This window comes from Dermacentor silvarum, chromosome 9, assembly GCF_013339745.2.
Source record: "Dermacentor silvarum isolate Dsil-2018 chromosome 9, BIME_Dsil_1.4, whole genome shotgun sequence".
In the NCBI taxonomy this organism is placed as follows: Eukaryota; Metazoa; Arthropoda; class Arachnida; order Ixodida; family Ixodidae; genus Dermacentor; species Dermacentor silvarum.
The window spans coordinates 82,589,189-82,661,277 of NC_051162.1; the positions used below are offsets into that span (position 1 = coordinate 82,589,189).

Below are 72,089 nucleotides of genomic sequence, written 5' to 3' on the forward strand. Positions count from 1 at the left end.
AATCTACATTGAAATCACGTCAGCAGCGGTGTAGAGACTTTCTGTAGGAACATTTGGTTTGAGTTGGTAAGCTGTCGTAAGGCCGCAAATACAGTATCTGAGTGTCATGGCTTCTCCTACAAGCTGGACAGCAAGGGCAGCAGCTCTCTCATTAATAAGCATGACAGATGCACCGTGGCGGTGGAAAAAATCCCGTAGTAATAAGCAAGACAAGTTGCTAGCAGTACCTCTTTGAAGTCGACTTATATTTCAGTAGCGGTTGAAATTGTCCATAGCTGCTATACGACATACTTATTGCAGCCGAAGATGTCGGACCAAGGATGACTATGCCAACCTGCTAATACGGTATGCCACCCGTATAGGTTTTCTAAGCAACTTATTGCTACAATAACGCGAAAGATAGTTTTACTCGTGCCACTCTCCTCAGCTACGTCACAGCATCTGTTCTGGTTTATGTGTGTGTAGTTGCCAGGAAATGCAAGCATAGATAAGAGCGGTATTACCATGCTACGTTAAATATTTGAAATATTGTTCACTAAGCAGGATGGCAAGGGAGATTTCTGTCACTGTGATAGTCTGAGATCAAGAAAGACCATTTTAAGAGCGTCACTGCTCTGAAAGAAAAATTCTTATTTCATAAATATTTAAAATCTTACTACCTACTTTCGGCCTAACAAGTTACTTATCCTGCATTGCCATTTTCCACTTTACTAGATACCTCATGTTTTACAGGTTATTAATTCTTATCTTACTTTAGCCCTTTACTATGTCTCAATGAAAAATGCTTCGGCAATTTTCAAAATTCAGAAAAAAGGGATTCATTGAAGAGTACTGAAAGAGAAGACTCTGAGATCATTGGCGGGAGCAAGAGGACAGAAGAGAAAAATAAATAATTTAGAAATGGTGTTATGCCATTTCTTTGGTCTATTTGATATGTGCGGGGCTATTGGCATATTTTGGTGCAGCCCACCAGTGGGCGAAGATGTGGGTGACTTTGTTCGTGAAGATGTACAACGACCGAGTGGTATTCAAAGGCTACCAAGTCCAGGATGATTCTTCGGTCGACCTCCCTGTGGACCCAACAATGGGTGAGCTCCTAGATCTTGTTCGGGATCGAGCTTCTAAGTCACCCGAAGAGCTTGCAAAAAGAGGTTTCGCGAAGGTGAATACCCCAGTGGCCCTCTTTAACCAGCTGGTACTCGGAAGACCATTCGGTCGGGCAGCGTCATATGACGAGATATCCAACATTCTGCGAGCCATAGCGATGCAACAACAAATTACGCAACAGAATACCATGGCCTGCACCCTGTTGTCTGCTTTACGCCACAACAGAAACCACGCAGTTGAAATTTTAAGGCCTGATACTTTTGACAGGTCTGCTGACGACCCAGAAAGATGGATCACTTTTTATGAGGCCGCCGCGAAATACAACGGCTGGCTGTTTGACCAAGACGAGGCCATAATCATGCGACAACTTCTCCGTGGTGTAGCGAGAAATTAGCATAGGTTGCGGTTCTTAGAGCATGTTTGCGAACCATGGTGCATGTGGAAAAAGAACTTCCTCTCTACATTCTAAACAAAATAACGTACAGCGATGGGACCAAGCGCTGTTTAACCGTTTTCGGTCTGGTTCCCTGCTTGACTACTTTCTTGAACACCCGCAGTCATTAAGATCAGTCTTTGCGCTTGTAATTCGCCGTCTCCCAAGAGATTTGCAACGGCATGCGCAAATAAAAGGGCCGGAAACTCGAAACTCTTCTAGAGCTGCCACAAGTATACCCTCACTACTGGTCTGAGAGGAGCTGCAAGACACGGCCAGATCTTCACGAACAGTCAGATTTTCAGTCCAGCAACTCGGATGCAAGGTCTCCACACCTTAGAGATAGTGAAAATGTTAGAGTTCCTGCGACCGACTAAGGACCCGCTGACGCCTTGCAGTCACCAGCTCTGTTCAAACAGAAACAAATGGCTCGAAAACCTCGGTTTGTTCAAACGAAACGAAACAAAACCATCTCACTGGTTATTTCAAGTTTACTTCACATACAACTTGAAGTGAACGGACAGAACAAGCGAGCTCTTGTCGACAGTGGAGCTTCAATATCAATACTCAAGAGAAGCATGGCAAATGCAGAAGATATATTCACAGGCATATCAGTCCTTGTATGGTGTTATGAGGGTCGTCAAAAGGAGCGGATAAGCTAAAGGCTAAAATATCAGTCGCAGTTCGCAGAAGCTCTTGCCTTGATGATAGAAGGTGTCAAATACGACTTCTTTCTCTCTCGCCCGGACATGGAATCGTTGAGGCTAAACATTAATTGGGACGACACTGTGTCTGTAGGCCCCGATGATGATAATTCCAAACCTTTTGACTAATGCAAACTGAATTCGCACGGCGTTAAAGGAGAGACTATTCCGAAAGTCTACCCAGAATTCTTCTGCTTGGGCGGCTAACTTCCTTGTACCACCAAGTTTGAAGTGACCTTTAAATTACGCGACACTACTATAGTCCGGCAAAAGGCCATACATTCTATCGAGAGAAAACAAGACATGACTAAAAGAGGTGCTTTAAAAGCTGTTAGATGCTCGTATCATTCGTCCATCTGTATCGCTGTTTGCATCGCCAATCATCATTGCCCCCCCAAAAAGAAGGTTGGCACTGACTTTAGATTGAACAACCAGACGCATCTGATCTCATCTCCAATGCCTCGATTAGACAGCATCATTGACGAAACAGGCGGCTGTACCTGGTTTTCCAGGATATATCTGTGCAGAGGCTTCTGGCAAGTGCTATTTCAAGAGGAACCCAAGAAATATATCGCGTTTGTAACTCCATTTGACATTTATGAATATATTCGTCCTCGATTTTGTCGGAAAAAGTCATCCACTTGGTTTCAAATGATGGTGAATAAAGTTCTGAACCATTTTATCGGTTGCGTCTGCAATGTATATGCAGACGACGTCATTGTATACTGTAAGAGTAAGTATAAACATGAAGAATACCTTGGGCATGTTCTCACTGCCTTGTCCGAAGCCACGCTAAAGTGATATTTTGGGACGAGTATTGGATGGAACCACTAAGAATACCAAAGATGACTCCGTGGTGCGCATTGCTAAGGTGGTGAAGCCATGTGACGTCCTTCACTTCGGGTGTTTTGGGGACTAGCCGGCCATTTCAGAGCGTTTACTCGGGACTATACTATGAAGACATCGTCCTTAACAAGGTTGACTCAAGGAGATATACCTTTTTAATGAACAGAAGAATGCGAATATGCGTAAGGAGAGCTAGTACAGATAATTTATGCTGACCGTATGCTTTGTCTGCCGGACTTTTCACTTCCATTTTAACTAACCACAGATGCGTCGCATTCTGGAACGGGAGCGGTTCTTTATCAACCAGACTCTACCCTGGCAACCAATCAGCAGGTTCGCGTGGTGGGCTACCACAGTTACACTTTCACCAAGACGGAAGTAAACTACACAACAACTGAAAAAGAAGCTCTCGCTGTCCTAAAGGTCATTGAGTACTTCCGCTCCTACACAGAAGGAAAAAAATTCAAGCTTTACACTGATAATGAAGCACTGACACACCTTTTGAAGTTGGCGGACTTAAAGTAATAATCGCACGCCGGGTGAACACACTTTAGTAATTTGATTTTTCAATTAGTCATCTCCCGGGAGCTTCTATGAAAGACGTTGATAGTATGTCGAGGTTAGCAGTCATGCGTGTTGCATTTCACCAAGAAGCGATCAACACCGCAAAACTTTCGCAAGGAACTGAAACACTCCAACCAACATTGATGGTGAAAGTTACAGTGCCCCCACACTTGTGTGGAAAATCTTGCATCTGTATCATAATAGCCCTCATTCAGGCGGGCATAATGAGTTTTGGAGAACCTACATGAAGTTAACAAAGCGATTTACACGTCCTCACAAGAAACGAGGTGCGAAGATCTATGTGCAATCATGTTACAAAAGTCAACTGATAAAGGTGAAATTCAAACATAGAACTCAACAAATGACATTGCCGAAACATTGAGGGACACCATTTCAAGTTGTCCACCTAGACTTCCGTGAACTCCGTAAGAAGTCGGAAGTTGTGAAGAAAACGCCAGCGTTTGTTGTGTGCGTGGTTGAGTGGACAAGGATGGTGGTAGCGAAGCCAGGAAGAGAGGATGTCAGCAGCGTGATCTCATTGTTCAACCGCAAAATGTTTGACAAGGTGAGATTTGGTATCGGATAATGGTCCAGCTCTTCGAATCTATAGACTGCCGGAATGGGCAAAACAACGTGGAGTTACACTGAGATTCACTGCCTCGTACCGTCCAGCAGATAATCGATTGGCGCAAAGAACTATTCGGGACCTGAAGCAATAGATCAGCATGTACCCAAGTTTCCGAGGGGGATGGAAGTGCTGCCTTAAAGCAGCGGTATCTCATCATAACCAATCGCACACCACTTGTCTGGGATGTACACCACTCCTTGTTGTTACTGGAAAACCAACTTATCTTCCCGCTGATGCATCCTTGGGAGTCGACAAAATGGTGCAGCTTACAGAAATAAGAAGGACAGAAGACAGCCAAGAAAAATACCGGGAAAGAATGAAAAGAAACTTCGATATGAAGCAAAACACCACGTTACAGCCGTGGAGGTAGGAAGCAAGGCTCTCGTGAGAAGGGACCATCAAACACTGGCTCTGTCTACAAAGGACCGTATCGTGTCGCGAAAAGCGCAAGTCAGCAAGACACCTTAAAACTGTCAAGTATATCGGCATGAACAAAAATGAAGAATTGGCTTCCATAGCAGATTAGTTTAAATACCATCCCAGGAGGGATGAAGAAAAAAGGTGGGGGGATTGAAGCGTACCGAAAGACAAGAAGTCTGAGAACATCGGAGGGAGCGAAAAGATATAAGAGAAGGATAAAGAAGTAATAAATGCCAACATGACGGTTGTTGCATCTGTTTGATATGTGCGGGCTAAGTAAATATTTTCTGTACTAATACTTATATAAAACGAGCATTTCATTCTGTACTGAGAGAACGAAGAAGAAGTCGACTAGTGTGGGCGCGTTCACATCGGCTCCGGCTTTCATCAATGTTCTCGAGTGGTTCTCCATGCGGAACAGGGTGATTATGCTTTAATCGACGCGGCAAGTCAAGAGGCCTCTGCCGATACCGGAGTTTCGTCGTTTAAAGGACTTTTCGACGTTCTGTGAGTGTTTGAACCACGGCGAGGAGACGCGGGTAGGCTTAGGCCTACCCCACTCCCGCACATGCACCCCAGGATGGATGTGGAAGAAGAGGAGAACTCTCAAGAAGAGGCAAGCGACCCGGGATGGAAGGTGGCGTATGGTCGCCGGCCCGGCAGGCGCAGGAAAGAATATTATTCGGCTCAAGACGGTGGAAATACACATGGCAGGCGGAGGGACGGCGGCCACACCGCCGCACCGCGCGACGCGATACGACGTGTCACCGCTGCTTCAAGGCTCCCTCGACTTCCGAGGGACACCATTCGCATCATTGTCAGACCGAGGGACGGCCTGAATGTAAACAAGGTCAGCAGAATACGCTTTGAGCAAGCCTTGGCCATGGCGGCAGCTTTGGCTCCGGCCGAAATTGAAGAGGACACGATGTGTCCCAATGGAGTTCAGAACATTTTTGTGGTGTGCACACCGCACGAGAAAAACGCGGACGCGTACGCCAGAGTGCAGCAAATCAGGCTCGGCGAAGGCACGTTTGGGGTGGCGGCGTACCTTGCCCCACCTGAGAATACGTGTAAGGGTGTCATAAAAGGAGTCGACGTGAAAGTCAGCGAAGCTCAACTCAGAGCGAGAATTGTAAATCATCGGAACCCGGGTGCATTGGAGGCCAGGCGGATCAAGAACACCACGGCGGTGGTGGTGCTTTTCGAGGGCATGAAAGTGCCCAACTACGTGGCATGCGGTGCGAGCATCTTTCGCTGCACGCTCTACCGACGCCACATGGAAGTCTGCTACGAGTGTGGAGGACTGGGACACCGGGCTGACGTGTGTCCCAACCCGGGAAACAAGTGGTGTCGCTCCTGCGGCAAACGATCGCCGGAGGAAGATCACCGGTGCGATCCGAAGTGCACGCTGTGCGGTGGCCCGCACCCCACGGCGGCCAAGGAGTGCAGGGACAAATTTCAAGTTCCCTATATTGTCAGAAGACGACGGCGGCAGCGGCGCCGACGCACCGAGCAGCTGCAGCTGGGGACCGACGTCAACACGGCGGGCGGTAGGAGCCGCTCGCGTACACCAGCTGTGCGGGAGCGCAGCACCGAGCGAAGCCGCTCTCGCACGCCAGCGGTGCGAAAGCGCGGCTCAACCGGGCACCGCTCTCGATCCAGAGGGCGCTCGGTGTCCAGCGTGAGGATACAGGAGGAGCCTACCTGGGCGGATCGTGTCAAAGGGAAGACGAAGAAGGAGCAGCAGAGACCCACGGAGGTAACGCGGTCGACTTCGCTAGAGCATGGTAGTAGGTCGCACGTGGAGGCATTACTGAAGGAAGTTAAGGAGCTTAGAGAGGAGGTACGTCGACTCAAAGCCGCCAAGGCAAATCCCAAGCCCGGTGAAATAGAGGCGAGCAACCAGACGCCAGAGGTAACCGAACAGATACCCCGCGTAGGATTCAGTAAAGCAAAGCGTAAGGCCCCCCTTCCTGAGGAGGATCAAGAGAGCGACTTGGAAACGTCTGAGGGAGAGGCTCAGCAAAGAAAGATGTTGGAGGAACTACTCAGGATAAGTAGAGAAAATCAGGAAAGCGTAAAGCTCTTGCTGCAAAGAGTAACGGTACTAGACGAAAAGGCGGCGATTAGGGCCAAAGCCAAGGTCCGAGCGCAAAGCAAGGCAGTGAATCACTCCGAGGATGCTCCGGACGCGGAGCAAGCCATGGTAATGTAGCATCATGGCGGGCGATCACAAAGATCTGGTAATCTGGCAGTGGAACTGCGCCAGTTTTCAAAGGCGCAAGGCTCCACTACGACAGTTTTTAACGAATCAGGTGGAAAAGCCGCAGATTTTATTATTACAAGAGACACTATGTGATGTCCCTACCCTTTCTGGCTTCAAAACTGTGTCGGTCAGGAACAAGGGAGGAAGAGGATTAGCCACGATGATCAAAAAAAATTTACCCTTTATTGAGCATCAAATTCATTCTGGACGGGGTAAGATGGAGGCCCTTTTCGTGGAGGTTATACCGCACGGTTGGCTTAAGCAGAGCGTCTTTGTGCTTAATGTTTATAGCCCACCGTCAGACCAGAGACAGACGTTTAAGTCTCTGCTAATGAAGGCGACGTCGATAGCCAAGCACTCTCCCCTGATAGTTGCCGGGGACTTTAACGCCCCTCATAGTGCATGGGGCTACGTCAGACAGACGGTAAAAGGAAAGAATCTGGTGAGGAACCTGGATGATCTCGCGTTTACAGTAATCACGGACCCAGGGTTCCCCACTAGGCTGGGCACGTCGGTTGCGCGAGACACAACACCTGATTTGGCATGTGTAAGAAACGTAGGTAACATAACGTGGGTCAATAAGCAGGAAAACCTGGGCAGTGACCACTTCATAGCGGCAGTAACCTTAAGTGTGGACGCCCGACCTACCAGGGTATTTCGAGTGACGGACTGGAATGCGTTTAGAAAACTTAGGAAGGAGCGAACGAACACATTTTCCTCATTTGGCGAGGCTATTGACTCGCTCACGGAAGACGTAGAGAGGGCTACTGCAATAGTAAAGACGGAAGCGGAAGTCCCAAGAATGGACCCGCACTTAGCGCACCTGCTGGAGGCCAAATCCTCGATTCTGATGAGGTGGAAAACACAACGGCTAAACCGCAGGCTGAGGAAAAAGGTTGCGGAGCTTAATAGAGAGATCGAAAGATATTGCACGGAACTCAATAGGTTACAATGGGACGAGGTCTGTGCGGCAGTAGACGGGTCCATGCGCTCAGGAGGGAAGTGGAACCTCCTCAAGCACCTCCTGGGTGACGCGCAGGCTAAGGGGAATCAAAGGCAAACACTTAGTAAAGTCATACACAGGCACAAACAGGAGGGAGGTACTGAACAGTCGCTTTTGAATGCCGTCGCGGATAGATACCTCCCCATAGGGCCGACGCAGGAAGAAGATTATCCGCAGATCGAGTGTGCGACGGTGGACGAGCTGGACGCGCCCTTCACAGAATCGGAGATCAGGGCGGTGCTCCACAATTTGAATAGCAGATCGGCTCCGGGTCCGGATAAGGTTTCTAACAGGCTATTACGTAACCTGGACGATAGGACAGTGCAACTACTAACTAAGGAGGTTAACAAGGTATGGGAGGCAGGACAGGTGCCCGACGGATGGAAGGAGGCATCGGTGATACTCATCCCAAAACCTGGAAAGCCCCTTAATTTGGACAACATGAGACCGATATCACTGACCTCGTGCATAGGCAAGGTAGCGGAGCATGCCATTTTGAACAGGGTTTCTGGGTACATAGAGCGCATGGACCTCTTCCCACATAATATGGTGGGTTTTCGGCCCGGCCTATCGACGCAGGAGGTTATGCTGATGCTGAAGAAGCAAATCTTTGATAGCGGCACTCGGGACGTGAGAGGGATTCTCGCCCTGGATCTCACTAAGGCGTTTGACACAGTATTACATCGATACATACTGCAGGCCACGGCCGGGACAGGCCTGGGAGTCAAATTCCAGGCCTTTGTCAGGTCCTTTCTCATGAATAGAACCGCTACTATTGAAGTGGGGCAGATTCGGTCGAGCGTGTATGAACTGGGGGCTCGAGGTACCCCCCAGGGATCAGTCATCTCGCCACTGCTCTTCAATATAGTCATGAAGGGTCTTTCAGAAAGGCTGGGCGGCCTCCCGGGCATAGGTCACGCTCTGTACGCAGATGACATCACTATCTGGTGCCCAGGGGGCTCCCTAGCAGAACTGGAGCAAGCTCTACAAGCGGCCTTGGACGAGACAGAGGCTTACCTCGCGGACACAGGTCTCAAGCTGTCTCCGAGTAAGTCGGAGCTGTTACTCTACAGACCGGCGAGGCAAGGGGTTAGGGGTCTGACACCGCTCGACCAGCTACCCGTGGCATTATACGCGAATAATGGGCAGAAGATTCCTAGAGTCGACTCAGTCAAGATCCTAGGCCTGCTCATAGATTCGAGGGGCTGTAATGCCACAACAATTACCCACGTTACAGCCAAGACGGAGAACATGTTGAGGTTAATCGCTAGGGTGTCCAACCGAAAGAAGGGGTTAGGTGAGGACAACCTCCTTCGGATGTACCATGCGTTTCTGATGAGCCATATTAACTATGTGGCGTCAGCTCTAGTGTGGACGAAATCGGAAAAGACCAAGTTAAATACCCTCATGCGCAAGAGCATCAAGAAAGTGCTAGGCTTGCCGATTGCCACGAGCTCCGACAGGCTAGATCAACTCAGAATGCACAATAACATAGACGAGATCATAGAGGCGCAGGTCACTGCCCAGGTGGTCAGGCTGTCGTCGACCAAGGCTGGCAGGCGAATCCTTGACGAGGTTGGCATGGCTCCTAGGATAATGGAGGAACGGCGGATAACACTGACACGGGAAACGAGAGAGACCTACATGGTGGGGCCCTTCCCGCGAAATGTACATCCACATCATAACGAGGGTAGACGTAAAGCCCGTGCACGAGCCATCTTGAAGAGAGTTAGGGATGACATAGACTCTTCGCTCTTTGTCGATGCGGCGCAATACGGCAACAGGAGAATGTTCGCGTTGTCGGTTATAGACGGGCGGGGAGTGCTTCGCTCATCCGCCTCAGTAAGGGCGGCCACCCCGGGTATAGCAGAGCAAATCGCAGTTGCGCTGGCCTTGTGTGACTCAGAGCATTTCTACATTTACACCGACTCGAGAGACGCAATCAGAGCATTCGAATGGGGTAACCTCGCACGAGAGGCGGCCTCTATTCTAGAGAAGAGGGTTTGCCCCGCTTCTCATTATATTACGTGGTTCCCCGCACACATGGGGACGAACGTTCTCGAGGGCTTCCCAAACCTCAACGAGGTGGCCCACGACCGTGCGCGAGAACTCACGCGCCGCGACGGTCTGGAGGCTCCGGAGGGGCAGGAAGGGACTCAGCAGAACGATCCACTTCTCACATTTAATGAAATTACTAAACATTACCAACTTGGCAGGAGAGCTTTTCCTCTTCCTCACCCGAAGCTCAGCAGAGGTCAGTCAGCTACTCTAAGAATGTTGCAGACGGGATCTTTCCCGTCGCGGGGCTTCCTTAGTAGGATATACTCAGACGTGGACCCTGGTTGTCCCGACTGTAATGAACCCTTTTGCTCTATGGCTCACATGCTCTGGCGATGTCCCGCGTTACCTAACGACCTACTCTCCAGCGAAGCCGAATGGGAGGAGGCCATCAGAAGCACGGTACTCCGAAAGCAAGTCCAGGCTATCCAGAGGGCCCAGGAAAGGGCGGAGCGTCACGGCGTTCTGTCCTCTACGTGGGCGCGGCCAGCGGTTACAACGGCCTCCCGTTAGGGGGTCCTGACAGTAGCTCCTCAGGATCAAATAAAGTTCGTTGTCTGTCTGTCATTCTGTACTGGTTCTGTTCAATTAAATGGACTTGCCTAGGCAAAGAAATGGACAGGCAAAGGAAGCCATTCAGAATATGCATAACTAGTGTATGCTTTCTCAGTACAGTTTGTTGTCCATTCAAAGGATTTATAATTCCTGCTTGTGATGTGGTGGTAAATAACATATGCTTGAATAATATGCACGACGGTGATATGGTATCAATGAGTTGTGTGCTTGTGTTCTCTAGCACCTCGGAACGGTTTACAACAGTTTAAATCACTGCACCCATATAGTTCCTATTAAATTCACTGTAGTCAATTTTATGAGAGGATCGGCCTTGCCATTTTTCCGGAAGCAGAGTACATTAAACTTATACCACATTTATAACTTGTCATGCATATAAAAATAAATTAGCATTGAGAAAGATACTTACCCGTTTCCTGTTTTTGACAATGTGGTTCTTAAGCAGGTATCGCTTTAAAATTCAAATCACCATGACGTACCTTGCTCAGCAAACTGCAAAAAAATATCCCGTGCACAGTGAATCCATTACCAACTGCGTATTCTCCACGTGCGTCTCTTCCGGCCTAAGGCGAGATATAAAGCACACCCGTTGTCGTGCCTTAATCAGTCTTTTCCGCTGTTGCGCGTTCGAAGATTTAGCCTGATCCCCGCATTTCGTCTTTTCAGGTATATTTTTTAAATCTCTCGGAGCAATTCACAAATTTTCTGGTGAATTCAATAGATAATTTACTACAAGGCATATGTTCTTTCTATAATAAGTGTTTTATCTTTTGATATCTATGTTCCCCACAAAGTTTTTACTGCACGCGCACAAAATGTTGGCATTGCTTCAAATCAATATTGAATATTTCAAAGAAAATGTTCTCAATTTGAAAAGTAAGTATTGATTTCCTGATTATGATAGTTGGGAACAGTTCAATAATGAATGAGCTTGATGCGAAGTGTACGGAATAATCCTTGTCAGAAGTGTACGCATGAGATACGGCTGTTCCGTAAGCCACAAACCTATTACTTCTTGATTAAGCTGAATTGCCGCACGATCATTCCTATTTCCGGAATATCGTTCCAAACAACATTAAACAACACTGGCACACACCGTGATTAGTTCTTTACCGCCAAGCTTCCCATATAAAAGTAATTAGGTTGCACCAATACCTTAAGCAGTAGAGACTTTCCTCCGCAAGTTGCTGAACGCCCGTGTCGAACCACCATTCTTTGTCTTTCAACGATCGCACAGTATATTGCTATCTTTCCACACGAGGTCGTTCCATTTGTCGAAGAAACGCTCCCGTAATTGGAATGCCCCTTATAAGCTACAGCGATAACGTAATTAGAAGTAGTGGCTCTGTAAAAAGACACACAGATTCCTAAAGTGGCAGCGCATGTTTGCATGGAAACTGAAGACGGAAGTGGATCCTAAGTATTTTAACCCTTATGGAATTTTTAAGCGCACATAACGTTCATTGCGTAGGGAATTTCTCTTTTTCGTCACGGTACGCTTTGTTGTGTAAGGAACATAATATGAACATGTCTCTTCGTCCTCGCAGGAAACAAAGTCGGACTCATTAAGAATATGAAGTTCACCTCTGCCATTTTCATGATGGCGGTACTGGCAGGTAAGTGGTTTGCGTCAAGAGGCAATGCATTCCATATCTTTATAGCAACGCTGTTTTAATTATAAACTCAATACGCCCTCTATAAAATGGGAGAGTGGGCACACACTACTGCCGCCTAGCACCACGTTCTGATAAAAATTCTAGCTACAAAAATTGCAATGAATGCGACTCTCTAAAATACAGACACACGATTGGAAATTCTCACCCCTCCTACAAAAGAATCGATTCCACAGGTTGGCGAAATATTCTTTAGCAAAGGGTAAAATTATTGCTTCACAAAGAAACTTTGATATACGCTCGGTAATTTTTATGTTGTGCGTCTACCTGTGTGCAGTGTTCCTGGCCATGATGACTGCCGCGGAGGAGGGAGCCGAGAACACGGGTGGTGGAGGCAGTAAGTGCAAACGTTACGCATGTTTGTGTGTTGTAACGAATGCTTTTCAAATAAATTCTTGCGTAGCGCACAGCTGTTGTTTCATGAAATGATAAATGCCATTGTGTCTATAACATACTCTAGAAAAGTCTCTGCCTTAGCCGCCCCTATTACATTTTAGATTACCCTTATTGCAACGATTTGCGAGTTGTATCCGCGACTCAATGTCGGTTTTCAAGCCTTCGCATGATGAGCTATTGCAGAATGAAATACATGGGCGTCTTTCAGATAACGTATAGCCGCAGAATGCATAAAATAACAGCTACAGATGCTATGCACCTAATTCCTATGGTACTGACACTTTGTGAAATGATACTTGCTGAAACATTTTTCTCTGAACAGTGTATGATGTTTGCGCGGTAACGAGTCGTCACCATGTTATCGCGGACAATTGAAAATGTTGGATATTGATGCTATTTCTTGCCTAAGTATAATTAAGTCAATACGGACGGCAAATATTCCTCTACTAACATGAAGGACACTTGTGCGAAAAAAGCCCTAAACATCGTTACATTTTCGTTTTTGTGTTACAACCTTGCACAGTAGTATTTATTATTGCGATAGCAATTATATGGACACTCAAAAGCAGATTTCTGCCGTCACCGTCGCCGTCGCCGTGAGGTTCCGTATGACGTCAATGGAGATGAAATCGTCGCCGCGCGCCGAACGCTGTATGTGCGAGTGAAAGGGCGCGAGGGACGCGCGCTCTCACGGGGAGTGAACGCACGGCGGAGAACAAACGCGCGTTCTGCGCTGTGCTCCCTTAAGGGCCGCAAAAGTAGGCGTCTCTTTCCTCCTCTACAATCACCATATATGTAGAGCAAACGTGCCTTCTTCCGACGCACGAAAGGCCGTGGGGGGGAGGGGTAGGGAAGGGAGGCGACGTTTAGCTGCGGCACCAAGTGCCTATTTATATCAGAGGTTCCAGCAACAGTCACCAACGCCACACGCATTTTGAGCGAACGCGGGCAAAACGCCGACGGCGTCGACAACAGTTCTGCGTGTTGCCGGTGCTGCTGCATGTCCAAGTTTATACAGCTGATAAAGCTGCTATCATTACTCCGTATAGCTCTCTTCAAATTTGCTATCGCAATTGATGCTTCGCCTTTCAGGTGAAACTGCGACACCTTATTATTTCTAGTATGCAAATATTGTGGATTTTCTATAATGTGAAGATATTTTCAAACAGACTTGTGCCTCTTCCTGGCCTTAGTCAGTGCGCTTATCGATCATCTTATTCATGAATAAACATTGTGTATTTTACAACACAAACTATTTTCTCGTCACTTTACCCTCAAAGGGTTAAGCATTTTATCGTAATATTTAATGTCGTAATTATTTACAGAGAATAAATTCTTCCAAAGCCTTTTTCAGGCAGTAAACAGAAAACGTTTTCCAAGGCAGCAAACAGCCTGCGAGCATAACGAAAGTAAGCTTCCTACAGTACCTGCGCGAAGCATCTTTCTGTCTCGCGGGAGCTACAGCCCCGCTCAGTACCCTTGAATACTTAGCAGACGCTTAAAACAACACACGCGCACAAATGAACGTAAATAAACGCGACATTTTTTATTGCGATGGCAATTATATGGACACTCAAAAGCAGATTTCTGTCGTCGGCGTCGCCGTCGTCGTCGCCGTCGCCGTGAGGTTCCGTATGACGTCAATGAAGATGAAATCGTCGCCGCGCGCCGAACGCTGTATGTGCGAGTGAAAGGGCGCGAGGGGCGCGCGCTTTCGCGGGGAGTGAACGCACGGCGGAGAACAAACGCGCGTTCTGCGCCGTGCTCGCTTAAGGGCTGCAGAAGTAGGCGTCTCTTTCTTCCTTTACAATCACCATATATGTAGAGCAAACGCGCCTTCTTACGACGCGCGAGAGGCCGTGGGGGAGGGGGGGGGAGGGGGAGGGAAGGGAGGCGACGTTTAGCTGCGGCACCAAGTGCCTATTTATATCAGAGGCTCCGGCAACAGTCACCAACGCCGCACGCATTTTGAGCGAACGCGGGCAAAACGCCGACGGCGTCGACAATAGTTGTGCGTGTTGCCGGCGCTGCTGCATGTCCAAGTTTATACACCTGATAAAGCTACTATCATTACTCCGTATAGCTCTCTGCAAATTTGCTATCGCAATTGATGCTTCGCCTTTCAGGTGAAACTGCGACAACTTTTTTTTCTACACACGTGCGTTACTTCGCAATTACTCATCCAGTGCTCCCACAGCAACTTATTGCTCAGATTACAAAAAAGAAAAGAAAAAAGAAAAGAAAACATTCGAAAATGCGCGATAACAGGCTCGAACGCCCAGGAAGCTGAAGCGAGAACGCAACTGAAAAGGCGAAGGTCGCCAGGGCCACTCGCCCCTGATAAAGCGAGCTTTGTACCACTGACCGTAAGCTACATAGCTAACTGACTTAATCATATATGTACTTCATCGCTTTGACATTATGTACGTACTCAAATTTAACACATTTAGGCGCTAGAGAACGGACGTCGAAGTGCTTGCCTCGAACTCGACGTCGTACTATGCTCGCTGTACTTGCGAGTTGCAGCGCGCCGAAAAAACACCTGAAACTTTTTTTACATTGCACACGTACTTCGCTCTGCTCCCTTTCCGAAGCGTGGATGGGCGGAAGAAGCTTTCCAGGTCGTTGATTTTTAGGAAACCGTGCCTCAGCACAACTGAAAGAGGGGGCTCCATTGTGGCCTACGCAGCTTCGCTTGCGGACAGCTCTCTTTGCACTACTCAGTTTGCGCCAAGGCTGCGATGGGGGCGCTGGTGGCGGGTTTTTCCGCAGCGCCGCATGGGCAGAGTCTGAAGTCTATACGCCATGTTCTCGCTCCTTCCCGGTCCGGCTAGGCGCACCCTTTCCTCCTCCTCCGCCACGAAAGCAACGTGGAGGCGTCGACTTGTTTCTCTTCGTTCTCTCCTTTTGCCTTTCGCTTCAATTTCTCCCTCAAAGCATTACCCTCACTGCTCGTTAGAGCCCTTGCATTGTAACGCTCTCTCAACGCTTCAGCGCGCTTCTTGCGCGCCAAATTTGCTAGGCTGCATATAAGCGTTGCGTCCGCTCGAGGCCGCATATAGCGGGCCTAGCCTACCGCCGCAGCCATTGTCACGCATAATATTGCTTGAAAGTCCGTTTATATGCAGTACTTTACGCTGGAACGAAAATATACCGCATATGTGCCGGACATTATATGGTACTTGTCTAAGAGTGTAGACGCTGTGTAGCATTGTACAGAACTCATATTCGCCCAAGTTAATCAAGTTCTACACTTCCTCGCAAAAATACAAAATGCCATCGTCATTTTAACCTACACCTACATGAAATGAACTTGTGTGTGAATGATTGTATACCACGTGCTCGGTGATGACGTCACAATACGTGTTTCTATCGCCCACGCTCGTCCGCTACCTATGTGGAACCCAACAATCGCCTTGCCGTTGCTTAGCGTAGAAAAGCCGCCTTAGAAATGATGTCATTGCCGTCATACGATCGTCTACAACATAGTTGGCATGCTGCTCTCCCGACATATAAGTACGATCGCTGCCCCCAAACACGTCTATTCTATTTACTGGAATACGCCGACCCACCTGCTACCAATCTTTGGAGCCCAAACGATACAGGATAATAAGGTATCTGCAAAATACCTCGCATATTAAGCATTCCCCCAATGCGAAAGATCCGCACAATTTATTGTTGAAAATCGCAAGCTTAGCTTCGCATCACCTCTTGAGGCTCATTTCCAATATTCGGGTGCAGGTTATGGTTGCTATTCAGCTGCGGCCAAAATAAGTGGTTAAGTTATGCGCAGAACTGTTGTCGACGGCGGCGGCGTTTTGCCGGTGTTCGCCCTGAACGTGCGCGGCGTTGGTGACGTGTTTATGAAGAATGTGCCAACCTTTGCCGCACACCTTATGGCGGTGTACCGTAGCGACCATAAGGCTATGGTCCCCGCGGTCACTAAATAAATGAAAACCACCGGATCATATATACTTCTCATTGTCTAATATTTCGAATAACCAATTACACCATCACATCTTAATAGTCATAATTGGAAATACATATATTACCGCCATCGTACAGAATCGCTGGTCTTTCATCTCCACCCCAGTGGAAGGGCTGACAGTTTTTTTACCTTCAAAATTTACCTGGTACCGTGACCTATGATTGTAGGTGATCCGGTCGTATCAACCTTTTCCCTGATTTTTTTGCACCAGCACTCTAATCGTATCATGCTTATATCAACGGCTGATCAGTTGATGTTGAACCCAAGCGCTTGCGGAAGTTTTACGTTGCCTACGGTTCTCGCTGGGTGAATCCCATCGCTTCCCATTATGGCGTGCTGAGTGGTCTCTGGATCTTTACTACGGCATATACATGCCTCATCTAGTTCCGAATATTTGCTCCTGTATGCTTGGTTCCTTGGGCTACCGGTTCGAGCCTCCAATAGCAAGGCAATGCCCTTTGTGTTATCGTATAGGTTTTTCCTTCTAATTTCTTACTTCTCATTCCTGTAAATCTTCATGGTCCTTTTTGTTTCCATCGTTTGCATCCAATTCACTGTCTCTAGTTCTCTCACTTTCTTTCTGATGACTCGTGGTTGTCTGTTTACAGTTATGATTGGTTGCCAACTGCCTTAACCTATTCCTCCATTTTGAGTCCACGCTTTTCATGTACAGATATTTGTATGCGGGTATGCGCCACACTGGGTTTTAGACGTAGCGAAAACCGATCATTTGGTAATGTATAACCTGCTGTGTAACTTAATGCACAACACAATGGATCACTAAATTTGCACCAGGCTTTCGTTTTCAAACGCCGCGCGGAATTTTTAAAAGTTGGCACTCGCCATATTCCTATCAAGAATGCCGAAGACGGCACAATGCCACTCTGCCCAGCAGGTTTTATACATTGTGGCTACTCACTGAAACCGTGAGTAGCAACGACAAATGCAAGCGCCACGCGCAAATAAACACACGCTAGTCTGCCGATTCCCGCAGTCCACGACGAGAGGTGACGCCTGGTGTCGAAAGTATTGGAGCGCACCCGCCGCCTGAGCGCGAGGCTAAAATCATCTGGTTTATACAGACGTTCAAATTTTGGAGGCTTTATTGACCAGTAAAAAACAATTTTCTATGAAAGTATTGGTGTTTATTGGTATATTTCGGGTGATTTATCCCATTCAATGACGCAGCTTTCTAGCTGGTTCCAGCAGCAGCCGCACCAGTCGATGCTACGCGGCGCGCGGCACGTCGCGTTTACCCGCCGGGGTGGCTCAGTCAGCTAAGGCGTTGCGCTGCTGAGCACGAGGTAGCGGGATCGAATCCCGGCCACGGCGGCCGTATTTCGATGGAGGCGAAATGCAAAAACGCCCGTGTGCTTGCGTTGTAGTGCACGTTAAGGAACCCCAGGTGGTCAAAATTAATCCGGAGCCCTCCACTACGGCGTGCCTCATAATCAGAACTGGTTTTGGCACGTAAAACCCCAGAAAGAAGAAGAAGAAGAAGAAGGCACGTCGCGTGACAAATCGCGCGATACAATGGTAATGATGATGATCATGATGAAACAGGACGGTGAAAAACAGTCACCTAGCTTGCTTGATTTAGTCTTGGATGCTATAGATGTGTTTAATTATTGCATTTTTGTATACATCTCCTTAATCTTTTTTTTTCGTCCTCGACCCTTCTCTATCCACCTTGTGCCAAACCTGCTACTAAATTAAACTACCACAGGTAACAGCTAGTTGCACATTTGCCTATGCAACTGCTACATGGCGTGCCACCTTATGCACTGATGTGCAGGGGCAATATAAAGTGTGCAAGGAACGACGCTACGCGGCGCGCATCTAACACAGCGTGACAAGTGTCAAGCGACTATGCTAATTAAGCGAACAGTTCAAATCCTTCTCGTGAAACCGAGGCGAAGGGACTTCGCCGCGAAGACCTTGTAGTGTTTGGTGCGGAAAATTATGATCCCATAAAGTGGCTACTCCAGCTTACGCAGTGACTGCTGCGTGTGCTGCGGAGGCCTAGGACATTTACAGCGAAGCTGTATATGGCTAGCTCATTCGTCCGTCTATGACCGGTACGCAGAAACTATCATCATCAGCAATGGCTCTAGCATCGTCGTCTTCTTCCACATCTGGCTCGTTGGCACCCCTCTGCGAAACCGCGAACGCGCTCGTACGTGCTCCCTCGTTCGTCTTCTTCCACAACTGGCACCAATGCCGTTCATCATTCCAGCGTTGAATTTGAGTTCTCTTCTGTCGTCGTAATGGAGAGCCAATAATGAACCTTTCATGGTCTTGCATGACGGACACATTTAATTTTTACGCATTTTAATTTTGAAATATGGCAATCTGCAATTGCACAACGGCGGACTGCTGGCATGATGTCAGTGACGCCGTTAATCCGTCGGTGTGTAACCTCATTAACAAACACACAGACGTAATAAAATATATGAGAAAGACTTTAATGCACCGTCGAGATTAATCGAGTGATAAAAACTGGGACCGTAGGTTTCAGCTTAGCTGGTTAACCATCTGTACGGAGTGCTTGGGTGGCAGACAGGCAGACAAAGAACTTTAATGAAAGTCCTGAGAAGCTCCGTTGCACCCTCTCAGGGAGACGACGAAGCCGCGGGCCGCACCCACGTCGGGACGGGGAGACCAAGCTCCAGCGCCGCATCGTGGGCTCTCTGGACAGCCAAAATTAGCGTGACTGGTCGGAGCTCCGAAGAGCAGAGCTCCACTCCTCTGCAGTCCATCGCTGCGGGCCCCTCTGTAACTAGGGGCATCCCCAGAGCATGTGGTCTAAAGTACTACATTTTCCGCAGCTAGGGCAGTCTGGACTAAACCAGTCTGGATTCATGTAGTGAAATAAATTCAGGTTGGGATATGATCCCGTCTGAAGCATGCGTAGTGTGACAGCTTGAGGTGTGGTTAGTGTGCCGTGTGGGGGAGAGTATAGTCTCCTACCAATGTAGTAGTTTTTGGTAACCTCGTTGAAGGTGGAGAGAGTGTCACCAAACTCGACGAGCCTAGAATCGACGGAGCCTCGACTCGCAGTGGCGTCAGCGCGGAGGGTTAGTTCGCGCGCTTGGGTGACGATTTTTTTTTTACAGCGTAAGGTGTTATGGGCTCATTCCAATAGCCGTTTCAGTTCGCGATGGAGCGGCCGTCGGCGGTGTACGCCCCCGTAACCGCTATCGCCAGAAACGCGAAAAAATTACCCGATTCCCGCCGGGATCGAACCAGCGCCCGCTGCGTGGGAGCCAGTTACCCTACCACTTAGCCACGCAAGCGCTTACTATGGGGCAGTGGAAAAATGCCCTGAAACGCTCCCAAGCGCGCAGGGGCAGACGACCCTAGCCTCCGCCAGAATAGTGGCGGCCACTAGGTAAGCCGCCTCCAAACACAGCGTGCGCAGGCGCAGCTAGACGACGAGATGCGGTTCAGACGCGGCGCATAATCAACGCGGGTGGGACTGTTTTCACAACAAATCCGTGCAGGGGCGGGGCCTCGCCTAGATGACGTATCACCATTGCCGTAATTCTTTTCTTCGTCTCTGTTTGGAGCCGTTCCAACGCCAGCAGCATTGGAACGGAGAACAGGCTGGGCTGGTGGTGACTAGGCACAACTGTGGCTGCTATTAAGGGATCGATGCTATTCCTAAATAAACACATCACTGTTTTGGTGATCCAAATATAATCTCACCCTCAGGGAGGGGGCAGTCTACCTGGCTGGAGCAGTATTTTTTTATTTGGGGTGTTGCTTCGCTGTGCTCCGCAACACCCTAACGACCGGAGCGGCACCAGGACACAACCAACCGCGCCGCCAAAGAGATAGGGGAAAAAGAAAATGGTGAAACGTCATAGAGGCGAGGCCCCGCCCCTGCACGGATTTGTTGTGAAAACAATCGCACTCAATCAACGTGACCCCGAGCTGCCGAGCCTCCACCAGTATGGCGGCGCCATCTAGTTAAGGTGCTTGCAAACGTAGCGTGCCCGACATGTAAATTGCAGTTTTAAGGCTTGATTGGGTTCAGAATACTGCTGTGCAGAGAGCACAACAAGCCGCAAGTCGCCGTCGACGCCGGGTGGACAGTTCAGATCATTCTCGTCAAAATGAGGCGCACAGACTGCAGGGAAAAGCAGGTTATTGAGTTTTCTTTACCTTTTTGTTTCTCTCTATCTGCACCAAATTTCTCTCACAAGAAATTGGTCGCTTTAAGGTTTTGCAATATAAAAACAGACTTCGAAACAGTGAACGAAGCCCGTGCGCTTCCGGCAGCCTTCGTCTCTCGCGTACACTAGATTAGCCTGGGGTTTCCGGCTCACCCTTGCACGCTTTCACTGGCACACACAACGCACGTCGCGCGGCGACGATTTTATCACCGTAGGACTTTATACGAAATATCACTACGACGGCGACGGCAAAAATGCGCTTGGAACGTCCATATAGCTCCTATCGCAATATCTTTCTCGTTTAGCTACAAAGTATTTAGGACAATAAACCCACATAACGTGTTTTGAAAGCTGATTTCTTTGTTAAGTTGATGGTTTATGAAGATATTACTCAAAAATATTTAGCCTCGGCAACTAGTTTGGGAAAGGGGTGCTTGTGCGTCTCTATTGCTGCTTGAAACGTACAAAAAAGGCTTAGCGTCTAGTGCGCGCAATAAAAAGACGTAAAAGTGGAAACATTCCAAGCAGACACAGAGGTAGTATGTGTACAATGGGCCTCTTCCATTATCAGTCCCTGACAGTCCCGGACTGCTTGGGACTGCTGTGCTGCATTTAATTTTGCTCGGATAGCTTCCGAAGCTCCGCCCACTTGTCCGAGTGTTGTCAGAAGCGCGTTCGTTTTTTCACGCACCGGAAGTTCCGGACTGCCCGCGAACTGTTGGAGCTGTCAGCAGATGTTTGCTCGGACAAGCGCAAGTAGCTAGCAGACGACGGCTGTCTCAAAACGATGCGCGCGGTGTTTCACGCCATGTTGCGAATTGGTACATCACCATCGTAGTTCAAAATGGATACATCACCATCGCTGCGATGAATGCATGTTCATGCTGAAAATTGGTATTAATGGTTTTAAAAGGAATGTTTCTTATTCAATCGCACAACCACGATTATTATGCGCGATTCTTTGTTGTGAACTGCTTCCGTCCAGGTAAAAGAAGTGTCCGATTATTCAAGAGCAGCTGCTGGACGACCAGAGAGCTCGCGGGGGCGATGAACATCTGAGACGGCGAATAAAATGAGAGAAACAAATTTTTCAATGTAAGACGGGATGCATTTATTGAGCCAACGTGTAGCGAGGTCTTGCCAGAGATTCGAGGACTTCAGCCACATTTAGAGTAGGCACAGACAGCCTTTCAGCTGCAGTAGGTCAACGCATAGGCCTATTGCGACACCCTTGTCCTTGCAGCTTTTAGTGCAGGCGACGGGGTCTGGGCATCCGCTGCCAATTTCTGCAGAAAAGCGATGTTTCAGTTCGTAGGCACAGCGAGTAACACCAACCAATAGGTTATATTTGCAGAGCAGATGTGATGAACTTATGAGGGGAATTTTGCTAATGACCACAAAAGGGTAAGTTCCACACACCTAATGCATAAAATAGATGTCTGCGTAAACCTTTGTACACTGCCCTCGCTCTTTGTTTATTACTCATAAAAGTAACAGCCTCTGAAAGTAGACAGCCAATTCGCCACGAACGACTCATTGGTGAATATCGCCCGGAAGGTCGTCTTTGAACTCCATAGTAGTTTCTTACGGGTACAGAAAGTACTGACTCTGCCATTCAGAATGTGCGAGGTGCAAAACAACGCATATTACCAAACTCAAAGTATTCGACATTCTTCAATTATGAGAAAGTCTAATTGAAAAGTGGACATCCATGCAGGCGTTTGAGGTGAAGTAAGGTTATGACTTCGTGTCTGTCACAAAATATTGATTTACTGTAGGTGAAAACACAACGCATTATTGTTTGTTTTTTGAGCAACCTATATAAAGAATATTTGGTGAAGATTAATGATGGTCGAAAAAAAGGAATTATAGAATGTTTTTAGTTCGACCGTATCACTTTGTATTCAATTATAGGTGGCGTATCACAAGGCACGTTGAATTTCTGCTTCAACGGACATTTTGACGGTAGGCTTTGCCATTCGGTATTCACTCAAACATCCACAAAGTGACTCATGAAAAACACTGTCTGTATATTTTGTTGTGTGGGGAAGTTATCAAATCCATTATATCTAGAGAAAGCACACCTATGTCGATAGAACCAGAGATGCGAAATAAATTCAGTATAGGAATTTCAGATACGTATATTACGCTTCGAGAAGTTTACTCAGAATTCTAAAGGCTGCGTAGAAGAAATCAAGAAAGATTTATATTTTGTTGAAGCCATCATTATCAAAGGGTAAAAAAAGAACATTGCTTGTGTGGTTACGCATTCTAGGTATGTTTTCCTTTAAAGCTTATTTCACATAGCTTGGATAGATATATTTAAAAGCACGCCATTTTGTACAGACAGCATACGTTCTAGCATTCCGTCAAAAAGACCAGTAAGAGCCACAAATATGCTTAAACATACGTTCACATTTAAAACCTCCATATTCTACGCATACCAGCAACCAAAATCTACCACTTTGAGCTGATGTGACACAAGAAACGCAAAATCCAGCTGGGTTTAGGTTAAGTTTTGAACAACGGTCCGAGATGTTAGTAAACACTAATTCGCCGTCAGCTTTGATTGAATAAACTTGAGCAACAAATGGAATGCCTGAGTGTCCAAGATTGTCAGTTGTCTACAATGACATGGAGAAGGCTGATTAACGCGCGACAAGCCTACGGCATGTCAAGGAAAATTTTGTGGCCTGAACACGCAACTCCATAATAACAATTGAAGGCAAACAACATATCTGGCTTAGCAATCAGGCATACAGCATATAGATATGCTGTTATATATATATATATATATATATATATATATATATATATATATATCAGTGTGTGGAGAAACAGCATAAGCTTTATTTGCGAATTTAAAAAAGTATCTAGAAATAATTTTGCCTCAAAAAAGTGAAGATTTAAAGCCTTAAGTAATTATTGCGCAACGGTTATATTGCATGAAAGGGTGAGCACACCGGCTTTTTAGGTGCGGTCTTTATATATCTGGTTTGTGGGCGTGCGGTTATTGATACCGGCGCCCAGGCCTCTCCTCGATCATATAGACGCACAATTCTTTCGCGTTTTACGAAAGATTACCGTGGGGTTGGGCATGTAAAGGTGCCTATAGGCGAATTTTCCAACGAAGCTGTGTAAATTTTGTGGCTTAAAGACAGAACTCCAGGTGAACAATTGAAGGCAAACGGGATATCTTGCTTTGCAATCAGGCATACCGCATAGATATATGTATATATATGTATATATTTATATATACATATGCCTACCAACTCCTTCAGTTCATTCTTAGACTGCCATGGGTATACCACGGAAACTAAAGACACCAGACGAACAGCGTGAATACAATGCTCGACCATGTGTGGTGTTTGTTACAGCTTCGCTGGACAATCACGTTCGCAGTGCGGGTTGGCGGGCAATTTTTTTTTGCAAATCTGATTTTAAAAATTCTAAATACTATAGAAACGAGCTCGATGACATATGGAGCTAGCTATAATAATTTCTCAAGTATGTTTAAATACTTTATGTTCTTCTTCTTACTGGGGTTTTACGTGCCAAAACCAGTTCTGATTATGAGGCACGCCGTAGTGGAGGGCTCCGGAGTAATTTTGACCACCTGGGGTTCTTTAACGTGCACTACAACGCAAGCACACGGGCGTTTTTGCATTTCGCCTCCATCGAAATGCGGCCGCCGCGGCCGGGATTCGATCCCGCGATCTCGTGCTTTATGTTAAAGACGTAACCGTATTATATTGTGCCATTCTCATGGTGCAACGGAATAACAACGTATATAGAGTCTTGAAGACATGACAATCGTGGAACTGTGGGTCATAATAAGGCGCTTAGGGGGCTAAGGCATTCCTGGTTTTGGGAGTATGTTATAGCCACAATGGAAGTTAGCATGGCATGAAAAACACCTACCAGCTTCGTAAACAGAAAAAATACCTTACAACTAACAAACATGTAAAACTTTTACACTTACGGCATTTGCTGGCCGATTTATCGGTTCTCTCCTGTGCTGCAGTCATCACGGCGAAGAACGCTGCACGCAGGTAGGCGCAAGAGCATCGGAAATTACCGAGGGTACATCAAAGTGTCTTTCTTAAGCTATATTTTCACCCATTTCTAAAGAAGATTTCGCAAGCCTGTGGAATCGATGCTTTCGAGTGAGACGGAAGAGTATCCAATCGTATGTGTATTTAGTAGAATCTAACCATGAAAAATTTGAAACAGCAGTTTTAATCAGAACGGTCTGTTACCTGGCAAAAGTGGTGCCCACTCTCGCATTTTCACGCATGCATATTCCGTTTATAATAGAAAGAGCGTTGCTACAAAGGTATGAAATGCATTGCTAATTAGCGCAACCCACTCACCTGCTAGTACTGCAAGGAGCAAGGTGGCAGAGGTGAACTTCATCTTAGCAATGAGCCTGACTTTGTTTCCTACAAGAACGAAGGGAAAAGTTCCAATTATGTGGCTTACCGAACACAGCGTACCGTGGTGAAAAAAGAGGTTAAGTTTGCGTGAACGCTAAGTCGTGTATGGTTTTCCATAAATTTAAAATGTTTAGGGTGCAATTCCGTCTTTAGTTGGCTGGTGAATGTGTGCTGTCAGTCCAGGAATCTGTGTGTCCATTTATAGAGCCACTGTTTATACTTACGTTATCAGAGTAGTTTATAAGCAGTTTTCTATCTACGAAAACCTTTCTCTGACGAATGGGACTACCACGTGTGGAAAGATTGCTATACACTATGCAATCAATACAGGATGAAGAAGGGATAGTTCGACACGGGCGTTCAGCATGTGGCGTTCAAAAGAATCTGCTGCTTGAGATAACGATTTAACCTAATTTTTTGTACGGCTATCAAAGCCGCGAATAAGGGCCTTCTCGCTGAGGCTGCACTGTTATTTTAGGTTGTTTGGAACAATTATCCGGAAATAAAGGCAATCGTGCGGCAATCTCTCTAAATTGAAAAGTAATAGATTTGTGGCTTACGAAAGAGCCATATCTCATGCGTGTCTTTCTAACAAAATATTTATATACGCATCGCGTCCAGCTCAGTATTGGACTGTTCCTATCTCTCATATTCACGCAAGCGATAACTAATTTTGAAACTAATAGGTTTTCTTTATTTTATAGCTTATGTTGAATCAATATGAACATTTTCTGCTCAAGCAATGAACGCTTTTCGGGGAACATGGTATCGGAAGATGACACACTAATAATGGAAATGCCGTAAGCGTATCACCAAATTATCAATCGAATGTGCAAGCAAACCTTTCTACTGCTCACAGAGATATTGAAAACCTACCTGGAAAGACAAAATGCTCGAAAGAGACTAAATATTCGATCGCACAACAGCTTCAAGAATGATTAGGGCAGGACAGTGTGTCTCCTTTATATCTCCCCTTAGCTCGGAAAAAACACACGTGGAGAAGTGTTACGCAGCTGTGCCTGAATGCAGTTTGCACGGGATAACGCGCTTCCTGTTTGGTGGCCAAGGTAGGTTAATTTGATTTATATTTTAAAGTGATGCACACATGCGGAAAAGCACTCGGAAGCGGGGATTTGGATAAATATTATTCCCAACGGCAGCCTAATTTTACGTACCTGACGCATCTGAAATGCGCGCTTGCCTTTAGGTACTATATTTGGTGACCAACCTATGTCAGGCTTATTTATATTTTAACGCTATGCACACGTGCAGGAAAAACGCATTCGGAAACAGGAAAGAAAATGCGTATTATTCCCGATAGGAACCTTATTTTACATACACGCCACACATGAAATGCACGTTGAATTTTAGGTGCCATGTTTGGTGACCATGGTATGTCAGATTGATTTATATTTTAAAGCGATTTCTGGTTGTAGAACCACATATTCACAAACAGGAAAGCGGACGCTTATATTTCTCAAAAGCTACCTACTTTTTATTCATGACTGGTTTAAATGTGGTTTGAGATTGATGTACTTTGCTTCTGTAAAAATTACTATACGGATATTCTATGCGTATCCCCACAGACAAGTATTAAAATTCAGTTGAATCGACGGGGAATGCTTTTGAGAATTGATACACCTGTTAAGCATGATCTGGCTTACCTGCTTTGTCTAGTACAGTTCCTTGTCTAGGCTAGCTTATAAAAGAAAACTAGGAGGTGCGGAACGCTGGTTTTAAGTAATTACTACTGCAAAAACTCGTCAAGAAATTCGGCGAAATGCTATGTGTGCTTTTTTCCATGGTGAACGGTAAAAAGGAATGCAGTGAGAATGCAGCTTTTGAATTGCTGTGAAACATGAAGTACGCAGCCAATAGTGGAACCTCACAATGCAAGAGTTATTGCTGTTTCAAAGAAGCTAAGTTCTAAAAAATATATTTCTTGTCCTCACAGTGACGAAGAAATCTCCCTTACCTTTCGGTTTATTGAAAAATAATTTTAAAATATCACGGGAAACTGTAATATTGCTGGTGTCTAAGCTTCGCAACGGGTAAAGCTCTTGCTTCCATCTATTGGCACATATATATATATATATATATGCAAAACCCTGGCCAGATTGTCTGATATAACTAAGGTGAGTGGTATGGAAAAATTGTCGTTTTTGCTGCCGTAGCACGAAGCTTCAATAAAGCCCGCAAGGTTAAGATGCCGTAATAGCATACTGGCCTAAGGTTCCTTTCGTTCCACATTTGCGGCTGCCAAAACCATGGCTTACTGCTTTCTTAGGCAATTTGAACCACTATTGAATGAATAAGCGACTTCAAAGAATTACTCCTTGAAACCTTGCGAACTAATCTATCCGTGAGTTTCTTGCACCACCACGGTACATATGCCATGGTTGTTACTGAAAGATGAAATGGCTTCAGTGCCCAGCTGGTGCGAGTAGTCATTTCCCTCAGCGGCGGCATTTACTGCATTCCGACAGCTTACTTACCTAAAACAAAGGGTCTTACCGAAATACACAAGATAGTCGCAGATATGTTTTCAATGTATATCTAAAATGATCAAATAAAATCATACACCCCCCCAAACTTCGTGACGTTCGCTTAAAACACTGCGGTTCGGTAGCAATAGGAGTCGCGCCTTTTAATGTGATCGCGTTAAGGGCCACGTGTCACAGAAAATCTGGCGTCGGCGTGCATGTCGGCGTCCGTGGCGGAAAAATCATTCCAACCACCCTGACCGCGCGGGCCCTCGGTGCGTCGCAAGGTATAGCGAAGGAGAAAATCATCCCGAACCACCCCAACCGCGCAGGCTCTCCACGTGGTGCAGGCATTTGGTGAATTAAAATTAAATTTCTCCCAATAAAATCCGTCAGAAAAATGGTAAAGTACGGCTTAAGCACAACCTACAGACATGGCAGCGTCGGATTGTAATTTGAATGTACGAGAAAACATAATTCTGTTACGAAGAAACTCAAACACGCAAATGCAAGTCAAAAGGCAGGTCAAATTGGGACTTCTCCTACCTAATGCGTTTTGGACACGCGCGCGTCGGGGCAATAGTAAACAGTTATCAAAATAATAAAAAAGATGCTAGCGCCTTCGCATTTTAATACAAGACGACTTACATAGCCCCTGGAAAAACGCCTTCCCAACAATGCACTTCTGTTTCAAAGTGAAGCCGACTTTGTAAGCTGGCTTTCGCACGTTCTGTGTTGCAGTGAAGCCCACAGAAACAAAAATGCCACGCGAACGGGGCCCGATAACGCTATCTAATTCCAATCTTAAAGGCTAAGCTTAAGCGTCCACCAATTTTCTGGCTTGCTTTTTGAGCTTCAGACCACAATGGAAAAGGCTATACAATTACAGAACGCAGGGCGACAAGCACAGACAATACTGATAAATATACGCAGCGTGCGGAGAAAGCTTCTTAGCTCGACGATAGATTTCTAATTCGCCGTCACCAGTGCAACGTGGGTTACCGGGGCAACATCTGACACGTGCATTACCTTCGACAAAATTTGGGTCTACAGCGGTTACATTGTTATTGAATGACTGAACGACACGTATTACTAAGTTGATCTAAAAAGCACCACAAGGTACTCTCATCCCACTTCACTGGGAGATGTACGCAGGAGAATGGGTCACCTTATCTGCAAAACTTAGGACAGCATTGTATTGAACATTATCCTATTGTAGTACACAAGCAAAAAGTATCAAATTTTCATACTGGGTGCATTTCTAGAAACCCTCTGCAAGAATATTAACAACTAATTTAACCGTCGCTCGTGACACAGTGAAAGAGAAGACCAGGTGTATAAAAGTTAACTATATTTCAGGAATGACTATAGTCTTGAGCTACGATTGCTACGTGCCTACTTAAACAGGCGCCTTATGTTTTACAGATTATGAACAGCAGTAATCTTAAGTTACTCGTTGATTTTGTGCAATCGTAAAAAAGGTGGTATCATTCAGCACCGATTCTGGCGTTCAAGTGAAAGCCGATCGCTTTCCGCTGTTTTATTTGTATAAAACCGCAGTACACGCATTTTATGATCGGTTCAGTGGGACAAGATGAGTTTCAAGCGTTCAGCATCAGACTTTCTTGTAAAAAATGTGCTGAACGAACAAAATGAACAAAGAAACCTTACTAGGACTTTTTTTTCTATCCTGGCGAGACGCATGGGCCATGAAGATCTACGACCTACTGTATTTTGTAATATGCGAGCTGGTTGGATGTCATTGTTACTATTACATTTCGCTAGCTTACTCAAAAACTTGCAATTCACTGTTTGCCGAAAGATAAAAAAATTGCGTAGCAATAGGAAAACCAACGCAATGAAAGTTATGACGGCTACATTGTGACTGTCTCAGAAGAACACGCACACCGATGTTCTCGTTCATGGGGTCCATATATGAGAACCAAAAAGTTATCACAAAAGTGGTACTCCTGAAAGTGTGACGTGCTGTGGTGTTTGCCCTACAAGTTCTTATGTCTTTGCATCCTGAACAAGCGCGTTGAAAACACGCCTCATCACTCGATTTGGCCTGACCGTACAGGCAGCCTCGGGTACTGAGCAGATCAGTTAGTTATGTAAGGCTTTGTGGCGCTAAAGCAACTAAGGCTATGATGCGCAAACTGAGCAGATCAATTGTACCAATGCACGAAAGGCGATTTCATTCACCTTGCAGGATCTTTTCTGAAGCTTTTCTTCCGTTTTTACAGCCTCAGGAATTCGGCTCGAGGCGAGAGGTCCTCACATGCTTCACTCGTCAGTGTCACGCTGCCCACTCTGCCAAGGAACATTCAGGCTTGCGCGGATTCCGCTCGAATAACAAATTAAATTTCGGTAATGCATATATTTGAGTAACGCACGCCTTTCACGATATTGCCCTACCAGGTAACACAAAAACAGGATGGCCACTTCCGAGACGGTCACACTGTCGCCGTATCATATAGAGTAAACGTGTGTCTCTTTCCCGTTCACTGACACAACCTGCGCCATTTTCTCGTCAATATCAGCGTTCGGCAGCATCAACCTGCTCAGGCAGCGTCAGAGGCAGCATGCATGACAGGTGTATGTGTTATCAAAACAATGCGTTGTCATATGATGGAGATAAGTGCATTTGTTGTTGTCTTTGCCATCTTCAGGCAATTTGAGCGTATGTATCTGTTAATCTAGCGTTGTACACAACCGGTGCCAGCAGTGCCAGACAACTTGGGTCGCTGGGTTCGCTTTCGCGATGTCTTCGTAGTCGCGGCATTGTTGTTATTCGAGCATCGCCATCCGACTCGCGCCTGTGATTCTTGCGAACTACCTTCACTCGAGACTGCTGAAATGCGGAAGAAGATCCGTACATGTAGTATGCGGAACACCGGGTGGTAGCTGCCTCCGAACAAGCCGCGATTAAAAGGAAACTTTGACATTAGCTTTATTTTTGATCGCAGGATATCAACGCGCTATCACTTCGTGCTTAGCGACACTCGCATCGGTATTTCATCACCCTTCTCGTCTTTTCTAGGCCGTTTATTCTTGCATCGAGACCGGCTATTTCGAGTTGCGCATAAAGTCTGAGTACGACAACACTGATACGCTGCACCGAACTCCAGCAACGCAAGACCGTCACAGCGACTCGGATCAAAAACACCCTGATTTGACGCTCACAAAAAAAGCTATTAGAAGGCTACAACATTGTATAAAAGTGATTTAATTGTTATTTCAGTTTCTTAAGATGTTTACTTAGGCAGCTCGATGATGGCGTATTACTAGGATAGCAATGGGCCTGATGAAGAGGAACGTGTTCGCAGTTTCGAGCAGCTTGGAGAGCCCAGGCTGTTTCTGACCCTCAGCATTTGCAAGCTCCACAATAAGCACATCATTATTTTTTTATTATTTATTGGATAATGTGAGCCATTGCAGGCCCTCACAGGAGTGAACAATAAGTACATGGAAAAACCTGTCAAAATATCGACTGTCAACATGCTCGAACTCATCGAGTGAGTTGCAGAGAGCTGGTCGAGGTGCACCGCCGCAGGGTCGACACCATTTTCCGCTATTTCAAAACAGCTTCGCATAACATTAATTCCCGCAAAGCATACGATATGCATAATTGCTTTTATTCAGAGTACGACAACAATTGCTGTGTGCTTAGAGAATTATGGATTTCTGTGTCTATGTTTGTTTGCATAGCAGAAACGTATTCTGAGACAGTTTCATTGGCCTACTTCAATGCTGCCCCGTAAAACGCTTGCTATAGGCCTATTCACATTTATGGTAAGATGTGCCTCATAATATTTGCGGACGAATGCTATCTAAAACCTAAAGCGTATTTCAAATGGGTAGTGTCGCAAAAAATAAGTTGCGGTTGAGAATTATTCTTATCTGGTTTCTTTTTTCCGAGTATGTTTTACTCCAAATGTGCATCACTTTATATTGGGAATCAAACCCACGTGCCGTTGTTGGTGATATTTTATGAAGAATTTTACGTAAAACCTAAAGCGCCTAAAATGCGTCGAGTATGTAAAATTAGGTTGCCGTTCGGAAAACGTGGACCTGGCTTCCTGTTTCGGACTATGTTTTTTTGAGTAAGTATGCACATCTATATGTTTGAAATCAAACCTAAGCGCCTTGGTCTCCCCACTGCATAAGTGTTATCCTGTGCACAGCGCATTCACTGCCAAGCTACCTCTTCTTCCGGCTTGAACATAATTTGTAAAGCAGGGGCATTGTCGTATCTTTATGAGCCTTCTAGCTGTTCTGCAATCGAAGACCAAGCAGTATTTCGCCATTTCGTCTCTACAGGCGAGAGGCGGAGCGATCGATTACTCTATGAGAAGTACATATTTTACCTTACCTTCACTATATAATTTGTTACTCCGCATTCATCATTTCTATAAATATTATTTTATGTTCCTGTATACGTTTGCTCCTCTGAGGGCCTTTTTTTATGAGTGCCAAATGTTGGCATAGCGCGAACGCAATTAGTCTCGAAATGTTTAAAAATAAGTGTTGCTTTCCTGATTATCATGTATAAGAAGCGTAGATTGCTGAGCTTTACACGAAGTGACGGAAATAACTGTTCTAAAACCCCGCACCATATATACCTCTTTGGTAAGCCAGAAATATCTTACGATTCAAAGCAGTAGGATTGCCATCTCAATCACTCAAATTTCTAATCGTTCAAGGCAGCGAAGAACAGTGTACACCTTTCGAGAAGGGCCTTACCTGCGACCTTGTTTCACATATGGAAGCACTTCACACTACAGGAATTACTGATGCAGGTTTGTTTTCCGGCTGCAAGGTAAAGAACGCCCCTCTCAAACAACCTTTCTCTCTTCGCCACCACCGCAAAATATATTGCTGTAGTTTTACATGTCGAAGCTCCATGGGTTATGTCAAGTCCCTTGCATACAGAATGCCGCACGTGAGCAATCGTGATAACACCACCATGAAGGAGAGTCGGACATCAATAGGCGTACTTAACACCTAATGGGCTTAGAAATATGGTAAACCTAATAAAATATAGAAAAAACTTACCGTTCATTGAAAAGGGAATTTCTCGTCGATTCCGAATGACACTGTGTTTGTCCTCCCACGTAACAGTCACACTCATTCCTTAGATGAAGTTCACCTCTCTCATTTTTCTCGCAGCAGTCCCAGCAGGTAAGTGGGGGTTAAGCCAAATGGCATTGCAATCTTTGTTGTTATTGAAAATGATCCTTAATATAAACGCAGTGCGCACTTCTGAACAAAAAGCAGTGAACACGCGCTATTCTTGCTGTCCAGCAATATGTGATATAAACTGCAGCTACAAACATTGCAACGGTGAGATTTCACAAAATACACGCACAAGAATAGGTATTCTCCTATCTATTTCAGAGGAAGCAATTTCATTGGCTGGCAAAGCCTCCTGTCGATATGGATGAGGGTATAGCTTCGCGATGAAAGGTTTATATACTATCGGTAATTTCTCGTTATGTTTTGCTGATCTCAGTGCAGCATGCCTTGCCATGATCACTGCAGCAATTTAAAGAAGCGATGAGATGCGCACTGTAGCAAGTAAGTGGAAAAGATAGGTTTCATTCGATGAGTTCAATAAAATAAAAATCTTCCCCCGTTTGTGTTAACCTGGCTTTACAACACAGACAACATATTGCGAGGTGTCTAAGCGCCCTTTTCATATGGGTGTGCACTCTTTTAATAACATTTTTCCATGTCAGTGGATCCATTGGGATTAGATGCTTTGAATATAATGGAATGCAAAACCTCACTCCGCAGCAATATAAATGGCGGCAATTATTATTCACTCACGTGTAGAACCATTTTGATTGAATACCGAATGAGTACACCTTCGGCCAGACAGCCGATTGTCAGATACATGCGTCGCCCGTGATGTCACGGCAAGTAGAGGTGAAAGCCTAGTCAACGGGAGGATGACCTTGTGCGCATCGTGCAGAATTTGTTGGCAAATCCGCAATGCCCGCTTTGACAGCTTGTTAAATAGTAAATGAGCTAACTATAGTGCGTTCTCTGCTTTCTCTGATAGTGATTTCTCATGCTACAAACGAATGATCGACGCTTCAAGCAAATTGAAAGCAGACTGAAAGTTTTGACCTTAGAATAAAAGGTGATGCGGTTGCTTCACATCCAACGTTATCTATTTGCTTGAATACTCAGCGTAGAAACTTCAAAACTTTCAACAAACATAGACGCTCTTTAGATTGCATTTTACGGTGGTTCAGAAGTGATTTCTCATCCATAAATTTTCAGCGGTAGTGTCTGCGATAAACGAATAAAAGAACTGCATAATTGTTCTTTAAAAACAACTGAAACAAGTTTGGCATGATCATCACACTTTCGCTATCACTACATATTTATTGCCTCATGGCTGGAATAGCTTACTGGGCACACAGTACACATGCGCTGATTTGGGCACAGAGTATTCTCATGCAAATGATGTATAACAATGATAATAATGTGCCAAACATTGTGAGAAGGCCCTTCATTAGTTGGAAAATCAAAACAGCAGAAATCTAGAACTGCTATTTCCTTACAAAACATGCTTTCGACTTAGCGTTAGGTGGGTATATAAGTTCCTGTCTCGAATGGCCTGAGGAGAATGAGTTAACGTGTGACCGATGTGGGGAATCGAACCTCTGCCGTCAAGCACCACAGCTGAGTGCTCTAACCCTTAAAGTCACGATCGCTTTTTTTTTCTTTTTTTTTTCACTCGTTGCAAAGCCAGCCAGCTCTTCGAAATTCTCGGCGTGTGCCCGCCGCGCCATTTCTCGTCTACTTTCCTTGAGACAGTTTCACATCAAATAAAATAAAATTTTATTCTACATTTCCCTTCTCTGCTCCCCCTCTCCTTTTCTGGGGGAAGATTGGGGAAAAAAGAAAACGCTAGGATAGGAGCAAACTTCAGCAAGGTCCCTGTCCCGTTTTTCTTGGCATGAAAAACCGCAGAATAAAGATAATGATCAATTATACACGCGTATTTGCGCCTTTATACAAATTTGCACAAAAACCGTGCATAAATCCACGCTTTGCTGAACGACGAACAATCATAGACTACTAATAATCATTTATAAAAATTTTAGAGTATAAGATAACTGAAGTGGCCTTGAAATCTAGAGAGAGATAAAAGAGCAAAAATACTACACGGCCCGGGTTAGAATTCTACAAAGTAACAACGTAAGAGAACGTTTGTTAGATACATGGAAAGCTTTGCGTGAAAATGCAAAGCATATAGCAGTTTACCAGACTACATAGAAAAAGAACTACATGCCACCATTTCGACTTGGAAACTTCTCCCATTCCATGCCAGTTTAACCAAACAGTAATACGGTGTTAAAGTCTCTTTAACCCATAGTTAGCGCGAGAGAAAGACAGAAACCAGGAAGGCCTTTGCCTGATATCACAACGCGTTTCTGTATTTTTTCTAAGGTTGCATATTTAGGAAAGCAAGCATTTTTTGATGAGAAGCTTTGCTTGTATATTTAATGAGGTTAAGGCTGTGAATTGGGTGGGTTTGTAAAATAGTTCATTTCCTTCACGATTTACTCGTATGCACGCCGTATTAGGCGGTTGCAATATGTCAATTTGTTTTTTACTTTCTGTACCAAGAGCATCTTGTTTCTATTTTCTTCACATGTATCTCCCCACACAAGACTACAGCAGTTTATGTGACCGGAGAATAATGTATTCTAAAGAAAAAGTTTCAATTTGACAGGAAGCATTTGTCAAATTTTAGACGGTATGCTGCACGTCTCAGGTTCATTTTGATCCTACATTATCAATGTGTTTGTCCCAGTTTAGATTTTCAATTACCATTATTCCTAATGATGTCTGAACCTGAATTCTTTAGGCACGACATATATTTAAGCTACCAGAGACAGCTTTCGGTACTGCCGCGAACAATACCGCCTTTAATTTTGTAGAGTTGATTACAAAGGTGTTTGCTTTGCTCTATATAAAAAGATATTTAGGAAATTTGGGATGTAACTATAAGCTCTTTTGAATTGATACCATGGAAAAGCAAGCTATAGTATCATCTGCATAAATTATAATATCCGCACAGTCTCTGATCCTGCTTATATTGACACGTACACATGTTTATCTTTCACTGGTACATTGGCTGACAAATGTTAAACGTTATCGCTCGGCGCAGGACGCGCCTGCATTGGAAGCTTCTCGGTCGTTATCGATGCTTCTATCCGTCGTCTGTGGTCACCGACGCCCATGTAATCTGATTGTGTGAGCGACGCGAATTGTCTAGAACTTTCTGGAAGACACGCGGGCATCAGGGATTGATCTGGAAGCTTCGATGACTCGGGTATAAAAGCCGACGCGTTTCGCCGCTGATCAGATTTTCGACGATCGCCGACTGTGTTCGCCGCTATCGTTGTGCTTTGAGTGTACCTTGCTTTTGTGGGCACAGGTTCGCCCAATAAACAACCAGTTTCGTCGTACACAGTTTTACGACTGTTTTCTTCAGCGTCACTACTACGTGACATCTGGTGGAGGTGCTGGGTAACGATCCCAGTACCTTTCACGGATCGCAGAGCCACTCACGTATCTCACGAAGGCCGACGTCGAGTTCAAGTGGGAGACGCCGCAACTCGAAGCATTTGAAGAACTGAAGCGACGCCTGCAATCGCCGCCAGTACTTGCGCATTTCGACGAAAACGCCGATACCGAAGTCCACACCGACGCAAGCAGCGTAGGACTCGGCGCCGTGCTTGTGCAGAGGACTGATGGACTAGAAAGGGTTGTAAGTTACGCTAGCCGGTCGCTATCGAAGGCGGAAGCAAATTATTCCACAACAGAAAAGGAGTGCCTCGCCATCATCTGGGCTACATCAAAGTTTCGTCCCTACCTCTATGGCAGGCCCTTTAAAGTTGTGAGCGACCACCACGCCTTGTGTTGGCTAGCTAACTTGAAGGATCCTTCAGGTCGCCTCGCACGATGGAGTCTGAGACTTCAAGAATTCGACATCACCGTCGTTTACAAGTCCGGGCGAAAGCACTCTGACGCCGACTGCTTGTCTCGCGCCCCCGTCGAACCGCCGCCACAGGACGACCAGGATGACGACACTTTCTTGGGACCAATCAGTGCCGACGAATTCGCCGAACAACAGCGAGCCGACCCGGAACTAAGGAGCCTTGTAGACTACCTGGAAGGCAAGACCGTCATTGTGCCGAAGGTGTTCAGGCGAGGATTGGCGTCGTTTTTCTTGCAAAACGACATTCTCCTAAAGAAGAACTTCTCGCCTCTCCGAGCCAACTACCTCCTCGTGGTACCCTCAGCATTGCGTCCAGAGGTTCTGCAAGCTCTCCATGACGACCCAACGGCTGGACATCTCGGTTTTTTACGCACTCTCGCGAGGATACAAGAAAAATACTACTGGCCTCGCCTCTCTGCCGACGTCGCCCATTACGTAAGGACATGTCGAGACTGTCAGCGACGCAAAACACCGCCGACAAGGCCAGCCGGACTTCTACAGCCAATCGAGCCACCTCGCCGACCGTTCCAGCAGATCGGGATGGACTTACTGGGGCCTTTTCCGACGTCGACGTCCGGAAATAAATGGATCGTCGTCGCTACGGACTACCTCACCCGCTACGCCGAAACAAAAGCCTTGCCCAAAGGCAGTGCCGCCGAGGTAGCCCGATTCTTCGTTGAGAACATCCTCCTGCGTCACGGTGCCCCAGAAGTCCTCATCACCGACAGAGGCACGGCCTTTACGGCAGAACTAACTCAAGCCATCCTGCGGTACAGCCAGACAAGCCATCGCCGCACCACCGCCTACCACCCGCAGACGAATGGCCTCACCGAGCGCCTAAATAAGACCATCGCCGACATGCTGGCAATGTACGTCGACGTCGAACACAAGACGTGGGATGCCATCCTTCCGTACGTGACCTTCGCATACAACACGGCCGTGCAAGAAACGACGCACATGGCGCCGTTCAACCTGGTCTACGGAAGGAACCCGGCAACGACGCTTGACGCCATGCTACCAGACGTCGCTGACGAAGAAAATCTCGACGTTGCCACTTATTTGCAGCGTGCCGAAGAAGGTCGACAGCTCGCCCGACTGCGCATCAAGAACCAGCAGAGGACCGACAGCCGACACTACAACCTTCGACGACGCTACGTCGAGTACCAGCCCGGTGACCGTGTTTGGGTCTGGACTCCGATACGCCGACGAGGACTTAGCGAGAAGCTGTTACGTCGCTATTTCGGACCATATAAGATCACCCGACGTATTGGCGCACTGGACTATGAGGTCGTGCCAGACGGCATTTCGCAATCACAGCGGCGCCGGGCACGACCTGAAGTCATCCACGTGGTGCGTCTTAAGCCTTTCTACGCCCGCTGACAAACTTAGGTACTTTGTTATTTTGTTATTGTTTTTTGTTATTTTGTTTATTACGCATGGTTTTGTTTTCGCTTTTGTGTTTGTTTGTAGCATCGGGACGATGCTTTTTAAGGGGAGGGTATTGACACGTACACATGTTTATCTTTCACTGGTACATTGGCTGACAAATGTTAAACGTTATCGCTCGGCGCAGGACGCGCCTGCATTGGAAGCTTCTCGGTCGTTATCGATGCTTCTATCCGTCGTCTGTGGTCACCGACGCCCATGTAATCTGATTGTGTGAGCGACGCGAATTGTCTAGAACTTTCTGGAAGACACGCGGGCATCAGGGATTGATCTGGAAGCTTCGATGACTCGGGTATAAAAGCCGACGCGTTTCGCCGCTGATCAGATTTTCGACGATCGCCGACTGTGTTCGCCGCTATCGTTGTGCTTTGAGTGTACCTTGCTTTTGTGGGCACAGGTTCGCCCAATAAACAACCAGTTTCGTCGTACACAGTTTTACGACTGTTTTCTTCAGCGTCACTACTACGTGACAATATTGACACGTATACATGACACATATACTCTTATCAATAGTCAACCGAAGTGGGCCTAATGTGCTACCCTGCGGTACACCCAATGTTACACTTAATAAATTGGATCCATTTTCATTCACAAGTACGGATTGTTTACTTTGTGATAAATATACCTTCTATAGGTTAAGGGTAGTTCCGCGAAAACCATAATGGCTTAGTTATGTATAGATTACTTAGTGGTGAATTCTATCGAAAGCCTCAGAATAATTAATGAGAACACCTATTATTGACATTTTCTTTTCGCATAAATTAGGTACAATTTTTTTTTGTGTGAGCCGGTTAAGTTATGTGGAGATGCCCCAACGGAAACCGAATTGATAAGGAGGCAACGTAGAATACTTCTCGCATAAAGACATAACGCGTCGATGCATGATTTTTTCCAGACCTTCTAAAAAGCAAAAAGTCTGTGAATGGGATGATATAAAAAAACATTTCTACCACCAAACTTGCACAAAACGCTATCAAATGCTTCAGTCTTTCTGGGACAATTCCTGTGGATAAGCAGGTAATAAATAAATAGGTAAGGACTGGTACTAGAAGATAAAGGGCTGCTTTATAGGTTAAACTTGAATATCATCAATATCACGAGCAGTAAAGTTATTTAGAGGCGCAAATTCCAAGAATATCTCATCGGGGATTCTTAGTGAGAAATATGCAGCGCTCGTATTTGGTACGCCTAAATAATCTGTATTCGTTATCCTTGTCACCAGAAGTAGTAAATGACAGAGATCACGCGAGTGAAGTGAAGCACATGTTAAATTTATTTGCAAGTTCTTCACCAATTACGATCTCATTGTCTGTAGTTATCTCAAGTGTATCCTTTCTGAAAGAGCGTTTGCAAATAAGCTTATTTATCTCTCACATTTCACCACGAGCACATGCCCTCTTAAGGAGGTTGTCAGAGTACACATCTTAAGTGGTTCGCAAGTATTTAGTTACATAATTTCTGTGCTGTTTACATTCCAAGAGATCGTTGGAGTCTCTTGTGGCATATGGGAGATTTTGCATATGGGAGATTTTGCTTGGTAATCACTGCCAGACATTCTCGTCTCCTCCATTGTTTTCGACCTTTCTTGGGAGCCTTTACTGTCTCAAATTTAAAACGTTTGTGGTAAGCTCTCTTTAAGAAACAAGAAATCTGTTATACACGTCATGTACATTTGGTGGATTCGTGAACAACATTCAAATTTGTTTCAGTAACCTCACGCCTAAAGTTGTCTAATGTATTAACCTGCTGTTCTGTGCAAGCTACTGGAGCTGCTTTTTGTACAATTGAGATGTTCTTTGTAGATAGAAGTCACGGCGTACATATTCGCGTACGCGACCTGTTTTTGCAATTTCGGCGCACTGGTGGCAAGGAATAGACCACCAACATTATTAGGCTAATGGAAGCTTAAACATTCTGCTTACCTAAAGTACCTCCATTTTATTTCTGAGTGGAATGTATCGCTACAGACGACCGCTTTGCTGACGACGGTACCGTGTTTCATGGAACGTTCGACGCGGGGTGGTTGGGCAGCAATTCTGAAATGACTTTTTCTTCGTTTCTAGAAATGCTTGCCGCCAACGATTAAATTGCACATGTAATTCGAGTGGTTTATTATTTACTTTATGAAGAAACGTAGCATGACTAACTGTTCAATAAGCAGATATTCGATTACTGTGTAATTTTATTGAGTCATCATAAAATGCAAACAGGCATATAACGTCGTGAGCGATGTACTTCATGCCTTGAGGCACTGTGTTTGAAGCCACAATTTCCGGGACCTTCCCAACTGACTTGCTTTCAATAGAGTGTGCAGCACTTTGGCACAAAATGATTGAAATTTCATACATTTATCGAGGGCCGATCATAGTTCGTGACGGAAGGCTAGGGAAATGATCGCAAATTTAATCTGCAACAATAGTACCAGATAGTGCAAAGTCACCTACCTCACTTTTTTAAAAATAAGTATTGCAGGCGATACGAGTGGGTTCGGTAAAATGATTATTACACGCGAAAGAATAAATTAGTAGTTGAAAATCACGTGATGTCCCAGTGGACTCTAAAATGTTTATGTTGCAATCGCCACCTATGATGAGGTGCGGCTGGTTGGAGCATACATGTCAGCAGATTTTCAAGAAAGGAAAAAAGACCTCTATTTTGTCATCAGATGGACGATACATAACGTACTTATAGTGTATTATTGCTAAAGCTTTGTAGTCTGGTGTTATCGCAGAAAAATCTGGGGCAAGTCTACAAGCTAACTGTTCAGAAATAAGCTGCAGCATTTCACCACCCCGACTTAAAAAAAAGCATTGATAAAAATACTTATAGCCAGGTAGGTGAAGAACGTCATAGACGAAGTAGTTCGTGCTTTGAGGAGCTGTGTTTGACGACATCATCTCCGGGACCTTCCCACTTGGCGCACTACTTTCCACGTAACTCCTATAAAACGCTACGTAGACGCTGTGTAGCATTGTACAGAACTCATATTCGCCCAAGTTAATCAAGTTGTACACTTCTTCGCAAAAATACAAAACGCCATCGTCATTTTACACTTCACCAAATGAAATGAACTTGTGTGTGAATGATTGTATACCACGTGGTCGGGGATGACGTCACAACACGTTTTTCTATCGCCCACGCTCGTCCGCTACCTATATGGAACCCAACAATCGCCTCGCCGTCGCTTGGCGTAGAAAAACCGCCTTAGAAATGATGTCATTGCCGTCATACGATCGTCTACAACATAGTTGGCGTGCTGCTCTCACGACATAACTACGCTCGTTGCCGTTGTGCATTCCCACAATGCGAAGGATCCGTACAATTTATTGTTGAAAATCGCAAGCTTAGCTTCTCATCACCTCTTGAGGCTCATTTCCAATATTAGGGTGTAGGTTATGGTTGCAATTCAGCTGCGGCAAACATAAGTGGTTAAGTTATGCGCAGAACTGTTGTCGACGGCGGTGGCGTTTTGCCGGTGTTCGCCCTGAACGTGCACGGCGTTGGTGACGTGTTTATGAAGAATGTGCCAACCTTTGCCGCACACCTTATGGCGGTGTACCGTAGCGACCATAAGGCTATGGTCCCTGCGGTCACTAAATATATGAAAACCACCGGATCATATATACTTCTCATTGTCTAATATTTCGAATAACCAATTACACCATCACATCCTAATAGTCATGATTGGAAATACATATATTACCGCCATAGTACAGCATCGCTAATCTTTCATCTCCACCCCAGTGGAAGGGCTGACAGTTTTTTTACCTTCAAAATTTACCTGGTACCGTGACCTATGATTGTAGGTGATCCGGTCGTATCAACATTTTCCCTGATTTTTTCCACCAGCAATCTAATCGTATCATGCTTATCTCTACGGCTGATCAGTTGATGTTGAACCCAAGCGCTTCCTGAAGTTTTACGTTACCTACGGTACTCGCTAGGGTGAATCCCGTCGCTTTCTATTAGGGTGTGCTGAGTGGTATCTGGATCTTTACTACAGCGTATACATGCCTCATCTAATTCCGAATATTTGCTCCGGTATGTTTTGATCCTTAGGCAACCGGCTCGAGCCTCAAATAGCAAGGCAATGTCCTTTGTGTTATCGTATAGGTTTTCCCTTTTAATTTCTTTCTTCTCATTCCTGTAAATCTTCATCGTCCTTTTTGTTTCCATACTTTGCAGCTAATTCACTGTCTCGAGTTCTCTCACTTTCTTTGTGATGACTCGTGGCTGTCTATTTACAGTTATGATTATCCTGTACTTGGTTATCAACTGCCTCAACCTATTCCTACATTCTGTGTCCATGCTTTTCATGTACAGATATTTGTATGCTGGTATGCGCCACACGGAGTTTTACATGTAGCGAACACCTATCATTTGGTAATGTATAACCTGCTGTGTAACTTAATGCACAACACAATGGATCACTAAATTTGCACCAGGCTTTCGGTTTCAAACGCCGCGCGGAATTTTTAAAATTTGGCACTCGCCATATTCCTATCAAGAACGCCGACGACGGCACAATGCCACTCTGCCGAGCAGGTTTTATACATTGTGGCTACTCACTCAAACCGTGAGTAGCAACGGCACAAACAAGCGCTACGCGCACATAAACACACGCTAGTCTGCCGATTGCCGCAGTCCACGCTGAGAGGTGACGCCTGGTGTCGAGAGTATTGTAGCGCACCCGCCGCCTGCGTGTGCGGCTAAAATATTCTGGTCTATACAAACGTTCAAATTTTGGAGGCTTTATTGACCAGTAAAAAGCAATTTTCTATGAAAGTATTGGTGTTTAATGGTATGTTTCGGGTGATTTATCCCATTCAATGACTCAGCTTTCCAGATGGTTCCAGGAGCAGCCGCACCAGTCTATGATACGCTTCGTGCAGCACATCGCGTGACAAATCGCGCGATACGATCGTAACGGTAATGATGATGATCATGATGAAACGGGACAGTAAAAAACAGTCACCTAGCTTGCTTGGTTTAGTCTTGAATGCTATACATGTGTTTAATTCTTGAATTTTTGTATACATCTCCTTAATCTTTTTTTTTCGTCCTTAACCCTTCTCTATCCACCTTGTGCCAAACCTGCTACCAAATTAAACTACCACAGGTAACAGTTGCACAGTTGCCTATGCAACTGCTACATGGCGTGCCCCCTGGTGCATTGATGTGCAAGTGCAATATAAAGTGTGCAAGGAACGCCGCTACGCGGCGCGCATCTAACATAGCGTGACTAGTGTCAAGCGACTGTGCTAATTAAGCGAACAGTTCAAATCCTTCTCGTGAAACCGAGGCAAAGGGACTTCGCCGCGAAGATCTTGTAGTGTTTGGTGCGGAAAATTATGCTCCCATAAAGTCGCTACTCCAGCTTACGCAGTGACTGCTGCGTGTGCTGCGGAGACCTAGGACATTTACAGCGAAGCTGTATATGGCTAGCTCATTCGTCCGTCTATGACCGGTACGCATAAACTATCATCATCAGCAATGGCTCTAGCGTCGTCGTCTTCTTCCACATCTGGCTCGTTGGCACCCCTCTGCGAAACCTCGAACGCGCTCGTGCTCCCTCGTTCGTCGTCTTCTTCCACAACTGGCACCAATGCCGTTCATCATTCCAGCGTTGAATTAGAGTTCTCTTCTGTCGTCGTAATGGAGAGCCAATAATCAACCTTTTATCGTCTTACATGACGGACACATTAATATTTTACGCAATGTAATTTTGAAATATCGCAAGCTGCAATTTGACAGCCGCGGACTGCTGGCAAAACGTCAGTGACGCCGTTAATCCGTCGCTGCCGAACGTGTGTGTAACCTCATTAACAAACACACAGACGTAATAAAATATATGAGAAAGACTTTAATGCACCGTCGGGATTAATCCAGTGATAAACACTGGGACCGTAGGTTTCAGCTTAGCTGGTTAACCATCTGTACGGAGTGCTTGGGTGGCAGACAGGCAGACAAAGAACTTTAATGAAAGTCCTGAGAAGCTCCGTTGCACCCTCTCAGGGAGACGACGAAGCCGCAGGCCGCACCCACGTCGGGACGGGGAGACCAAGCTCCAGCGCCGCATCGTGGGCTCTCTGGACAGCCAAAATTAGCGTGACTGGTCGGAGCTCCGAATAGCAGAGCTCCACTCCTCTGCAGTCCATCGCTGCGGGCCCCTCTGTAACTAGGGGCATCCCCAGAGCATGTGGTCTAAAGTACTACATTTTCCGCAGCTAGGGCAGTCTGGACTAAAGCCAGTCTGGATTGATGTAGTGAAATAAATTCAGGTTGGGATATGATCCCGTCTGAAGCATGCGTAGTGTGACAGCTTGAGGTGTGGTTAGTGTGCCGTGTGGGGGAGAGTATAGTCTCCTACCAAGGTGGTAGTGTTTGGTAACCTCGTTGAAGGTGGAGAGAGTGTCACCAAACTCGACGAGCCTAGAATCGACGGAGCCTCGACTCGCAGTGGCGTCAGCGCGGAGGGTTAGTTCGCGCGCTTCGGTGGCGATTTTTTTTTTACAGCGTAAGATGTTATGGGCTCATTCCAATAGCCGTTTCAGTTCGCGATGGAGCCGCCGTCGGCGGTGTACGCCCCCGTAACCGCTATCACCGGAAATGCGAAAACATTACCCTATTCCCGACGGGATCGAACCAGCGCCCGCTGCGTGGGAGCCAGTTACCCTACCACTTAGCCACGCAAGCGCTTGCTATCGGGCAGTGGAAAAATGCCCTGAAACGCTCCCAAGCGCGCAGGGGCAGACGACCCTAGCCTCCGCCAGAATAGTGGCGGCATCTAGGTAAGCCGCCTCCAAACACAGCGTGCGCAGGCACAGCTAGACGACGAGATGCGGTTCAATTACGGCAAATAATCAACGCGGGTGGGACTGTTTTCACAACAAATCCGTGCAAGGGCGGGGCCTCGCCTAGATTACGTATCACCATTGCCGTAATTCTTTTCTTCGTCTCTGTTTGGCGCCGTTCCAACGCCAGCAGCATTGGAACGCAGCACAGGCTGGGCTGGTGGTGACTAGGCACAACTGTGGCTGCTATTAAGGGATCGATGCTATTCCTAAATAAACAGATCACTGTTTTGGTGATCCAAATATAATCTCACTATCAGGGAGGGGGCAGTATACCTGGCTGGAGCAGTATTTTTTTATTTGGGGTGTTGCTTCGCTGTGCTCCGCAATACCCTAACGACGGGAGCGGCACCGGGACACAACCAACCGCGCCGCCAAAGAGATAGGGGAAAAAGAAAATGGTGAAACGTCATCGAGGCGAGGCCCAGCCCCTGCACGGATTTGTTGTGAAAACAGTCGCACTCAATCAACGTGATCCCGAGCAGCCGAGCCTCCACCAGTTCGCCGCCATCTAGTTAAGGTGCTTGCAAGCGTAGCGTGCCCGACATGTAAATTGCAGTTTTAAGGCTTGATCGGGTTCAGAATACTGCTGTGCAGAGAGCACAACAAGCCGCAACTCGCCGTCGACGCCGGGTGGACAGTTCAGATCATTCTCGTCAAAATGAGGCGAACAGACTGCAGCGAAAAGCAGGTTATTGAGTTTTCTTTCCCTTTTTGTTTCTCTCTATCTGCACCAAATTTCCCTCACAAGAAATTGGTCGCTTTAAGGTTTTGCAATATAAAAACAGACTTCCAAACAGTGAACGAACGCCGTGCGCTTCCGGCCGCCTTCCTTTCTCGCGTACACAAGATTAGGCTGCGGTTTCCGGCTCACCCTTGCACGCTTTCACTGGCACACACAACGCACGTCGCGCGGCGACGATTTTACCACCGTTGGACTTTATACGAAATATCACTACGACGGCGACGGCAAAAATGCGCTTGGAATGTCCATATAATTCCTATCGCAATATCTTTCTCGTTTAGCTACAAAGTATTTTGGACAATAAACCCACATAACGTGTTTTGAAAGCTGATTTCTTTCTTAAGTTGATGGTTTATGAAGATATTACTCAAAAATATTTAGCCTCGGCAACTAGTTTGGGAAAGGGGTGCTTGTGCGACTCTATTGCTGCTTGAAACGTACAAAAAAGGCTTAAAGGCGTCTAGTGCGCGCAATTAAAAGACGTAAAAGTGGAAACATTCCAAGCAGACACAGAGGTAGTATGCGTACAATGGGCCTCTTCCATTATCAGTCCCTGACAGTCCCGGACTGCTTGGGACTGCTGTGCTGCATTTGATTTTGCTCGGACAGCTTCCGAAGCTCCGCCCACTTGTCCGAGTGTTGTCAGAAGCGCGTTCGTTTTTTCACGCACCGGAAGTTCCGGACTGCCCGCGGACTGTTGGAGCTGTCAGCAGATGTTTGCTCGGACATGCGCAAGTAGCTAACAGACGACGGCTGTCTCAAAGCGATGCGCGCGGTGTTTGACGCCATGTTGCGAATGGGTACATCACCATCGTAGTTCAAAATGGATACATCACCATCGCTGCGATGAATGCATGTTCATGCTGAAAATTGGTATTCATGGTTTTAAAAGGAATGTTTCTTATTCAATCGCACAACCACGTTTATTATGCGCGATTCTTTGTTGTGAACTGTTTCCGTCCAGGTAAAAGAAGTGTCCGATTATTCAAGAGCAGCTGCTGCACGACCAGACAGCTCGCGGGGGCGATGCACATCTGAGACAGCGAATAAAATGAGATAAACAAATTTTTCAATGTTAGACATTTATTGAGCCCACGTGTAGCGAGGTCTTGCCAGAGATTCGAGGACTTCAGCCACATTTAGAGTAGGCACAGACAGGATTTCAGCCCCACTAGCCCAACGCATAGGCCTACTGCTACACCCTTGTCCTTGCAGCTTTTGGTGCAGGCGATGGGGTCTGGGCATCCGCTGCCAATTTCTGCAGAAAAACGATGTTTCAGTTCGTAGGCACAGAGAATAACACCAACAAATAGGTTTACATTTGCGAAGCAGATGTGATGAAATTATGAAGGCAATTTTGCTAATGACCATAAAAGCGTAAGTTCCACACACCTAATGCATAAAATAGATGTCTGCGTAAATCTATGTGCACTGCCCTCGCTCTTTGTTTATTACTCATAAAAGTAACAGCCTCTGAAAGTAGACAGCGAATTCGCCACGAACGACTCATTGGTGATTATCGCCCGGAAGGTCGTCCTTGAACTCCATAGTTGTTTCTTACGGGCGACAGAAAATACTGACTCTGCCATTCAGAATGTGCGAGGTGCAGAACAACCCATATTACCAAACTCAAAGTATTCGACATTCTTCAATTATGAGAACGTCCAATTGAAAAGTGGACATCCATGGAGGCGTTTCAGCTGAAGCGGGGTTATTCGTGTCTGTCGCAAAATATTGATTTAATGTAGGTGAAAACACGACACAGAATTGTTTGTTTTTTGAGCAACCTATATAAAGAAATATTACGTGAAGATTAATGATGGTCGAAAAAAAAGGAATTATAGAATGTTTTTAGTTGGAATGTTTTTTAGTTGGAATTATTGAATGTTTTAGTTAGTTGGACTTTGTATTCAATTATAGGTGGCGTGGCACAAGGCACGTTGCCTTTCTGCCTCAACGGACATTTTGACGGTAGGCTTTGCCATTCGGTATTCACTCAGACAAACATCCACAAAGTGACTCATGAAAAACACTGTCTGTATATTTTGTTGTGTGGGGAAGTTATCAAATCCATTATATCTAGAGAATGCACACCTATGTCGATAGAACCAGAGATGCGAAAATATATTCAGTATAGGAATTTCAGATACGTATATTACGCTTCGAGAAGTTTACTCAGAATTCCAAAGGCTCCGTAGAAGAAATCAAGAAAGATTTATATTTTGTTGAAGCCATCATTATCAAAGGGTAAAAATAAAACATTGCTTGTGTGGGTACGCATTCTAGGTATGTTTTCCTTTAAAGCTTATTTCACATGGCTTGGATAGATATATTTAAAAGCACGCCATTTTGTACAGACAGCATACGTTCTAGCATTCCGTCAGAAAGACCGGGAAGAGCGACAAATATGCTTAGACATACGTTCACATTTAAAACCACCATATTATACGCATACCAGCAACCATAATCTACCACTTTGCGCTGATGTGACACAAAAACCGCAAAATCCAGCTGTGTTTTGGTTAAGTTTTTCACAAGTGTTCGACATGTTGGTAAACAATAATTCGCCGTGAGCTTTCAATGAATAAACTTGAGCAACAAATGGAATGCCTCATTGTCCAAGATTGTCAGTTGTCTACAATGACATGGAGAAGGCTGATTAACGCACGACAAGCCTACGGTATGTCAAGGAAAATTTTACAGGGAAGCTGTATACTTCCCGTTGGTCGGAAAGCTTTTGTGGCGTAAACACAAAACTGCATGTTAACAATTGAAGGCAAACAGCAGATCTCTCTTAGCAATCAGGCATAGCGCATAGAGATATGCTGTTTATATACATATGTGTAGAAGCAGCATAAGCTTTATTTTCTAATTTAAAAAATGTATCTAGTAATAATTTTGCCTCAGGAAAATGAAGATTTAAAGCCTTAAGTAATTATTGCGCAACGGTTATATTGCATGAAAGGGTGAGCACACCGGCTTTTTAGGTGCGGTCTTCATATATCTGGTTTGTGGGCGTGCGGTTATTGATACCGGCGCCCAGGCCTCTCCTCGATCACATAGACGCACAATTCTTTCGCGTTTTACGAAATATTACCGTGGGGTTGGGCATGTAAAGGTGCCTATAGGCGAATTTTCCAACGAAGCTGTATAAATTTTGTACCATGAAGACAGAACTCCAGTTGAACAATTGAAGGCAAACGGGATATCTTACTTTGCAATCAGGCATACCGCATAGATATATGTATGTATATATATATATATATATATGCGTAGTGACGCCACCCCTTTTTTATCTATTAAAGGGAGACCCGCCCACCAACTCCTTCAGATCATCCTCAGACTGCCATGGGTAGACCACGGAAATTAAAGACACCAGAAGAACAGCGTGGATATAATGCTCTACCATGTGTGGTGTTTGACGCAGCTTCGCTGGACATTCACGTTCTCAGAGCGGGTTGGCGGCCACTTTTTTTAGCAAATCTGATTTTAAAAATTCTAAATACTATAGAAACGAGCTCGATGACATATGGAGCTAACTATAATAATTTCTCAAGTATGTTTAAATACTTTATGTTAAAGACGTAACCGTATTATATTGTGCCATTGCTCATGGTGCAACGTATTAACAGCGTACATAGAGTCTTCAAGACATGACAATCCTGCAACTGGGGGTCATAAAATAAATAAATAAATAAATAATACATAAATAAACAAATAAATAAATAAATAAATAAATAAATAATAAATAAATAAATAAATAAATAAATAAATAAATAAATAAATAATAAGGCACTTACGGGGCTAAGGCATTCATTTCTTTGGGAGTATGTTCTAGCCACAATGGAAATTAGCATGGCATGAAAAACACCTACCAGATTCGTAAACAGAAACAATACCTTACAACAAACAAACATGTAAAACTTTTACACTTACGGCATTGGCTGACCGATTTATCGGTTCTCTCCTCTGCTGCAGTCATCACGGCGAGGAACGCTGCACGCAGGTAGGCGCAAGACATCGGAAATTACCGAGGGTACATCAAAGTGTCCTTCTTAAGCTATATTTTCACCTATTTCTAAAGAAGATTTCGCAAGCCTGTGGAATCGATGCTTTCAAGTGAGACGGAAGAGTATCCAATCGTATGTGTATTTAGTAGAATCTAACCATGAAAAATTTGAAACAGCAGTTTTAATCAGAACGGTCTGTTACCTGGCCAAAGTGGTGCGCACTCTCGCATTTTCACGCATGCATATTCCGTTTATAATAGAAAGAGCGTTGCTACAAAGGTATGAATTGCATTGCTAATTAGCGCAGCCCACTCACCTGCTAGTACTGCAAGGAGCAAGGTGGCAGAGGTGAACTTCATCTTAGCAATGAGCCTGACTTTGTTTCCTACAAGAACGAAGGGAAAAGTTCAAATTATGTGGCTTACCGAACAGAGCGTACAATGGTGAAAGAGAGATTAAGTTTGCGTGAACGTTCAGTCGTTTATGGTTTTCTATAAAGTTTAAAATGTTTAGGGTACAGTTCCGGCTTTAGTTGGCCGGTGAATGTGTGCTGCCAATTCAGGAATCTGTGTGTCCCTTTATAGAGCCACTGTTCATACTTACGTTATCAGTGTAGTTTATAAGCAGTTTTCTATCTACGAAAACCTTTCTCTGACGAATGGGACTACCACGTGTGGAAACGTTGCAATACACTATGCGATCAATACAAGACGACGAAAGGCAGTTCGACACGGGCGTTCAGCATTTGGCGTTCAAAGAATCTGCTGCTTGAGATAACAATGTAACCTACTTTTTTTTGTACGGCTAGCAAGGCCCCGAATAAGGGCCTTCTCGGTGAGGCAGCCTGTTATTTTAGGTTGTTTGGAACAATTATCCGGAAATAAAGGCAATCATGCGGCAATCTCTGTAAATTGAAAAGTAATAGATTTGTGGCTTACGAAAGAGCCATATCTCATGCGTGTCTTTTTAACAAAATATTTACATACGCATGGCGTCCAGCTCAGTATTGGACTGTTCCTATCTCTCATATTCACGCAAGCGATAACTAATTTTGAAACTAATAGGTTTTCTTTAATTTTATAGCTTGTGTTGAATCAATATGAACATTTTCTGCTCAAGCAATGAACGCTTTTCGGGGAACATGGCATCGGAAGATGACACATTAATAATGGAAATGCCGTAAGCGTATCACCAAATTATCAATTGAATGTGCAAGCAAACCTTTCTACTGCTCACAGAGATATTGAAAACCTACCTGAAAAGACAAAATGCTCGAAAGAGACTAAATATTCGATCGCACAGCAGCTTCAAGAATGATTAGGGCAGGACAGTGTGTCTCCTTTATATCTCCCCTTAGCTCGAAAGAACACACGTGGAGAAGTGTTACGCAGCTGTGCATGAATACAGTTTGCACGGGATAACGCGTTTCCTGTTTGGTGGCCAAGGTAGGTTAATTTGATTTATATTTTAAAGCGATGCACACATGCGGAAAAACACTCGGAAGCGGGGATTTGGATAAATATTATTCCCAACGGCAGCCTAATTTTACGTACCTGACGCATCTGAGATGCGCGCTTGGCTTTAGGTACTATATTTGGTGACCAAGCTATGTCAGGCTTATTTATATTTTAACGCTATGCACACGTGCAGGAAAAACGCATTCGGAAACAGGAAAGAAAATGCGTATTATTCCCGATAGGAACCTTATTTTACATACACGCCACACATGAAATGCACGTTGAATTTTAGGTGCCATGTTTGGTGACCATGGTATGTCAGATTGATTTATATTTTAAAGCGATTTCTGGTTGTAGAACCACATATTCACAAACAGGAAACCGGACGCTTATATTTCTCAAAAGCTACCGACTTTTTTATTCATGACTGGTTTAAATGTGGTTTGAGATTGATGTACTTTGCTTCTGTAAAAATTACTATGCGGATATTCTATGCGTATCCCCACAGACAAGTATTAAAATTTAGTTGAATCGACGGGGAATGCTTTTGAGAATTGAAACGCCTGTTAAGCATGATCTGGCTAACCTGCTTTGTCTAGTAGAGTTCCTTGTCTAGGCTAGCTTATTAGAAGAAAACTAGGAGGTGCGGAACGCTGGTTTTAAATTATTACTACTGCAAACACTCGTCAAGAAATTGGCGAAATGCTATGTGTGCTTTTTCCCATGGTAAACGGAAAAAAGGAATGCAGTGAGAGAAGTACTTTTGAATTGCTGTGAAACATGAAGTACGCAGCCAAGTGGAACCTCACAATGCAAGAGTTATTGCTGTTTCAAAGAAGCTAAGTTCTAAAAAATATATTTCTTGTCCTCACAGTGACGAAGAAATCTGCCTTACCTTTCGGTTTATTGAAAAATAATTTTAAAATATCACGGGAAACTGTAATATTGCTGGTGTCTAAGCTTCGCAACGGGTAAAGCTCTGGCTTCCATCTATTGGCACATATATATATATATATATATATATATATATATATATATGCAAAACCCTGGCCAGATTGTCTGATAACTCTAAGGTGAGTGGTATGGAAAAATTGTCGTTTTTGCTGCCGTAGCACGAAGCTTCAATAAAGCCCGCAAGGTTAAGATGCCGTAATAGCATGCTGGCCTAAGGTTCCCTTCGTTCCACATTTGCGGCTGCCAAAACCATGGCTTACTGCTTTCTTAGGCAATTTGAACCACTATTGAATGAATAAGCGACTTCACAGAATTACTCCTTGAAACCTTGCTAACTAATCTATCCGTGAGTTTCTTGCACCACCACGGTACATATGCCATGGTTGTTACTGAAAGATGAAATGGCTTCAGTGCCCAGCTGGTGCGAGTAGTCATTTCCCTCAGCGGCGGCATTTACTGCATTCCGACAGCTTACTTACCTAAAACAAAGGGTCTTACCGAAATACACAAGATAGTCGCAGATATGTTTTCAATGTATATCTAAAATGATCAAATAAAATCATACATCCTCCAAAACTTCGTGACGTTCGCTTAAAACACTGCGGTTCGGTAGCAATAGGAGTCGCGCCTTTTAATGCGATCGCGTTAAGGGCCACGTGTCGCAGAAAATCCGGCGTCGGCGTGGATGTCGGCGTCCGTGGCGGAAAAATCATCCCCAACCACCCTCACCGCGCGGGCCCTCAGTGCGTCGCAAGGTATAGCGAAGGAGAAAATCATCCCGAACCACCCCAACCGCGCAGGCTCTCCACGTGGTGCAGGCATTTGGTTAATTAAAAAAAAAATTCTCCCAATAAAATCCGTCAGAAAAATGGTAAAGTACGGCTTAAGCACAACCTACAGACATGGCGGCGTCGGATTGTAATTTGAATGTACGAGAAAACATAATTCTGTTACGAAGAAACTCAAACACGCAAATGCAACTCAAAAGGCAGGTCAAATTGGGACTTCTCCTACCTAATGCGTTTTGGACACGCGCGCGTCGGGGCAATAGTAAACAGTTATCAAAATAATAAAAAAGATGCTAGCGCCTTCGCATTTTAATACAAGACGACTTACATAGCCCCTGGAAAAACGCCTTCCCAACAATGCACTTCTGTTTAAAAGTGAAGCCAACTTTGTAAGCTGGCTTTCGCACGTTCTGTGTTTCGGTGAAGCCCACTGAAACAAAAATGCTACGCGAACGGGGCCCGATAACGCTATCTAATTCCAATCTTAAAGGCTAAGCTTAAGCGTCCACCAATTTCTTGGCTTGCTTTTTGAGCTTCAGACCACAATGGAAAAGGCTATGCTATCACAGAACGCAGGGCGACAAGCACAGACAATACTGATAAATATACGCAGCGTGCGGAGAAAGCTTCTTAGCTCGACGATTGATTTCTAATTCGTCGTCACCAGTGCAACGTGGGTTACCGGGGCAATATCTGACACGTGCATTACCTTCGACAAAATTTGGGTCTACAGCGGTTACATTGTTATTGAATGACTGAACGACACGTATTACTAAGTTGATCTAAAAAGCACCACAAGGTACTCTCATCCCACCTCACTGGGAGACGTCCCACAGGGGCGTCTGCGAAAGCAGGAGTTTGGTGTGTTGCGACACCACGGACCCGAGCACATGGGGGTTGGAACCTCTCAGGTTTAACCTAGCGTGGCTTAGCCGTGTCCGGGGAAAAGGGGATCCTGGGGGTTGAGCCGAAGCCGGGTGTTTGGACCTTTAAGGCCCCTCGGCGGAGGCAACACACCCCTTTGGCCTCTGCTTCACGTAGACGGCACCCCCGGACTGACCCGCCCGGGGGAAACCGGTAGTCGTCTTTTCCTATCTCTCTCTACCATCATCTTCGTCTTTCCCTTCCACTTTTAATCTGTCCTGTCCTCTCATATTTTCCATGGTGGAAACTGGAAATCGTCGTCCCATGGTGGAACGACGAATGTCGGAACGCTCGTAGGAAGCAGAACAAGGTGTGGGGGTTGCTACGCGACTCCCCAACTACGGAGAATCTTGTCAATTTTAAGAAAATTAAATCGAAGGGCCGAAGAACGCGCCGACAGGCCAGGAGAGAGAGTTGGGAGAAGTTTTTATCAGGCATCAACTCATATACAGACCAGGGCAGAGTCTGGAAGAAAGTTAGTAAGATAAACAGGCTACAAACTTATTCACTCTCGTTGGTAAACACACAAGGCGACAGTCTGGAAGACCAAGCTAACTGCCTGGGAGCACATTTTGAACATGTGGCAAGCTCATCCCATTATTCGCCAACATTTAAAAAACACAAGGCAACAATAGAAAAACAGAAAATAGAAAGAAAATGCACCGGAGACGAGGCATACAACCAGCCATTTTGCATCGCTGAGCTATATGCATCGCTTAGTTGTTGCAATAAGTCTGCCCCAGGCTCTGACCGCATAGTTTATCAAATGCTAAAACACCTTCCCCATGAAACAAAGAAAACTCTCCTCTGCCTTTACAATGCTATATGGTCCTCCGGCTAGATCCCCGCCGCCTGGAAAGAGGCAATTGTCGTCCCTATACTGAAGCAGGGCAAGGACCCATCGTCTGTTTCGAGTTACCGGCCTATAGCACTAACAAGCTGCCTCTGCAAACTGCTCGAAAAATTGATAAACCGCCGACTAATCCATTTCCTCGAATCAAACAAACTGCTTGACCCGTACCAATGCGGGTTTCGAGAGGGTCGATCCACCGCCGACCATTTGATACGTATTGAAACGCAAATTCGTGAAGCTTTTGTCCGTAAGCAGTTCTTTCTGTCTGTATTCCTTGATATGGAAAAAGCCTACGATACCACGTGGCGGTTTGGAATACTGAGAGACCTCTCACACGTTGGTATACGTAGTAACATGTTAAATGTCATAGAAAGTTATTTATCTAATCGCACATTCCGTGTTCGTGTGGGAAATGCTGTATCAAGACCATTTGTGCAGGAAACTGGAGTGAAACAGGGCGGGGTGCTCAGTTGCACTCTCTTTATCGTAAAAATGAGTTCTTTGCGTCTGTATATCCCAAGAAACATGTTCTCTTCTGCATACGTCGATGATGTACAGATAGGTTTCGCCTCGTGCAATCTCGCAGTCTGTGAGCGGCAGATTCAGCTTGGTCTGAACAAGGTGTCTAAGTGGGCAGACGAGAATGGATTTAGCCTGAACCCACAAAGGACCACCTGCGTCCTGTTCTCCAGAAAGAGGGGTCTGCACCCCGATTCTGATATTGAGTTGCAGGGACAACGTGTGGCCGTAAAAACCGAACATAAATTTTTAGGTGTAATTCTCGATACGAAGCTAACGTTTGTGGCACACATACGGTATCTAAGAAACAAGTGCATGAAAACAATAAATATTCTAAAAGTGTTGTCACGCACCGCTTGGGGTACTGACATACGGTGTCTTTTGAATTTGTACAAGAGCCTCATACTCACAAGATTAGATTACGGCGCCATAGTGTACCATTCCGCTACGCCAAGCGCCCTAAGGATGCTGGATCCTGTACACCATCTAGGCATCCGCCTAGCCACTGGTGCCTTCAGGACAAGTCCTGTGGCAAGTAGAGGCGGACATGTGGTCGCTTGATATACAACGTTTATCCTTAAGCCTCACCTATTTCCTGAAAGTAAATTCGAACCTGGAACATCCGTCCTTCTCAACCGTAAATGATATGACCAGTTCCACACTCTTCAATAACCGGCCGACAGCAAGAAAACCCTTTTCACTACGTGTAAGAAAAATTAGTGAAGAAATGGACATCCCACTACTTGAAAATACCCTGATGGCCCCAGCAAAGCCAGTGCCACCGTGGCAGTGGAAACTCATAGAGTGTGATACTTCCTTTGCAGAGGTCACAAAAGATGCTCCAGAAGCACATATCCGGATGCATTTTCTAGAAATCCAGTTTAAGTACTCGTCCTGCACTCAGTTTTACACGGACGCTTCAAAGTCACATGCAGGGGTTTCTTATGCAGTAGTCGGCCCATCGTTCTCCGAGTCCGATGTACTGCACCCGGAAACAAGCATTTTTAGGGCTGAGGCCTATGCACTTTTATCGGCTGTGAAGAGTATAGGCAAATCCAAATTCCAAAGATCAATAATATTTACAGACTCCCTAAGCGTTGTAAAAGCTATCATGGCTCTACATAGACACAAAAGCCCTGTACTTATCGAACTGTATTCTGCTCTGTGCAAGGCATACCTGTCTAACCAGCATATTATTTTGTGCTGGGTGCCTGGCCATCGAGGCATCGAGGGCAATGTTCTGGCTGATCAAATGGCCACATCAACTACATCGCGAGCCCTTAACCCTACCGCTTCTATCCCTGCCACAGATCTCAAGCCCTACTTGAGAAAAAACTTCGAAGCCACTGGCAGCGCTTGTGGGATGCCGAAACGAACAACAAGCTCCACTTAGTTAAGCCACAGATAGGTCCCTGGCGTCCCGTTACGAAAATTCGAAGAACTAATGTCCTATTCTCTCGTCTGAGAATAGGACATACATTCGGCACCCACAATTTTCTCTTGACTGGAAATGACCCGCCAACCTGTGGTAGATGTGGAGAGAGGCTTACATTTCTCCACGTGCTTGTGGAGTGCAGGGAAGCCGAAAGAGAGAGAAAAAGACACTTTCCTCTAGCGTACCAGTACCGTCTCCCTCTCCACCCCGCTATGTTTCTTGGTGACGAACCTCTCTTTAACACCAAAGCTGTTTTGGATTTTCTGAGCGATGTTATACTGCATGTTATTTGCCCAATAGTCTCGTAGCGCATCCACTCCTCAGAGGATGTCGCCGCGATAGTAGTTTTGCATAGCACGCGCCTCCAGGCCCTTACGTGTTCAAAGGGTCTGTCAAGGCAGTACTGCTTTTCGAAAAAAACTGTGATATATTTTCGTTTATCGTCATTACCTTGCAATTTGTTCTTTCATGATCATAGTGCACCTCATTAGCCATTGCCATAATTTTATTACATATATTTTTTACGCATTTTACAGCGATTTGTTTTTAGGCCCTTTTACAGCCACGACACACCTTTCCCAATTCATTGGTACATTGTCAGTTCATAACCACTGGCCTGGCGCTCTTTGGCCATACCTGGCCTTTGCGCCATTAAACACCATTCATCATCATCATCACTGGGAGACGTACGCCGGAGAATGGGTCACCTTATCTGCAAAACTTAGGACAGCATTGTATTGAACATTATCCTATTGTAGTACACAAGCAAGAAGTATCAAATTTTCATACTGGGTGCGTTTCTAGAAATCCTCTGCAAGAATATTAACAACTAATTTAACCGTCGCTCGTGACACAGTGAAAGAGAAGACCAGGTGTATAAAAGTTAAATCTATTTCAAGAATGACTAGTCTTGAGCTGCTATTGCTACGTGCCTACTTAAATAGGCGTCTTATGTTTTACAGATTATGAACAGCAGTAATCTTAAGTTACTCGTTGATTTTGTGCAATCGTATAAAAGATGGTATCATTCAGCACCGATTCTGGCGTTCAAGTGAAAGCCGATCGCTTTCCGCTGTTTTATTTGTATAAAACCACAGTACACGCATTTTATGATCGGTTCAGTTGGACTAGATGAGTTTCAAGCGTTCAGCATCAGACTTTCTTGTAAAAGAATGTGCTGAACGAACACAATGAACAAAGAAACCTTACTAGGACTTGCGTAGCAATAGAAAAACGTATTGCGTAGCAATAGAAAAACGAACGGAATGAAAGTTATGACGGCTACATTGTGATTGTCTCAGAAGAACACGCACACCGATGTTCTCGTTCATGGGGTCCATCTATGAGAACCAAAAAGTTATCACAAAAATGGTACTCCTGAAAGTGTAACGTGCTGTGGTGGTTGGCCTACAAGTTCTTATGTCTTCGCATCCTGAACAAGCGCGTTTAAAACACGCCTCATCACTCGATTTGGCCTGACCGTACAGGCAGCCTCGGGTACTGAGCAGATCAGTTAGTTATGTAAGGCTTTGTGGCGCTAAAGCAACTAAGGCTATGATGCGCCAACTGAGCAGATCAATTGTACCAATGCACGAAAGCCGATTTCACTCCCCTTGCAGGATCTTTTCTGAAGCTTTCCTTCCGTTTTTACAGCCTCAGGAATTCGGCACGAGGCGAGAGGTCCTCTCTTCCTTCACTCGTCAGTTTCACGCTGCCCACTCTGCCTCGGAACATTCAGGCTTGCGCGGATTCCGCTCGAATAACAAGTTAAATCTCGGTAATGCACATATTTGAGTAACGCACGCCTTTCACGAAATTGCCCTACCAGGTAACACAAAAACAGGATGGCCACTTCCGAGACGGTCACACTGTCGCCGTATCATATAGAATAAACGTGTGTCTCTTTCCCGTTCACTGACACAACCTGCGCCATTTTCTCGTCAATATCAGCGTTCGGCAGCATCAACCTGCTCAGGTAGCGTCAGAGGCAGCATGAATGACAGGTGTATGTGTTATCAAAACAATGCGTTGTCATATGACGGAGATAAGTGCATTTGTTGTTGTCTTTGCCATGTTCAGGCAATTTGAGCTTATGTATCTGTTAATCTAGCGTTGTACACAACCGGTGCCGGCAGTGCCAGACAACTTGGTTCGCTGGGTTTGCTTTCGCGATGTCTTCGTAGTCGCGGCATTGTTGTTAATCGAGCATCGCCATCCGAATCGCGCCTGGGATTCTTGCGAACTACCTTCACTCGAGACTGCTGAAATGCGGAAGAAGATCCGTAAATGTGGTTTGCGGAACACCGGGTGGTAGCTGCCTCCGAACAAGCCGCGATTAAAAGGAAACTTTGATATTAGCTTTATTTTTGATCGCAGGATATCAACGCGCTATCACTTCGTGCTTAGCGACACTCACATCGGTATTTCATCACCCTTCTCGTCTTTTCTAGGCCGTTTATTCTTGCATCGAGACCGGCTATTTCGAGTTGCGCATAAAGTCTGAGTACGACAACACTGATACGCTGCACCGAACTCCAGCAACGCAAGACCGTCACAGCGACTCGGATCAAAAACACCCTGATTTGACGCTCACAAAAAAAGCTATTAGAGGGCTACAACATTGTATAAAAGTGATGTAATTGTTATTTCAGTTTCTTAAGATGTTTACTTAGGCAGCTCGATGATGGCGTATTACTAGGATAGCAATGGGCCTGATGAAGAGGAACGCGTTCGCAGTTTCGAGCAGCTTGAGGAGCCCAGGCTGTTTCTGACCCTCAGCATTTGCAAGCTCCACAATAAGTACATCATTATTTTTTTATTATTTATTGGATAATGTGAGCCATTGCAGGCCCTCACAGGAGTGAACAATAAGTACATGGAAAAACCTGTCAAAATATCGACTGTCAACATGCTCGAACTCATCGAGTGTGTTGCAGAGAGCTGGTCGAGGTGCACCGCCGCAGGGTCGACACCATTCTCCGCTATTTCAAAACAGCTTCGCATAACATTAATTCCCGCAAAGCATACGATATGCATAATTGCTTTTATTCAGAGTACGACAACAATTGCTGTGTGCTTAGAGAATTATGGATTTCTGTGTTCTGTGTCTATGTTTCTTTGCATAGCAGAAACGTATTCTGAGACAGTTTCATTGGCCTACTTCAATGTTGCCCCGTAAAACGCTCGCTATAGGCCTATTCACATTTATGGGAAGATGTGCCTCATAATATTTGCGGCCGAATGCTGTCTAAAACCTAAAGCTCATTTCAAATGGGTAGTGTCGCAAAAAATAGGTTGCGGTTGAGAATTATTCTTATCTGGTTTCTTTTTTCCGAGTATGTTTTACTGCAAATGTGCATCACTTTATATTGGGAATCAAACCCACGTGCCGTTGTTGGTGATATTTTATGAAGAATTTTACGTAAAACCTAAAGCGCACCTAAAATGCGTCGAGTATGTAAAATTAGGTTGCCGTTGGGAAAACGTAGACCTGGCTTCCTGTTTCGGACTATGTTTTTTTTTGAGTAAGTATGCACCTCTATATGTTTGAAATCAAACCTAAGCGCCTTGATCTCCCCACTGCATAAGTGTTATCCTGTGCACAGCGCATCCACTGCCAAGCTACCTCTTCTTCCGGCTTGAAGATAATTTGTAAAGCAGGGGCATTGTCGTATCTTTATGAGCCTTCTAGCTGTTCTGCAATCGAAGACCAAGCAGGATTTCGCCATTTCGTCTCTACAGGCGAGAGGCGGAGCGATCGATTACTCTATGAGAAGTACATATTTTACCTTACCTTCACTATATAATTTGTTACTCCGCATTCATCATTTCTATAAATATTATTTTATGTTCCTGTATACGTTTGCTCCTCTGAGGGCCTTTTTGTATGAGTGTCAAATGTTGGCATAGCGCGAACGCAATTAGTCTCGAAATGTTTAAAAATAAGTGTTGCTTTCCTGATTATCATGTATAAGAAGCGTAGATTGATGAGCTTTACACGAAGTAACGGAAGTAACTGTTCTAAAACACCGCACCATATATACCTCTTTGGTAAGCCAGAAATATCTTACGATTCAAAGCAGTAGGATTGTCATCTCAATCACTCAAATTTCTAATCGTTCAAGGCAGCGAAGAACAGTTTACACCTTGCGAGAAGGGCCTTACCTGCGACCTTGTTTCACATATGGAAGCACTTCACACTACAGGAATTACTGATGCAGGTTTGTTTTACGGCTGCAAGGTAAAGAACGCCCCTCTCAAACAACCTTTCTCTCTTCGCAACCACCGCAAAATATACTGCAGTAGTTTTACATGTCGAAGCTCCATGCGTTATGTCAAGTCCCTTGCATACAGAATGCCGCACGTGAGCAATCGTATTAACACCACCATGAAGGAGAGTCGGACATCAATAGGCGTACTTAACACCTAATGGGCTTAGAAATATGGTAAACCTAATAAAATATAGAAAAAACTTACCGTTCATTGAAAAGGGAATTTCTCGTCGATTGCGAATGACACTGTGTTTGTCTTTGCACGTAACCGTCACACTCATTCCTTAGATGAAGTTCACCTCTCTCATTTTTCTCGCAGCAGTCCCAACAAGTAAGTGGGTTAAGCCAAATGGTATTGCAATCTTTGTTGTTATTGAAAATGATCCTTAATATAAACACAGTGCGCACTTCTGAACACAAAGCAGTGAACACGCGCTATTCTTGCTGTCCAGCAATATGTGATATAAACTGCAGCTACAAACATTGCAACGGTGAGATTTCACAAAATAATGCACAAGAATAGATATTCTCCTATCTATTTCAGAGGAAGCAATTTCATTGGCTGGCAAAGCCTCCTGTCGATATGGAAGAGGGTATAACTTCGCGATGAAAGGTTTATATACTATCGGTAATTTCTGGTTTAGTTTTGCTGATCTCAGTGCAGCATGCCTTGCCATGATCACTGCAGCAATTTAAAGAAGCGATGAGATGCGCAGTGTAGCAAGTAAGTGGAAAAGATAGGTTTCATTCGATGAGTTCAATAAAATAAAAATCTTCCCCCGTTTGTGTTAACCTGGCTTTACAACACAGACAACTTACCGCGAGGTGTCTAAGCGCCCTTTTGATATGGGGGAGCACTCTTTTAATAACATTTTTCCATGTCAGTGGATCCATTGGGATTAGGTGCTTTGAATATAATGGAATGCAAAACCTCACTCCGCAGCAGTATAAATGGCGGCAATTATTATTCACTCACGTGCAGAACCATTTTGATTGAATACCGAATGAGTACACATTCAGCCAGACAGCCGATTGTCAGATACATGCGTCGCACGTGATGTCACGGCAAGTATAGGTGAAAGCCTAGTCAACGGGAGGATGACCTTGTGCGCATCGTGCAGAATTTGTTGGCAAATCCGCAATGCCCGCTATGGCAGCTTGTTAAATAGTAAATGAGCTAACTATAGTGCGTTCTCTGCTTTCTCTGATAGTGATTTCTCATGCTACAAACGAATGGTTGACGCTTCAAGCAAATTGAAAGCAGACTGAAAGTTCTAACCTGAGAATAAAAGGTGATGCGGTTGCTTCATATCCAACGTTATCTATTTGCTTGAATACTCAGCGTAGAAACTTCAAAACTTTCAACAAACATAGACACTCTTTAGATTGCATTTTACCAAGCATACGACGCATGTCCAGGGCCTTTCGATTCCCCCCTATTGAAATACGTCAATAGCCCTGGCGAGACTTGATGAGCACTTGAATAGACATGGCGAACACAAGAACTGCCGCTATAAATGATTCTAACATCAGATCGCATTAGGAAATGGTGGTTCAGAAGAGATTTCTCATCCATAAATTTTCAGCGGTAGTGTCTGCGATAAACGAATAAAAGAACTGCATAATTGCTCTTTAAAAACAACTGAAAAAAGTTTGGCATGATCATCACACTTTCGCTATCATTACATATTTATTGCCTCATGGCTGGAATAGCTTACTGGGCACACAGTACACATGCGCTGATTTGGCCACAGAGTATTCTCATGCAAATGATGGATAAGAATATTATTAATGTGCCAAACATTGTGAGAAGGCCCTTCATTAGTTGGAAAATCAAAACAGCAGAAATCTACAACTGCTATTTCTTTACAAAACACGCTTTCGACTTAGCGTTAGTATGTATATATGTTCTTGTCTCGCCTGGCCTGAGGAGAATGAGTTAACGTGTGTCCGATGTGGGGAATCGAACCTCTGCCGTCAAGCACCACAGCTGAGTGCTCTAACCCTTAAAGTCACGATCGCTTTTTCTTTCTTTTTTTTTTTCACTCGTTGCAAAGCCAGCCAGCTCTTCGAAATTCTCGGCGTGTGCCCGCCGCGCCATTTCTCGTCTACTTTCCTTGAGACAGTTTCACATCAAATAAAATAAAATTTTATTCTACATTTCCCTTCTCTGCTCCCCCTCTCCTTTTCTGGGGGAAGATTGGGGAAAAAAGAAAACGCTAGGATAGGAGCAAACTTCAGCAAGGTCCCTGTCCCGTTTTTCTTGGCATGAAAAACCGCAGAATAAAGATAATGATCAATTATACACGCGTATTTGCGCCTTTATACAATTTTGCACAAAAACCGTGCATAAATCCACGCTTTGCTGAACGACGAACAATCATAAACTACTAATAATCATTTATAAAAATTTTACAGTATAAGATAACTGAAGTGGCCTTGAAATCTAGAGAGAGATAAAAGAGGAAAAATACTACACGGCCCGGGTTAGAATTCTACAAAGTAACAACGTAAGAGAACGTTTGTTAGATACATGGAAAGTTTTGCGTGAAAATGCAAAGCATATAGCTGTTTACCGGACTACGTAGAAAAAGAACTACATGGCACCATTTCCACTTGGAAACTCATCCCATTCCATGCCAGTTTAACCAAACAGTAATACGGTGTTAAAGTCTATTTAACCCATAGTTAGCGCGAGAGAAAGACAGAAACCAGGAAGGCCTTTACCTGATATCCCAACGCGTTTCTGTATTTTTTCTAAGGTTGAATATTTAGGAAAGCAAGCATTTTTTGATGAGAAGCTTTGCTTGTATATTTAATGAGGTTAAGGCTGTGAATTGGGTGGGTTTGTAAAATAGTTAATTTTCTTCGCGATATACTCGTATGCACGCCGTATTAGGTGGTTGCAATATGTCAATTTTTTTTTACTTTCTGTACCAAGAGCATCTTGTTTCTATTTTATTCACATGTATCTCCCCACACAAGACTACAGCAGTTTATGTGACCGGAGAATAATGTATTATAAAGAAAAAGTCCCAGTTTAGATTTTCAATTACCATTATTCCTAATGATGTCTCAACCTGAATTCTTTCAGGCACGACATATATTTAAGCTACCAGAGACAACTTTCTGTACTGCCGCGAACAATACCGCCTTTAATTTTGTAGAGTTGAGTACAAAGGTGTTTGCTTTGCTCTATATAAAAATATATTTAGGAAATTTTGGATGTAACTATAAGCTCTTTTAAATTGATACTATGGAAAAGCAAGCTATAGTATCATCTGCATAAATTCTAATATCCGCACAGTCTCTGATCCTGCTTATATTGACACGTATACGTGACACATATACTCTTATCAATAGTCAACCGTTGTGGGCCTAATGTGCTACCCTGCGGTACACCCAATGTTATACTTAATAAATTGGATCCATTTTCATTCACAAGTACGGATTGTTTACTTTGTGATAAATATACATTCAATAGGTTAAGGGTAGTTCCGCGAAAACCATAATGGCTTAGTTATGTATAGATTACTTAGTGGTGAATTCTATCGAAAGCCTTGGAATAATTAATGAGAACACCTATTATTGACATTTTCTTTTCGCATAAATTAGGTACAATTTTTTTGTGTGAGCCGGTTAAGTTATGTGGAGATGCCCCAAAGGAAACCGAATTGATAAGGAGGCAACGTAGAATACTTCTCGCATATAGACATAACGCATCGATGCATGATTTTTTCCAGACCTTCTAAAAAGCTAAAAGTCTGTGAATGGGATGATATAAAAAAACATTTCTACCACCAAACTTGTACAAAACGCTATCACATGCTTCAGTCTTTCTGGGACAATTCCTGTGGATACGCAGGTAATAAATAAATAGGTAAGGACTGGTACTAGAAGATCAAGTGCTGCTTTATAGGTTAAACTTGAATGTCATCAATATCACGAGCAGTAGTGTTATTTAGAGGCGAAAATTCCAAGAATATCTCATCGGGGATTCTTAGTGAGAAATATGCAGCGCTCGTATTTGGTACGCCTAAATAATCTGTATTCGTTATCCTTGTCACCAGAAGTAGTAAATGACAGAGTTCACGCGAGTGAAGTGAAGTACATGTTAAATTTATTTGCAAGTTCTTCACCAATTACGATCTCATTGTCTGTAGTTATCTCAAGTGTATCCTTTCTGAAAGTGCGTTTGCAAATAAGCTTATTTATTTCTCACATTTCACCACGAGCACATGCCCTCTTAAGAAGGTTGTCAGAGTACACATCTTAAGTGCTTCGCAAGTATTTAGTTACATAATTTCTGTGCCGTTTACATTCCAAGAGATCGTTTGAGTCTCTTGTGGCATACGGGAGATTTTGCATATGGGAGATTTTGCTTGGTAATCACTGCCAGACATTCTCGTGTCATCCATTGTTTTCGACCTTTCTTGGGAGCCTTTACTGTCTCAAATTCTTCCTTTAAGAAACAAGAAATCTGTTATACACGTCATGTACATTTGGCGGATTCTTGAACAACATTCAAATTTGTTTCAGTAACCTCACGCCTAAAGTTGTCTAATGTATTAACCTGCTGTTCTGTGTAAGCTACTGGAGCTGCTTTTTGTACAATTGAGATGTTCTTTGTAGATAGAAGTCACGGCGTACATATTCGCGTACGCGACCTGTTTTTGTAATTTCGGCGCACTGGTGGCAAGGAATAGACCACCAACATTATTAGGCTAATGGAAGCTTAAACATTCTGCTTACCTAAAGTACCTCCATTTTATTTCTGAGTGGAATGTATCGCTACAGACGACCGCTTTGCTGACAACGGTACCGTGTTTGATGGAACGTTCGACGCGGGGTGATTGGGCAGCAATTCTGAAATGACTTTTTCTTCGTTTCTAGTAATGCCTGCCGCCAACGATTAAATTGCACATGTAATTTGAGTGGTTTATTATTTACTTTATGAAGAAACGTAGCATGACGAACTGTTCAATAAGCAGATATTCGATTACTGTGTAATTTTATTGAGTCATCATAAAATGCAAACAGGCATATAACGTCGTGAGCGATGTACTTCATGCCTTGAGGCACTGTGTTTGAAGGCACAATTTCCGGGACCTTCCCAACTGACTTGCTTTCAATGGAGTGTGCAGCAATTTGGCACAAAATAATGGAAATCAGCATAGAAAGCTTGCTCTACAAGCGCTTCTACCCGAAGGCCATGACCCCCTCCCTCCTGGGCTTCCACGCCGGGAACGCGTGGCACTCCGCCGTCTACGTACCGGCACGGCAGTCACGCCTGCGTTCAAAGCCCAATACATTGACAAGTCGCTTGACCCCACCTGCGGAACTTGCACCACGGGTGCGCCAGCCACAGCACACCACTTGCTATGGACATGTCCTGGCCTGTCATCACTGCGAAGAATCTGCCTTGCTGGGCTGCAGAGCTCAGTCGCCACTCTCAATGACTGGATCCTTCCTAGAGGGACCCCTCAACACCGCAAAGCTATATATGACAGCTTGCTCACCTACCTTATAAGAAGCGAAACCATTAACTTAATCTAGGCACCTCACCGGAAAAACCACTGGGGTTGCCTTTTCATACAAGTACAATTTTCTATTTTTTTATGACTGAATAAACGTATTTCTCTCTCTCTCTCTCTCATACATTTATCGAGGGCCGATCATAATTCGTGACGGAAGGCTAGGGAAATGATCGCAAATTTAATCTGCAACAATAGTACCAGATAGTGCAAAGTCACCTACCTTACTTTTTTAAAAATAAGTATTACAGGCGATACGAGTGGGTTCGGTAATATGATTATTACACGCGAAAGAATAAATTAGTAGCTGAAAATCACGTGATGTCCCAGTGGACTCTAAAATGTTTATGTTGCAATCGCCACCTATGATGAGGTGTGGCTGGTTGGTGCATACATGTCAGCAGATTTTCAAGAAAGGAAAAAAGACCTCTATTTTGTCATCAGATGGACGATACATAACCACATATACGTACTTATAGTGTATTATTGCTAAAGCTTCGTAGTCTGGTGTTATCGCAGAAAAATCTGGGGGAAGTCTACAAGCTAAGTGTTCAGAAATAAGCTGCAGCATTTCACCACCCCGACTTAAAAAAAAGCATTGATAAAAATACTTGATAGCCAGGTAGGTGAAGAACGTCATAGACGAAGTAGTTTGTGCTTTGAGGCGCTATGTTTGACGACATCATCTCCGGGACCTTCCCACTTGGCGCACTACTTTCCACGTAACTCCTATAAAACGCTACGTAGACGCTGTGTAGCATTGTACAGAACTCATATTCGCCCAAGTTAATCAAGTTGTACACTTCTTCGCAAAAATACAAAACGCCATACCCGCCGCGGTAGCTCAGCTAAGGCGTTGCGCTGCTGAGCACAAGGTTGCGGGATCAAATCCCGGCCGCGGTGGCCGCATTTCGATGGAGGCGAAATGCAAAAACGCCCGTGTGCTTGCGTTGTAGTGCACGTTAAAGAACCCCAGGTGGTCAAAATTAATCCGGAGCCCTCCACTACGGCGTGCCTCATAATCAGAACTGGTTTTGGCACGTAAAACCCCAGAAAGAAGAAGAAGACAAAACGCCATCGTCATTTTACCCTTCACCAAATGAAATGAACTTGTGTGTGAATGATTGTAGACCACGTGGTCGGGGATGACGTCACAACACGTTTTTCTATCGCCCACGCTCGTCCGCTACCTATATGGAACCCAACAATTGCCTCGCCGTCGCTTGGCATAGAAAAGCCGCCTTATAAATGATGTCATTGCCGTCATACGATCGTCTACAACATAGTTGGCGTGCTGCTCTCACGACATAACTACGCTCGTTGCCGTTGTGCATTCCCACAATGCGAAGGATCCGTACAATTTATTGTTGAAAATCGCAAGCTTAGCTTCTCATCACCTCTTGAGGCTCATTTCCAATATTGGGGTGTAGGTTATGGTTGCAATTCAGCTGCGGCAAACATAAGTGGTTCAGTTATGCGCAGAACTGTTGTCGACGGCGGTGGCGTTTTGCCGGTGTTCGCCCTGAACGTGCGCGGCGTTGGTGACGTGTTTATGAAGAATGTGCCAACCTTTGCCGCACACCTTATGGCGGTGTACCGTAGCGACCATAAGGCTATGGTCCCTGCGGTCACTAAATAAATGAAAACCACCGGATCATATATACTTCTCATTGTCTAATATTTCGAATAACCAATTACACCGTCACATCCTAATAGTCATAATTGGAAATACATATATTACCGCCATAGTACAGCATCGCTGGTCTTTCATCTCCACCCCAGTAGAAGGGCTGACAGTTTTTTTCCCTTCAACGTTTACCTGGTACCGCGACCTATGATTGTAGGTGATCCGGTCGTATCAACATTTTCCCAGATTTTTTCCACCAGCAATCTAATCGTATCACGCTTATCTCTACGGCTGATCAGTTGATGTTGAACCCAAGCGCTTCCTGAAGTTTTACGTTACCTACGGTACTCGCTGGGTGAATCCCGTCGCTTTCCATTAGGGTGTGCTGAGTGGTATCTGGATCTTTACTACAGCGTATACATGCCTCATCTAATTCCGAATATTTGCTCCGGTATGTTTTGATCCTTAGGCAACCGGCTCGAGCCTCAAATAGCAAGGCAATGTCCTTTGTGGTGTCGTATAGGTTTTCCCTTTTAATTTCTTTCTTCTCATTCCTGTAAATCTTCATGGTCCTTTTTGTTTCCATACTTTGCAGCTAATTCACTGTCTCGAGTTCTCTCACTTTCTTTCTGATGACCCGCGGCTGTCTATTTACAGTTATGATTATCCTGTACTTGGTTATCAACTGCCTTAACCTATTCCTCCATTCTGTGTCCATGCTTTTCATGTACAGATATTTGTATGCTGGTATGCGCCACACGGAGTTTTACATGTAGCGAATGTATCATTTGGTAATGTATAACCTGCTGTGTAACTTAATGCACAACACAATGGATCACTAAATTTGCACCAGGCTTTCGCTTTCAAGCGCCGCGCAGAATTTTTAAAAATTGGCACTCGCCATATTCCTATCAAGAATGCCGACGACGGCACAATGCCACTCTGCCGAGCAGGTTTTATACATTGTGGCTACTCACTAAAACCGTGAGTAGCAACGGCACAAACAAGCGCTACGCGCACATAAACACACGCTAGTCTGCCGATTGCCACAGTCCACGCTGAGAGGTGACGCCTGGTGTCGAGAGTATTGGAGCGCACCCGCCGCCTGCGTGCGCGGCTAAAATATTCTGGTCTATACAAACGTTCAAATTTTGGAGGCTTTATTGTCCAGTAAAAAGCAATTTTCTATGAAAGTATTGGTGTTTAATGGTATATTTCGGGTGATTTATCCCATTCAATGACTCAGCTTTCCAGATGGTTCCAGCAGCAGCCGCACCAGTCGATGATACGCGGCGTGCGGCACATCGCGTGACAAATCGCGCGATACGATGGTATCGGTAATGATGATGATCATGATAAAACGGGACGGTAAAAAACAGTCACCTAGCTTGCTTGGTTTAGTCTTGAATGCTATACATGTGTTTAATTCTTGAATTTTTGTATACACCTCCTTAATCATTTTTTTTTTCGTCCTTAACCCTTCTCTATCCACCTTGTGCCAAACCTGCTACCAAATTAAACTACCACAGGTAACAGTTGCACAGTTGCCTATGCAACTGCTACATGCCGTGCCACCTGGTGCATTGATGTGCAAGTGCAATATAAAGTGTGCAAGGAACGGCGCTACGCGGCGCGCATCTAAAATAGCGTGACTAGTGTCAAGCGACTGTGCTAATTAAGCGAACAGTTCAAATCCTTCTCGTGAAACCGAGGCAAAGGGAGTTCGCCGCGAAGATCTTGTAGTGTTTGGTGCGGAAAATTATGCTCCCATAAAGTCGCTACTCCAGCTTACGCAGTGAGTGCTGCGTGTGCTGCGGAGGCCTAGGACATTTACAGCGAAGCTGTATATGGCTAGCTCATTCGTCTGTCTATGACCGGTACGCATAAACTATCATCATCAGCAATGGCTCTAGCGTCGTCGTCTTCTTCCACATATGGCTCGTTGGCACCCTCTGCGAAACCTCGAACGCGCTCGTGCTCCCTCGTTCGTCGTCTTCTTCCACAACTGGCACCAATGCCGTTCATCATTCCAGCGTTGAATTAGAGTTCTCTTCTGTCGTCGTAATGGAGAGCCAATAATGAACCTTTTACCATCTTACATGACGGACACATTAATATATTACGCAATGTAATTTTGAAATATCGCAAGCTGCAATTTGACAGCCGCGGACTGCTGGCATAACGTCAGTGACGCCGTTAATCCGTCGCTGCCGAACGTGTGTGTAACCTCATTAACAAACACACAGACGTAATAAAATATATGAGAAAGACTTTAATGCACCATCGGGATTAATCCAGTGATAAACACTGGGACCGTAGGTTTCACCTTAGCTGGTTAACCATCTGTATGGAGTGCTTGGGTGGCAGACAGACAGACAGACAAAGAACTTTAATGAAAGTCCTGAGAAGCTCCGTTGCCCCCTCTCAGGGAGACGACGAAGCCGCGGGCCGCACCCGCGTCGGGACGGGGAGACCAAGCTCCAGCGCTACATCGTGGGCTCTCTGGACAGCCAAAATTAGCGTGACTGGTCGGAGCTCCGAAGAGCAGAGCTCCACTCCTCTGCAGTGCATTGCTGCGGGCCCCTCTGAAACGAGGGGCTTCCCCAGAGCATGTGGTCTGAAGTACTACATTTTCCGCAGCTAGGGCAGTCTGGACTAAAGCAGTCTGGATTGATGCAGTGAAATAAATTCAGGTTGGGATATGATCCCGTCTGAAGCATGCGTAGTGTGACAGCTTGAGGTGTGTGCCGTGTGGGGGAGAGTATAGTCTCCTACCAAGGTAGTAGTGTTTGGTAACCTCGTTGAAGGTGGAGAGAGTGTCACCAAACTCGATGAGCCTAGAATCGACGGAGCCTCGACTCGCAGTGGCGTCAGCGCGGAGGGTTAGTTCGCGCGCTTGGGTGGCGATTTTTTTTTTACGGCGTAAGGTGTTATGGGCTCATTCCAATAGCCGTTTCAGTTTGCGATGGAGCCGCCGTCGGCGGTGTACGCCCCCGTAACTGCTATCGCCAGAAATGCGAAAAAATTACCCGATTCCCACCGGGATCGAACGAGCGCCCGCTGCGTGGGAGCCAGTTACCCTACCACTTAGCCACGCAAGCGCTTGCTATCGGGCAGTGGAAAAATGCCCTGAAACGCTCCCAAGCGCGCAGGGGCAGACGACCCTAGCCTCCGCCAGAATAGTGGCGGCAACTAGGTAAGCCGCCTCCAAACACAGCGTGCGCAGGCGCCGCTAGACGACGAGATGCGGTTCAGACGCGGCGCATAATCAACGCGGGTGGGACTGTTTTCACAACAAATCCGTGCACGGGCGGGGCCTCGCCTAGATGACGTATCACCATTGCCGTAATTCTTTTCTTCGTCTCTGTTTGGCGCCGTTCCAACGCCAGCAGCATTGGAACGGAGAACAGGCTGGGCTGGTGGTGACTAGGCACAACTGTGGCTGCTATTAAGGGATCGATGCTATTCCTAAATAAACACATCACTGTTTTGGTGATCCAAATATAATCTCACTATCAGGGAGGGGGCAGTCTACCTGGCTGGAGCAGTATTTTTTTATTTGGGGTGTTGCTTCGCTGTGCTCCGCAACACCCTAACGACCGGAGCGGCACCGGGACACAACCAACCGCGCCGCCAAAGAGATAGGGGAAAAAGAAAATGGTGAAACGTCATCGAGGCGAGGCCCCGCCCCTGCACGGATTTGTTGTGAAAACAATCGCACTCAATCAACGCGATCCCGAGCTGCCGAGCCTCCACCAGTACGGCGGCGCCATCTAGTTAAGGTGCTTGCAAACGTAGCGTGCCCGACATGTAAATTGCAGTTTTAAGGCTTGATCGGGTTCAGAATACTGCTGTGCAGAGAGCACAACAAGCCGCAACTCGCCGTCGACG

The 72,089-nt window shown here is 45.1% G+C and overlaps 2 long non-coding RNA genes across 3 annotated transcripts; one reads left to right on the top strand and one right to left on the bottom strand.

The window, feature by feature from the left end:
• Positions 1 to 11,112: 11,112 nt before the first annotated feature.
• Positions 11,113 to 12,730, top strand: LOC125940219 (uncharacterized). Its single transcript, XR_007463445.1, has 3 exons — positions 11,113 to 11,268; positions 12,150 to 12,218; positions 12,553 to 12,730. It is a non-coding gene; the product is annotated as an uncharacterized LOC125940219 (long non-coding RNA).
• A 9,199-nt stretch (positions 12,731 to 21,929) lies between these two features.
• LOC119464807 (uncharacterized) lies at positions 21,930 to 51,388 on the bottom strand. Of its 2 annotated transcripts, none has more exons than XR_005194602.2 (4): positions 51,092 to 51,388; positions 50,153 to 50,221; positions 49,763 to 49,822; positions 21,930 to 22,123 (listed from the first exon to the last, which is right to left on the bottom strand). It is a non-coding gene; the product is annotated as an uncharacterized LOC119464807 (long non-coding RNA). The 2 variants fall into 2 exon arrangements; XR_005194601.2 differs by lacking the exon at positions 21,930 to 22,123 and adding an exon at positions 46,921 to 47,084.
• Positions 51,389 to 72,089: the final 20,701 nt, after the last annotated feature.